Consider the following 72,089-nt stretch of genomic DNA (forward strand, 5'->3'; position numbering starts at 1 on the left):
CAAAGAAGGAGTGGCATAAAACTTTCTGTGGCAGCAGCGGAGAAAGTTGTACATGTAAACAAACTACAATGAGTAATTAGTAGGACAAAATGGTACTTGCCAAATATCAGTGAAGCATGTTTGATATAAACAGTGGGATTTCTAACAATTAGGAAGGTTTGTGTCATGTTTGTTCTCCTACAGAAACCATACTAGAACAAAAAACAAATTTTTTCTTCATCTTTTTCCATTTTCACACATCTCTGAAAGAGGAATGGATTAAGTAAAGAAGTTAAAAATTGTACTGATATGATCCAGTTTAAGAGGTTGTTCAAAATAATAGTGCTTACAGAGTACAAAGAAGAATTATGAGAAATACTTTCAACCTTATTGAAAATAAGATATTCTTCATCTCAGTATGTTAATAATGACTGAATTAATTAATTAATTACATATTACAAAACTGTTGTATACTAATTCATGGATGTTATTTTATTATATAAAAAGGTCAGTAAATGATTCTATATATTTGTAAACGCTTTGAAGTGGGAAAGGGGTAGGATTAAATAAGCTTTGCTTCTTCCTACTCCTTTTCGGGCATGATGTAAAATGAAATGATATGAAATTGTGTGATGTATTATGATGTAAGTGTGTTCATGTTCGAAATAAACTGAAGAGAAGAGGAGGTCCAGGGAGCCACTAGGGCGGCGCTAAAGCGGCTCTAGAGCCGCGGGTTTCTGACCCCCGACATACACTGTAAGAAAAAAAATCTGTAGATTTTGCGGCCCAAAAAATGGCAGAATTTTACCGTAAAATGTACAGTAAAATGGTCAAACTCTATTTTACTGTAAAATTCTGGTGATGGAGCTGCCAGGTTTTGTCGTTTTTTTGCATGAAAAATATGATTGCTGGTTTCACAGTGTATTACTGTAAATGTAAAAATGGTACCACCGGTTTTTTTCTTACAGTAGGATTCTGAAGACTGAGCTGTTTAAAAAAAAAATATATATCGTCATGTTTGCAGTGTACAATTCAATGGATAACTTGCTTTGAAATCATAAGGCTAAGTAGATATTTATGTACCGGTATGTTTTAACCCCAAAGATGTTTCGAATGTATGATAATATAATATCTGTTGCATTATTGGATGGATAAAGTTGAAAAGATATATAACTGCATGTAGTACATGTTTTTTTTCCTGTCAAAATAGAAAAATAAATAAAAATAAAAGTACTTCATTGATGCATATTATTTCCAAGCTTTCACGGTGCCATTCAAAATGATGTGGCGGGCCAGATCTGGCCCCCGGGCCTTGAGTCTGACACGTGTGTCCTAAACTATCTGTTACCTCATAGTAAGTGGCTGATCTAGCCATCAGAATGTTCTTCTTTTTTTAATTTTTTGTGGTTTCTGTTTTGACCGGCGTTGCTAGGAGCCAACTTGTTGAGGTATGGAGTCACAGCTTCATCATGACAGGGATAGAACGTGATCCAATACGTCTACGCCATCAAAGGGTATTCAAAATAGGTTCATGGATGAAAGCCAAGGAGAGACACAGTTCCTATGTTACTTTACAAAGTGCCATTGCCATCTAGTGGCCTGGCATGCATATTCAGAATCAGAATCAGAAATACTTTACTAATCCCTGAGGGGAAATAAAGATCAGACAATCCCTTTCAAGATCAGACAAACATTACAGGGAGACAGAACAGGATCGCTGACGGGTCTGACAACTTCCGAAGCCCCTTACAAACAAGGTGAGAAACAGGTAAACGCTGGGGGGTGAGAAAAAAAAAAAATTCAGTCTAAGCCTGGGCCAAGGGGAAAAAAACACTCATATCCATAGCACACATAAACATGCGTGTAAGAGGGAAACATCAAAGAACACAAAGGACATTAAAGACATTAAAAGAGCAGAGCCACTTCTACACACAGCCACAAAAGTCAAACAACAACCAAAAAATTATAATCACGATTGCAGCATGCATTGACTAGCAACCAAACAAAAACATAATTTCAACACCTACGCACACTGTGGTGGCCTCTGGGGCGTTCCACACCATCGTCTGCTGGGGTGGGGGGAGCATGCCAGAGACAGGAGCAGACCCAACAAAGCAACCAAGGGAGCCGACTCCACCCTCGGCCGCCCACCAACTCTCGGCCAGTGTCCAGTCCGCATGGACGAGCGAGGACGCGTCCAAGGAGACCAAAGCGTCCGATACACGCTCATTGTATTACAGCCAGTTTAGCCACTGAAGATAAGTTAGGAGAAATGTTCACGTTTTTACTCGGTCGTTGACATATAATTGCACTAGTATGTGCATTCATGTCAGTATTGATGTAGTTGTTACCATTAGGAATGAATACAAGTGCAATAGTTGCAGCACAAAAGCAAATATATTGAACCCTCAACCACTATTTGTTTTGAAGAAGTCCCACTCTGCGTCTCTAAGTCCACATTTCAACAGACTGATAAGAATCTCCACGGTCACACAAAGTGTAAACCTGGGAGCGGCATCAGGCACAGTGTTGAATTGCGTCATCACCTGGTCATGTCAGGAACTGAGCTGCTTCTTTGTGTTAAAATGTACATCCTTTGTCATCTCTTATCCCGCTTTAATAAGCAAACATTTAATATGGTATGTTCAGTCAAATTTTTTGCCAAATATTTGTTATTCAGAGCATATGTCGTCATGCTGTACTGTAATAAGTAGATGTTTGTCTGCTGCCATCTTGTGGCCATTTAGTCACACTACAACTCCCAATAGTTTGTAGAGTATGTGTAGCATACGTACTGTATGTGTTATTTACCAGCAAGTACTTGACATATAGTCATCGTGTTGCTTTTTTTTTTTGTTTAACTGTTTAACTATATATACAGTACATGCCAAAAGTTTGGACACACGTTCCCATTCAATGCATTTTCTTTATTTTCATGACTATTTACATTGTAGATTGTCACTGAAGGCATCAAAACTATGAATGAACACAAGTGTACTTAACAAAAAAAGGTGAAATAACTGAAAACATGTTTTGTATTCAAGTTTCTTCAAAATAGCCACCCTTTGCTCTGATTACTTTTTTGCACACTCTTGGCATTCTCTCCATGAGCTTCAAGAGGTAGTCACCTGAAACGGTTTTCACTTCACAGGTGTGCATGAAGCTCATCGAGAGAATGCCAAGAGTGTGCAAAGCAGTAATCAGAGCAAAGGGTGGCTATTTTGAAGAAACTAGAATATAGAACATGTTTTCAGTTATTTCACCTTTTTGTGTCAAGTACACGTGTTCATTCATAGTTTTGATGCCTTCAGTCATGAAAATAAAGAAAACGCATTGAATAAGGTGTCCAAACTTTTGGCCTGTACTGTACTTAAAACTTTTTTGTTGGTTAAATACTGTGTTTTCTGCTGCCCAGATGACACTTGAATGTGAAATTGTGTTGGTTTCCATCCATCCATTTTCTACCGTTTGTCCCTCTCGGGGTTGCGGGGGGTGCTGGAGCCTATCCCAGCTGCGCCTCAAGACAAAATTATTTAAATCCAAAACCTATTTTTAAAAAGCACTTTAGTCGCCCATTAGATGTCACACTCCTCCAAACCACATGATTCCCTTTTTTTAACAGGGGAATATTTTTTTTAAGGGACAAGAGGTAGAAAATTGATGGATGGATGGATACCAACTAGACTGGTCCACAAGTTTTTACAGGGTAACATGTTCACATTGTTCATACTATCGTACATTGATAATATGTGGACAGTGTTTACTGTCCACATATTACGAATTACAACATCATTTATGGCAGGGGTGTCCAAACTAATTTTCATTCAGGGCCACATCGCAGGAATGGCTGCTTTCAGAGGGCCGCTTTTTTTTTTCAAACGTATTAACATTATGCATGCGGGTAATAACCTGTGATTAATCATGATTAATCGAAATGCACATGCATTTCGATTATTAGATTTTCTTTATTTATAACTTGCTTTAAAATCATAAATAAAGATGACAAGCAGATAATTTAGCTATTTGTTTTTATTTCACAAAATAGTTTTACAATGCAGTATATAATAATATAATTGGCATGATCAGATAATATTAAAGTTTAAAATATGCATTTTTTTTCTGTCAAAATTGAAAGAACGAATGCATTTAGTAAAAAATAAAATAAAAATAAAATAAGTATTTTATTGAAACCCATTTTTCCAGGCTTTCGCGGGCCACATAAAATGATTTGGCGGGCCAGAACTGACCCCCGGGCCTTCAGTTTGACACTTGTGATAGTCATAGTGAGCATGTACACTATATTGCCAAAAGTATTTGGTCACTTGCCTTGACTCACATATTAACTTGAAGTGTCATCCCATTCCTAACCCATAGGGTTCAATATGATGCAGGTCCACCTTTTGCAGCTCCTACAGCTTCAACTCTTCTGGAAAGGCTGTCCACAAGGTTGCGGAGTGTGTTTATAGGAATTTTCGACCATTCTTCCAAAAGCGCATTGGTGAGGTCACACACTGATGTTGGTCGAGAAGGCCTGGCTCTCAGTCTCCGTTCTAATTCATCCCAAAGGTGTTCTATCGGGTTCAGGTCAGGACTCTGTGCAGGCCAGTCAAGTTCATCCACACCAGACTCTGTCATCCATGTCTTTATGGACCTTGCTCTGTGCACTGGTGCACAGTCATGTTGGAAGAGGCAGGGGCCCGCTCCAAACTGTTCCCACAAGGTTGGGAGCATGGAATTGTCCAAAATGTTTTGGTATCCTGGAACATTCAAAGTTAATTTCACTAGAACTAAGGGGCCAAGCCCAACTCCTGATAAACAACCCCACATCATAATTCCTCCTCAACAAAATTTCACACTCGGCACAATGCAGTCCGAAATGTACCGTTCTCTTGGCAACCTCCAAACCCAGACTCGTCCATCAGATTGCCAGATGGAAAAGCGTGAATCATCAGTCCAGAGAAGGCGTCTCCACTGCTCTAGAGTCCAGTGTCGACGTGCTTTACACCACTGCATCCCACGCTTTGCATTGGACTTGGTGATGTATGGCTTAGATGCAGGCTTAGATGGAAACCCATTCCATGACACTCTCTGCGTACTGCACGTGGGCTAATTGGAAGGTCACATGAAGTTTGAAGCTCTGTAACAACTGACTGTGCAGAAAGTCTTTGCACTATGCGCTTCAGCATCCGCTGACCCCTCTCTGTCAGTTTACGTGACCTACCACTTCGTGGCTGAGTTGCTGTTGTTCCCAAACTCTTCCATTTTCTTATAATAAAGCCGACAGTTGACTTTGGAATATTTAGGAGCGAGGAAATTTCATGACTGGATTTGTTGCACAGGTGGCATCCTATGACAGTTCCACGCTGCAAATCACTGAGCTCCTGAGAGCAGCCCATTCTTTCACAAATGTTTGTAGAAAGTTTTGTAGAAAATGTTTGTTCTCCATGCCTAAGTGCTTGATTTTATACACCTGTGGCCGGGCCAAGTGATTAGGACACCTGATTCTGATAATTTGGATGGGTGGCCAAATACTTTTGGCAATATATTGTATGTAGACTGCCATTATATTGAAAATAGAGCTTCATAATAGTAAATGAGTAAAATTATTTACTATTCGTTATTGTTAAAAGCAATACAATGCAATCCTTTTATGGTCGAATTTTACCTTGAGTAAACTTTGAATTGTTAAAGTAAATCAATGCATTTATTGCTGAACGATATGCACCTTGTTGTATTTGTTACTGGTTGTCCTATACCTGCATAGTTGAGGTATTTTCAGTTGTGTCACCAATACAGCATCATAGCATGCAGAAAAAAAATATAAGTGTATCTTACTTATTTACATATAATAACTGAATGTATTTCCTTATACCCCACCACCATTAGTATGCGCTACGCACCACGTTAAAACCAGATTCCGATCTAACAAAGGTCTAAACTCATTCTCCTTCTATGCCACATCAATATGGAATGCACTCCCAACAGGTGTAAAAGAAACTGCATCTCTATCCTCCTTCAAAACCGCACTAAAACAACACCTGCAGGCAACTTCAACCCTTGACTAACACCCTCCCCCCACCACATCCCACCTCCCCGGATTGTAAATAACCAAATGTAAATAATCAAATGTAAATAATCAAATGTATATACTTGTTCTTATGCTATCTGAACTCACTATGTTCTCTGCTCGCTGTACATATCCTACCAAGTCAGACCTACACTGTTTCAATGCCCATTTCTCTGATGATGCAATTGTTGATGACTGAAGTGTTGATATCAACCAAACCCTCCTCCATACTTGCCAACCTTGAGCCCTCCGATTTCGGGAGGTGGGGGTGGGGGCGTGGTCGGGGGGGCGTGGTTGGGGCGGGGGCGTGGTTAAGAGGGGAGGAGTATATTTACAGCTAGAATTCACCAAGTCAAGTATTTCATATATATATATATATATATATATATATATATATATATATATATATATATATATATATATATATATAAGAAATACTTGACTTTCAGTGAATTCTAGCTATATATATATATATATATATATATATGTATATATATATATATATGTATATATATATATATATATACATATATATATATTTATTTATTTATTGTATTATGTATATGTATAAATATATACGGTATATATATATATATATATATATATATATATATATATATATATATATATATATATATATATATATATATATATATGTATGTGTGGGAAGAAAAATCACAAAACTACTTCATCTCTACAGGCCTGTTTCATGAGGGGTTCCCTCAATCATCTCCTGATGATTGAGGGAACCCCTCATGAAACAGGCCTGTAGAGATGAAGTAGTCTTGTGATTTTTCTTCCCACACATACATATATTGTGCTCTACTACGGTATCGAGCACTATTTTTTGGATAACCTTATTAAGACATATATATATATATATATATATATATATAGCATGAAGTGCTCTAAAACTTGCTGGTAAACGGCTGCGTTGACCCTGGATCTCAGGAAACAGAGTGGACCAACACCAGCAGATGACATGGCACCCCAAACCATCACTGATGGTGGAAACTTTACACTAGACTTCAGGCAACGTGGATCCTGTGCCTCTCCTGTCTTCCTCCAGACTCTGGGACCTCGATTTCCAAAGGAAATGCAAAATTTGCATGGTTGGGTGATGGTTTGGGGTGCCATGTCATCTGCTGGTGTCGGTCCACTCTGTTTCCTGAGATCCAGGGTCAACGCAGCCGTCTACCAGCAAGTTTTAGAGCACTTCATGCTTCCTGCTGCTGACCTGCTCTATGGAGATGGAGATTTCAAGTTCCAACAGGACTTGGCGCCTGCACACAGTGCAAAATCTACCCGTGCCTGGTTTACGGACCATGGTATTTCTGTTCTAAATTGGCCCGCCAACTACCCTGACCTTAGCCCCATAGAAAATCTGTGGGGTATTGTGAAAAGGAAGATGCAGAATGCCAGACCCAAAAACGCAGAAGAGTTGAAGGCCACTATCAGAGCAACCTGGGCTCTCATAACACCTGAGCAGTGCCAGAAACTCATCGACTCCATGCCACGCCGCATTAACGCAGTAATTGAGGCAAAAGGAGCTCCAACCAAGTATTGAGTATTGTACATGCTCATATTTTTCATTTTCATACTTTTCAGTTGGCCAACATTTCTAAAAATCCCTTTTTTGTATTAGCCTTAAGTAATATTCTAATTTTGTGACACACGGAATTTTGGATTTTCATTTGTTGCCACTTCAAATCATCAAAATTAAATGAAATAAACATTTGAATGCATCAGTCTGTGTGCAATGAATAAATATAATGTACAAGTTACACCTTTTGAATGCAATTACTGAAATAAATCAAGTTTTTCAAAATATTCTAATTTACTGGCTTTTACCTGTATATATAAATAAGAGAAATACTTGAATTTCAGTGTTCATTTATTTACACACATACACACACACAACACTCATCTACTCATTGTTGAGTTAAGGGTTGAATTGTCCATCCTTGTTCTATTCTCTGTCACTATTTTTCTAACCATGCTGAACACCCTCTCTGATGATGCATTCTGCTTCGTCTCCTTGTTCTGTGCACAGTTGTGCACTGCACTCTCTAAAAGCCCTAGATGTTATTGTCACATATGCATGCACAGTAGATGGCACAGTGTATTGTCCTGTTTAAGAGTGTCACAACATTGCTGTTTACGGCAGACAAACTGCTTTACGGTAGACGAAATCGTGACTGCTGTTGTTGTGTGTTGTTGCCGCGCTGGGAGGACGTTAATGAAACTGCCTAACAATAAACCCACATAAGAAACCAAGAACTCGCCCTCCATCATTCTACAGTTATAACGTGATTGGGCAGGCACGATGTTTATATTGTGGGAAAGCGGACGTGAAAACAGGCTGTCGACACGTCACTCAGGTCCGCATGGAGCTGGAGGGGGCGTGGCCTCCAGCTCCGCCTGAATTTCGGGACATTTTCGGGAGAAAATTTGTCCCGGGAGGTTTTCGGGAGAGGCGCTGAATTCGGGAGGGTTGGCAAGTATGCCCTCCTCATCCCACCCCCCGGATTGTAAATAATGTAAATAATTCAATGTATATACTCTGATGATTAACTTGTGTGATGACTGTATTATGCTGATGGTATATATTTGTACCATGAATTGATTTACGTGGAGCCCGACTTAAACAAGTTGAAAAACTTATTCGGGTGTTACCATTTAGTGGTCAATTGTACGGAATATGTACTGAACTGTGCAATCTACTAATACAAGTTGCAATTAGGGATGTCCGATAATGGCTTTTTGCCGATATCCGATATTCCGATATTGTCCAACTCTTTAATTACCGATACCGATATCAACCGATACTGATATCAACCGATATATACAGTCGTGGAATTAACACATTATTATGCCTAATTTGGACAACCAGGTATGGTGAAGATAAGGTACTTTTTTTTTTTAATTAATAAAATAAAATACGATGAATAAATTAAAAACATTTTCTTGAATAAAAAACAAAGTAAAACAATATAAAAACAGTTACATAGAAACTAGTAATTAATGAAAATGAGTAAAATTAACTGTTAAAGGTTAGTACTATTAGTGGACCAGCAGCACGCACAATCATGTGTGCTTACGGACTGTATCCCTTGCAGACTGTATTGATATATATTGATATATAATGTAGAAACCAGAATATTAATAACAGAAAGAAACAACCCTTTTGTGTGAATGAGTGTAAATGGGGGAGGGAGATTTTTTGGGTTGGTGCACTAATTGTAAGTGTATCTTTTGTTTTTTCTGTTGATTTAAAAAAATGTATTAAAAAAAATGATACCGATAATAATAAAAACCGATACCGATAATTTTCGCTATTACATTTTAACGCATTTATCGGGCCGATATTATCGGACATCTCGAGTTGCAATCAATCAATCAATTGTCCTATACCTGCATAGTTGAGGTATTTTCAGCTGTGTCACCAATACAGCATCATAGCATACAGAAAAAATAATATAAAAGTGTATATTTTTGTATTATTTAAATACAATAATTGAATGTATTTCCTTATCCCCCATTAGTATGCGCTACGCACCAACACAACATTGGCAGCGCTGCACTGCGTGGCAGAGGCGGGCCCTTTGCCACTTTCTGCCTCGTGATTGGCTCAGCCCGCTCCCGCTCAGCCAATCACATCGCCGCTGTGGCTCTGCCTGCCGCATCACAACCATGGCGGAACACGGAGCAAGAATTTCACCTATGTGACGATGACAGCGTCGTAAAGCGGCCACTACCCGGGGATGAACAAACCGGGTTAGATAGGACATGTCGCCCGGTGACGAGTGGCGACCTTAAGGCTTAACTTTAAAGCCGCCTTCGAGTTACTTTGCTTCTTTTATTACGACCCGGTTTCCTTTCAGGAAGCTCATCCGCGTTGGGCCACATTCAGCTTCAAGTGCTCGCCCGGATGCTTTAAGTTGGACTTTTCTTTTTTTATATACAACACCAGGATAAGCACTTTTTTTTTGCATCATGATGGAACTTTTTGACAATCTCGCTCACGGACTGGCGAACTTGTCCATGTTTCCCTACTTTGACATGGCGCATTACATCGTGTCCATCATGGCTCTGAGGGAGCAGCCAGGTAAGCTCAGGTGTGCAAACACAGCCTCAAGCCTTCCAAAACAACCGTTAAATTGTCAATAGCGTCACCGTTTGGTATTTGGCAGCCTCAAACGAGTTATTTAAATGCTAACATCAAAGCGAAAGTCTGATTTTTCCTCAGAAAGCCTCTCAGTATTTATGAGGACAATCATTACACTAACAGCTGGTTACAGGTGTGCATGTTACAAGTATATATATATATATATACATATATATACATACACTCATGCATATAAACACGTTTCATCAAACACATATTAACGTTGTTGCCCTAGGGCAGGGGTGTCCAAACTTTTTTCCACTGAGGGCCGCACACGGTAAAATTAAAGCATGCGGGGGCCATTTTGATATTTTTCATTTTCAAACTATAACAAAATATATTAATTTTTTTAGAGATGTCCGATAATATCGGGCGATAAATGCTTTAACATGTGATATCGGAAATTATCGGTATCGGTTTCAAAAAGTAAAATGTATGACTTTTTAAAACGCAGCTGTGTACACGGACGTAGGGAGAAGTACAGAGCGCCAATAAACCTTAAAGGCACTGCCTTTGCGAGCCGGCCCAGTCACATAATATCTACGGCTTTTCACACACACACAAGTAAATGCAAATCATACTTGGTCAACAGCCATACAGGTCACACTGAGGGTGGCCGTATAAACAACTTTAACACTGTTACAAATATGCGCCACACTGTGAACCCACACCAAACAATAATGAAAAACGCATTTCGGGAGAACATCCCGTAAGACAACATAAACGGTGGCATGGCGTAGTGGGTAGAGCAACCGTGCCAGAAACCTGAGGGTTGCAGGTTCGCTCCCCGCTTCTTACCATCCAAAAATTGCTGCCGTTGTGTTCTTGGGCGGGACACTTCACCCTTTGCCTCCGGTGCCACTCACACCGGTGAATTGGTCGGAGGGGCATTTCCAGAATGTGTGGCGGGCCGGTAAACAATTAGCTGCGGGCCGCTAATGGCCCCCAAGGGGAAACTGGGCAACACACGGCACACTGACAAAGCTTAACCTATTGTTATTATAACAATCTACAAGGTTAATACAGTTTGCTTTTCTTTCTTCCCCTCCATTTATCTGCTTTCTTTTGTATTTCAAGTTATCATTACATAGGGACAAGCGGTAGAAAATGGATGGATGGATATGTATTGTTGCATTTGAACAATTGTATTGTTGATAATAGAGGTAATTATTGTTAATACTCATTATTAATAGTGCTATTTCTATTGGTATTTGTATTGCTCCATTTGTAGTGTAATAATGTTCATTTTCATTTCTGTATTGTTATTTATTTCACTAACTGCTTCTTTGCTATCACTTATACCATCATATTTGTACATATCCTATTTTCTGATGTTGTTCTATTAGATTAGACTAGTTTATTTTAAAGGGAACAATGTAATTTCATAAAACACATGACTACACATGGTTAAAAAGCCAGAATTATCCAGAAGGCTAGTTTTCATCTGTAGTCCCCTGGCCATGATGTAAAAAAAACAGTAAAGTTACAATTTAAAAGAAAAAAAAGCACACAATACATATACAATATGATAAAACATAAAATACAACATCACAACATAACATTTATCTTAGCATCAAAACAGGCTCATATTTTAGTGCTTGCAGCTGTAGGCATTGATAAGCCACATTTAACATTTTTTTTGTGAAGGCCTTGTAAGTTGTGTCCTTACTGAATGTGTTCCTGCACAGAGGAATTACAGACATGAAATCAGGAAGTTAGATCATTTTGTTTTTTTTCCAGTGAATGGGCTAACCTAGCGTGATGTTGCTGTTAAAATGTCACTAATGTTAACAATTCTTAGAGCCCTGTCACAGATAGGCGTAAACCAGGGGTGTCAAACTCATTTTAGATCAGGGGCCACATGGAGAAAAAATCTACTCCCAAGTGGGCCGGACTGGAAAAATCACGGCACGGTAACTTAAAAATAAAGACAACTTCAGATTGTTTTCTTTGTTTAAAAATAGACAAAGGACATTCTGAAAATGTACAAATCATAATGTTGTTGGGATTTTTTTTTACACTTACATGTGGCGGTTACCTTTATTTGTCGTTATTTATACTTTCTGAATAAATTATGTGATAATGTTCATCAGTCAACTCATTGGTGTTAATTTTCAATCTATCAAGATACAAAAATATCAGAATCAAATTACAGGATGTTATTTATGTAGTTTGCTCATTTCCCTCAACTGGTGCATTAACATCATGTGGTTTATTTATTTATTTATTTTTTACATATGTAGCATAATCTACAAGGATACAAATAATTGCTATTGGGACAACTAGTGGACACATTTAGAACAGTAGTTTTTTTCATTCAAAAATTTCGGCTCATTTTTGGCAAACTAATCCCGCGGGACGGATACAACCTGTTCGCGGGCCTGATCCGGCCCACGGGCCGTGCGTTCGACACCTCTGGTGTAAACAAACACAGCTCTTTAGCATTAAAGCTAAAGACACCAAACCGTGTGTTCCCACAATGTCTCACTAACAGCGCTTTTAAACTAACTGTGAATTCCAGCGGCAAGGATAGATTTTGGACAAGACACTATTGCGGGACCTCTGAGACGTAGTTGTATTGATATTTTTTCAATTAGTCGACCAGTCAAACGATTTTGGCTTACGATCTGCTGTACACGTCTGTGTTTTAAGCCAAGTCCGCGACTTGATTTAAATTTATTTTTAAAACCTTATCATAGTAAATAATAGAAAATAAAAAAACAAAAGAAGCATAAACGTTTTAGAAACAATGGTTTTACTTTCAATCAATCAATCAAACTTTATTTATAAAGCGCTTTCCATACATAAAATAAATGCAACGCAAAGTGCTTTGCAAAGTTAAAAACAATACCCTGGTTAACCATATCCCCCATTATCAATTTTGTACGCACGGACGCAGATACCAAACACAAACACACACACAACATGCACACATTGCAACTATATGGACAAATGATTGCATGGCTGAGTACAGAGGAGCCATGTGAGTAAACACTATCACAGGAGCCATCTGCACCAGGAGGTCATCAGACCATGGCCACCAGGACGCTGACACAAAAGCGCCCCCACAAGTACGGCCGATAAACCCGAGGCGGATGGCTCATCTGAGGAACGTTGGAAAATAAAAATAATAAAACTTGTAAAATAGTAAGAACCATGAGTAGAGATAAAGAATACAATACAAGTAAGACATATGAAGTTTAATAAAAAAAATAAATAAAAAAAAGTTAAAAATAAGGTTATAATTATATAACCAGAGGGAAAACAGACTTAAAGTGCAAGATGTCCTGTAAACATGATATTCAGTGCAAAATGTGTTTTTATCCAGTACTGTTAGGGTTATATTTAGCTGCAATTACTTACCTACAGAAGTAAAAGTGCTATCATTGACATTAATGGCTGTTGTGTGAATTTGAATGGTATTATTTTCCTGTTTCGTCATGTTTAATTTCAATATTTTAATTTCAAATACTTTCATATGTCATATAGCCCAATAGAGAAACTTAAGGACGCAAAAGTCTTCAAGGAGTTTGTTTACTTTTTTGCTAATATTATAGGTAGTCAATGGAGACTTTTGTGTCCCCATTACACAACACTGCTATAAAGTTTATAATCTGACTGAGCAAAAACTAAAACAATGCTTCAAAATAAGTTTTGTACTGATCTTATGTATATTTAGGCCCGGTCTTTACCCCAGAAGCTCAGCCCTTTAACATTTACGGTGCAAAAAGTGTAAAATGTCATATCATTGTTAATATTATAATTGCGGTATTGTTGAATGTGCTCCATTTTTTTTAAATTACAAAAATAAATATCTGTAGGCACACACATTTACTTGGCAGAAGAAACATTAAATATTATTCTGGTTTTATAAAAGCCCTATTGTTTTTATTCGAGTGTTTGAGTATGTTTATCTTCCATTTGAATTTGTAAACGTTTTAGAGTGTTTTTTTATTCTTTAAATACAAATTGGCTGTTGACTTTACTTCACTTCCAGTTCATGTGATGTCACGCTGGTTCACTTCCCGTCGAAGACACCTTCGTCTATGTACACTCGACAATGTCGCGTATAGATCGATCACTTTGGGCTAAGACTGTACAACCTTCAAGTTCAATGTAAACATCTTAATTGTTCAGACAGCAATGTGTTTATACAAGTTTAGATTGTGGTATGATGTCGGGCTATGCAATATATATATATATATATATATATATATATATATATATATATATATACACACACACACACCGTATTTTTCGGAGTATAAGTTGCTCCGGAGTATAAGTCGCACCGGCCGAAAATGCATAATAAAGAAGGAAAAAAAAACATATATAAGTCGCACTGGAGTATAAGTCGCATTTTTTGGGGAAATTTATTTGATAAAACCCAACACCAAGAATAGACATTTGAAAGGCAATTTAAAATAAATAAAGAATAGTGAACAACAGGCTGAATAAGTGTACGTTATATGACGCATAAATAACCAACTGAGAACGTGCTTGGTATGTTAACGTAACATATTATGGTAAGAGTCATTCAAATAACTATAACATATAGAACATGCTATACGTTTACCAAACAATATGTCACTCCTAATCGCTAAATCCCATGAAATCTTATTCGTCTAGTCTCTAACGTGAATGAGCTAAATAATATTATTTGATATTTTCCGGTAATGTGTTTATAATTTCACACATAAGTCGCTCCTGAGTATAAGTCGCACCCCCGGCCAAACTATGAAAAAAACTGCGACTTATAGTCCGAAAAATACGGTATATATATATATATATATATATATATATATATATATATCAAGTTTGGTTACTGTTTTGCTGTTGATTCTCTGCATGGAGTGAAAAGATCCCTAATTTACTGTGTGGTTGATAACTCATGTATTGCAAACTTTTCAAAATAAGAAAACTGACAATATATCAAACAAACATTCAAAAGTAAAAAACGAAACAAAAACATGCCATGTTTGCTATTTTAATTTAGAATTGAAGTGAAGATTTGAGTTAAAAATATTAATCCTAACATATTTTATACACTTTTAAACCTCTGAGGACTTGTATGTCCTTTAGTTACTGTAGCTATTAAATTAAGTACTCCCCAAAGGGTTAAAGAAGATTTTGGGAGAATTTGACAACCTTGCATAACATAGATAAACAGAAGAAAAAGTCAGCAAAGTTGCACTTAAACAATGAAATGATAGCACACTTTAATGCTGTGGAGTGTGTGTTGGAGGTGGCACAGGACCTTTAACGTGCCCTTTAAGTATCAGAAAAAAGTGTGTCAAACCTAGTGACGTCGTACCACCACGATAACGATGCCATGAACAGGTGGACTTTAAAGACACACACACACACACATACATTGTGGTCCCCTGCTAATGGTAGTCTATTTTGGAACTTGCCTCACAAAGCATTTGAGCGCCTGTAACCTTCTCACCCTTTGTTCTTTGACACCCAACCACTATGCAGGGCAATATGTGCAATGTGTGTTGACAAAGCAAAGAGAAACATTTGCTCACTGCTTCGAGAGAATCAATTTGCATTACTCAACGTGTAATAAAACTTAGCATAAAGTCAACATTCAAGACCGTCTTCTGGCGGCGTTTTTGCCCCCCAAAAGGAAAGGAATGCTTCCTGTGTTGCTTCCTCCCTCGCTGACAGTCAAAATCCTGAGCTGCTCACAACAAAACTCAAATTGAGTATAACAAAATGCTCATTTTATGAATGAAACTAAGCTAAAACATTAGCAGGAAATGACTCGGCTCACTAAAGAAAGAGCAGTTCAAAGTCACCAAGACAGAAATGACCAGAGATAAGCCTTCATGCAGTGCAGTAAATGTTGTCGATTTGGGACAGAAGGGAGGGGTAAAAAGTTGTGATGTTGAGATATCAGCAGTTCATGAGAGACAGGAATGCGGTTATGTGACATAGAGTACATAGTTTTTTTGTGTGACATGTCGATTTAGGACAGAAGGGAGGGGTAAAAAGTTGTGATGTTGAGATATCCGCAATTCATGAGAGACATGAATGTGTTAATGTGACTGACATAAGCTGTGTCCCAATCAGTGTTGGGACTACTGTAACGCCGTTAGTTTCGGCGGTAACTAGTAATCTAACGCGTTATTTTTTATATTCAGTAACTCAGTTACCGTTACTACATGATGCGTTACTGCGTTATTTGACGTTATTTTTCATGTAGTATCGGCTAGAAACAGAAGATCTGAGTGTGTTTTATTGGAGCGCTGCGGTGGAAAAGAAAAGGCGTGCTTTGTGTGGGTGGGGGCGGGGGGGACTCCCATACCGCAGTTGAGGAGCGCAGGGGAGACGTTCCTCCAGTGCCTATGTACGTCTTCGGGGCTAACAACCTTCACTTTACCCGGCAGTGGGTCTTTACAGCTGAGGGTGAATGACGAGACCGGCGGTTTGTTGCAACTTTGTGACTTTATTGGACGCAGCCATCCACCAAGCTAGAGCACCTGCACGCACTCACTGTCGCCGCTCGCTCACCTCTCTCGCCCACTCACTCACTGACGTCACTCACCTCACATGCTGTCATATCTTAAAGGGCCACACACACGCACACATACGCTACTCTCATAACAACTAACAAGACATCATGGCGAAGCCAGAAGTCGAGTTTTTTAACATGGAGACATTCTCAATACTTTTCTTTTGTCGAGCACAAAGAAAATAACATTTTAGTTAAATGTAAGTTGTGTCTTGGATCAAAGATCCTATCTACTTAAAGTTAAAGTTAAAGTGCCATTATGTTGCAGCTATTTAAAATAGTTTTGTCAATTTGTTCTGGCCTGAAATAAATTGGCCCTTTGAAACATATCTTTGTCTTTGTGTGTTGTATGTAGACCACGTTGCTTTCTGAGTTCAGTGATGCAAATGCATATCAAGTTGATCAACACATTGTATTATTCTCCAGTGCAATAACAGTACTGAAATGAAGGCTAAAAGGGCATTAATGGGAGCCTTAAAAAAAAGGGGGGGAAAAAGAAGTAACTAAATAGTTACTTTTCACAGTAACACATTACTTTTTGGTGTAAGTAAATGAGTTAGTAACTGAGTTACTTTTGAAATAAAGTAACTAGTAACTGTAACTAGTTACTGGTTTTCAGTAACTAACCCAACACCGTCTGCATCCTTCGAAGGGCGAATTTGAAGGCTGCTTATGTCACAACACTGCGCGAAGGCTGTCCCAATTCATTGAAATTCGAAGGCTCCTCCAAATGCAGCCGACGAATGCGCCCTCCTTTTCCCTGTATTCGGAGGATGCACCGCGACTATCCTCCGTGGCCTCCCATATCCCAAGATGCTTTGCGCGCCTTTGTTCAACCCGGATCTTTGGGCGGCAGGAGTCATGACTGTCCCATTTAACAACGGGTGACGCATTCTTCGGAGTTGCCTCCGAAGGTGCAGCATTCTGAGGCTGCGTAGGCCGGGTCCTCCGAAGGATGCAGACCCTGAATTGGGACACAGCTCCAGAGTACATAGTTTTTTTGGGTGCATGTCATTGTGTGACATCGCGATACAGTACTTCTGCAATGTCGTTATCAAAACTGACTACCTCATTCACATCCTTGTTAAAGGTTAAGTTATTACAGTACATTGTTCAAATTTGCTGAACTTACGTCTGCACTTCAGTTATAGTCCTCTTCATAGGTGCAAAAATATGTTGATGAGGGTTCATTGCTTTACCGTATTTTGTTATGCGGCTGACGAGAGATGCAGGTTTTGATTATGTCAGTAATCGAGTAATCTATCGGTTTGTTTGTTGAATTAGTTGAGTATTCGGATAAAGCACACTTTATTGCCTCGAAGCGTATTTTAGAAAAAGTCGTTTTTCTGCTTGCCATAACTATCATTCTTGTTCATCATCAACAACGAAATTGGACTTTTAACATGTGTGCAATATTTACTGCGACCCTCATGTGCGCTCAAATGTGCGGAATCTGTGTCAGCGTATTTTAAGTTCCGGGCACTCCACGCAGTCCGGATTTGATACATTTGTATTACGGTAGTTACACGTATTAAATAATAAATCAAAGCTTTTTCCCTCATCAAATTAATCGACTAATCCTTGCTGCCCTCCATCTGGCTTAACACTTTTGAGATGCTAATGACGGTAGTTTTATGGTAGAGCGGCCTTGCCAGCAAATTGAGGGTTCCTGGTTTGATCCCCAGCTTCTGCCATCCTAGTGATGTCCGTTGTCTTTGAGCAAGACACTTCACCCTTGCTCCTGATGGGTCGTGGTTAGAGTTTTGCATGGCAGTTCCCGCCATCAGTGTGTGAATGTGTGTGTGAATGTGGAAATAGTGTCGAAGTGCTTTGAGTACCATATTTTCTGGACCATAGGGCGCACCGCATTATAAGGCACACTGCCAATGAGCGGGTTTAGTCAGGTTTATTTTCATACAAAAGGCGTATTAAAGGGGTCATATTATTATTTTTTTTTCTAAATGGAAAACACTTCCTTGTGGTCTACATAACATGTAATGGTGGTTCTTTGGTCAAAATGTTGCATAACTTGTTTTATAGATAATCTTCAAACCGCTTTCTGACAGTCGCCTCAGGATGCGTGTTTTATGGGCGGTTTTATTTACATGGCTCACCTTCGGTAGCGTCTTTTCTCCGTCATCTTTGTTGTAGCGGTGTAGCGTGCAATTACGGGAGTTGATGAAGTGTCAAAAGATGGAGTTGACTATTTTAATGACATTCAGACTTTACTTAAATCAACGACGGAGCAGAATCTCCTCATCCGTGGCTCACTAGTGCAATGGTGTCCAGTGAAAAAACGTCCGACCGTAACTCTCTAATAACTAAAGTTCCTTGGGTGAATAATGAAAACTCACTACACCGGTATGTTTTAGTGCTTTCATGGCGAGTTTACTGACAGATATAAGTAAGTACTTTACACTATGTTATATTAGAAATGGCAACAGCGCAGGATTAATGTCCCATAACAAGAAGATAGAGAAAAAGAAGAAGCTTATCGACTACGGCGTCGCCACAGACTACAAAGTCGGATGTGCGCAAATTTTCAGGACTTATGCAGATCCGAAATACACATCAACAGGTACCAGACGGTAAGAAAAGTTGCTTTTGCATAATATTGTGAAACAAAACGTCCGATAATATGTCTTACCTTATACACACACTATAATAATACTCGTATGTTGAAGCACAGTACAATCCATCAAGCAGTGCGGCTTCATAGCAGCTTACCAAAGTCGTACTAAAACATTTTGATTGATTTTTGAGCGCCGTGTGTAATGTTCTATATTTTCAATGGAACATATACAATTTTGGTGTTGTCTACTTGAGTCATATTGCAGTCTACACTCATCTCTTATGTGTGACTGCCATCTACCGGTCAACACTTATCATTTCACCATGTACCAAATAAAATAGCTTCGAGGTCAGTAACCACAACCAGAATTATTCCGTATATTAGGCGCACCGGGTTATAGGACGCATTGTCAAGTTTTGAGAAAATTAAAGGATTTTAAGTCCGCCTTATAGTCCAAAAAATACGGTACCTTGAAGGTAGAAAAGGGCTAAACAAGTATAACTCATTTACCATTTAATTAAGAAAACCAAATCTTGAAATGGCACAATATCATCTGAAATGTGGTGAAGATTCATCAATACATTGTAATCACGGATAGAAATGTTTTTTTTTTTTGTTAGATTTTAATTACCTTGGTAAGCAGAGAGGATCTAGCAAAGTATCGTTACTCAGAATTCCCTTTAAAAAAAAAAAAAAAAAGAGTTGTGATCAATTTAAGTCGTTTAGGTAACAAAAGTCAAAGTTTACCACCAGCTTTCAAAGAGTCTTTAATCTTTTGTTAATCCTCAGATTAACCTGAGGTCTAACCGAGGGGACCAGCCACGTGGATCAGGGTTCAGTGAGCTAACATAAGTTCAGTTTGTTAGCAAGTCTTTACCATCTTAAATCGTTAGAGGACGTAACATAAAAGGTAGCAGTATCGCAACAGTCTTCCATTTGGACTTCAAAGAAATGCTGCTAATCAAGTTTCGCTCAGAAGACGTCGTTACACTTTTAGTTACATAATGTATTACATAATGTACTTAAACGTTTGGTCTACAAATTACAACCAGTGCACACTAGTCGACTAATAGAATGCAAATTTGACACAAGATATTATCTTTAAGTTTAGATTGTAATCAATAGTTAACACAAATAAAAGGCTTAGCTTGTGTTATATATATATATATATACAATTGTACTGGCAGTTAGGATTGTTGTTTCACTTTTAGTTATTGTCACAAGTGAAAGCGCTTACTGCACTCACCTGTTTTTCCAGTAATTTGTTTACTTGCGTTACGCAACATATGACTAATTCTGCCCCGTATATATCCACGCCCAAAAAGAAAATGTGCTTTTGCTGCGTTAGAGAAATCGTGGAAGTTAAAGCGTAAGAGGTCCGACTTTGACACGTTGAAAGTGAGAGTAAACAAAAAAACCATGGCTGACCACCTTAGTTCTGCCTTATTGACAAAATGTTTAAGGGTGTAGGTTTATACATGACAACCAACAGGTCGTATGTATAAACAAAAACTAGTTGCATGGCATGAATATTGCAGCATTTGTATTAATTTGAAAGCATTATTGTGATTTTTTATTTTTTTTAACCTATTTTTAGGATGTTGCTATTAGTTCAAACATACTTTTCAGGCTAATAATGCTAGCATTCAACTAATAAACAAATAATAGTGGTACCGTTGCTGCAAATGAATGCTTAAAAAAACTGCTGTCGCCAACTAGTGGCCAGCATGCATACTACAGTGTTTTTACTCGTTTTGACAGCATTTCGCTACGAAAACATTTTTAGGATGTTACTATAGTGTAAACATATTCTTCAGGCTAATGATGCTAGCATTAAGCTAAACAAAAGTAATAATAGTGTTACCATTACTGTTGGTGTGCATGAATGCTCAAGAAAATGTTGTCGCCAACTAGTGCCCTGGCATGCATACTGCAGTGGGGTTTTTTTGCTGCAAAAAAGAAAGAAAAAATGACACATTTTTAGGATGTTTATTTTGTAAACATACTGTTCAGACTCAGCTGAAAAACGAATAATGGTGTTACTGTTACTCTTGGTGCACATGAATGCTAAAAAACGTAAACAGGAAAATACTGGAGCCTATCCCAGCTGCACTCAGGCAGAAGGTAGAGTCCACCTAGGGCCGACAGAGATAGACAAACAAGCGTCCACACTCTTGTAGACCAAAAATCAGTACATATATCTGAGTTATTGTGCAGAAAAATGGGGAAAGAACTACACAAGTATACATCACTCACTAATTGTGTTACAAAAGAGGTCAGTTTGAATAACACACAATGTCGGGATATATAAAAAACATACAAACCATTTATATGTTAAATACAAAATGTTGAAATTCAGTGTTAAGAGACTGTTCAAACTGTTTACAAAGTACAAGGAATAAGAGTTATGAATTGATTGAAAATAGGATATTATTCAGCTCATTAAGTGAATCATAACTGACTAAACTATTGTATTTAGAATTAATTGATGTAGAATGTGTTACAAATTGAAAAAAAGAAGTGAACATATGTGTTAGTAATGAATATGATGTGGAAAGCGGTGGGATTGAATAAGCTTTGCTTCTTCCTACATCTGTTCAAACATGCTGTAAAGAGAAATGAATATATGTAAAATATGTGATGTATCATATTGAAACTGTTTACACGTTCGAAATAAACTTCAACCAACCAACCAATATAAAATACATTTTATAGAGATCAATTAATCAATCAAATTGTATTTATATAGCACTTTTCATGCACAGGCAAGTGGCAAACAAAGTGCTGTACAAAACAAAACTAAGCAAACAAAAAACTATAATAGAAGAAGAGAAAAAACATACATACACGCATTCTCTCTCTCACACAAGCACACGCACACACACACACACACACACACACACACACACACACACACACACACACACACACACACACACACAGCACTATTGATATTAACAAAGCAAAAACAAAACATGGCATGGTACTGAGGATTTGAGGAAAAATGCCACTTTTGAAAAATAACAAAAATTAATACAATTTAGAAAATATATATTTGATATAAAACATATGTAAAAATCAAAATATAAATACTATAAATATTCCATTAATAAGTTAATAAAACATAACATTGAGAAAATAATAGAATTAATGATGATTAGGATAAAAACAACACAATAAAATAATAAAAACAGATGATTAGTGAAAAGCCTGATTAAAAAGGTGTGTCTTTAGCCCTTTTTAAAAAAAAATATTTCAACGCTCACTGCAGACCTCTGAGGCGCTCTGGCAAGCTGTTTCACAGGTGGGTGCCATAGTGACTAAATGCCGCCTCACCGTGGGTCTTTGTTCTGGTATTTGGTCAAGCTAGGTAGCATATATATAATAATTTTCAAGGCCATTAAGACATTTAAAAAAAAAAAATCAAACTTTAAAATCGACCCTGAAGCGGACGGGGAGCCAATGCAGCGACTTTAAAACTGGTGTAATGTGCTCCCGCCCTCTGGTCCTCGTCAGCACGTGTGCAGCTGAGTTTTGTAATAATTGACTTCTGATATTCTTTTTGGGAAGGCCAGAGAGCAGGGCATTACAATAGTCTAAACGACAGGAAATAAAAGCATGAATTAGAACCTCCGTGTTGGCCTAAGAGAGAAACGAGCGGACCCTAGTAATGTTCTTAGATGATAAAAACCTATTTGCGTAATAATTTAAATGTATGTGATAAAAGTCAGCTCAGAGTCAAAAATCACGGCCAGATTTTTTTATAGACTGTTGGTTTAAAATCTTGTAATTTTGGTAAAAGTTTCTCCCTCTGGTCTTCAGGGCCTATAACTAAAACCTCTGTTTTGTCCTGGTTGAGCTGTAGGAACTCCATGACTTGATGTCTATAATGCAGTTAAAAAGGGTTTCTATTGGTCCTGTGTCATCAGGAGACACGGCGATGTACAACTATGTAGCATCAGCGTAACTGTGGAAACTGATGCCGTGTTTCCTAATGACATCCCCAAGAGGCAGCATATAAAGATTGAAAAGAATGGGACCTAAAATTGAGCTTTGAGGAACCCCACATCTTATGTCAGGCCTGGGCAATTATTTTGACCCGGGGGGCCAAATTTAGAGAAAAAAAAAGTGTCTGGGGGCCGGTATATCTATTTTTAGGAACACTAATACAAAACCTCACAATAATGTCTGATTGAATGCTAAAATTGTTATGACAGACCCCCTTAAAAAACGGAATGCAATTTTACATTGGAAAATAAAGAATGTGGGATTTACAATATTAACTACGAACGATAAAACACAGAATATTGACAAGATATGAACGTCACACCCCCACTTGATCGACATATTTTACAATCAAGCGAAACGCAACAAAAATACAACAAACACAGTGAAATATGAACGTGAAGGGTAAAGAGAAAACACCTACAATCTGATATAATATCACTTTTCTTGCTGAACTTTGTTGTAAAAATCTCCTTCCGTGTCTGTCCCTGACACCCGCATTTCAGCCTGGCTGCTCTGGAAACGCTCCCCACCCACACTACTTGGTGCCTCGTCTGAGTTGCTGTGACTTAGATTACCATAGTAACTAATATATAAAGCAAAAGCGCAGATTCCAACCATTGAAATACTTGGTATAGTTCAAGACTTACGGTCATTTGAAAACATCACTGCACATCATAATGGCAGCTACCATTTCAATCTTGAAGATCTAAAAAAATTATTTGGGAATGTCCGGCGGGCCAGATTGACAAGCTTAACGGGCCGCATGTGGCCCCCAGGCCTTTATTTGCCTAGGTCTGTCTTATGTCATGGGTTCCTGAGGAACATGCATCCATCCTTACATAAAAACATCTGTCTGTGAGGTAGGAGTGGAACCAGTAAAAACAGTACCAGAGAGGCCCACCAGGTGTTTAAGTTTATTAAATCAAATGTGATGGTCTACTGTGTCAAAAGCAGCGCTCAGATCCAGCAGAACGAGCACTGTTAGCTTTTTATTATCTAAATTCCACCTGATGTCATTTAAGATATTTAAAAGTACTGTTTCTGTATTGTGGTTCATCCTAAAACCAGACTGATGTATTCTAAAATGTTATTTATATTTAAAAAGTAATTGACTTGGTTAAAAAAACTTTTTTTTCTAAAATTGTACTTAAAAACTAAGTTGGATACAGGTTGGTAAAAAACGTTTGGATCCAAACTGCTGTTCTTCAGAAGGGGCCTCACCACCGCCGCTTTAAAATCGTCAGGGAAGACCCCGGTCTGAAGAGAGCAGTTCATAATCGTTAAAAGCTGTCCCTCAAAGAATCCATAAATGAGTACCCTGAAGGTAGAAAAGCACTATACAAGTACAACCCATTTACCATTTAAAAAGTGATTTCATACATGCCAACCAACAGGTGCCGCAAAAATACTTTGCCCTAAGCCAGTCAGAGATTTTCTTCCCGTCACTTACACACCTGGCGACGCAGAGTGGCTGGAAGAAAGTTGGGGAATTTAGCAAACAGGAGTCATGATGCTACTTTGAAGATAAAGGTGATCAATGAAGAAGCAAAGTCATCAAACTGTCCCAAAATTAAAAAAATATGATATCGCTTTTTTTAAATTGCAATATAGCAGTTGTTATTTTATTGATATTGAACACATAGTTTTAGTTTAATAGTTAGCTCGTCGTTATCTTTGCCGAGTCAGACTTTTAAAGAGCTGGATGCTGTCCCTAATTAAGTGTCCATAGACTACAGTGCCTGTAGTCATAAGATCACATGTTGTGCAGCGTTTCAAGGGTTTTGCAGTGAAAAGGGGCCACCAGTGTTCTTTGTAAACTGCACAAACAAGAGGCGACTGTTCGCAATCAAACCTGCACTTTGACCCGAAAACCACTCATCCAAACCTTGTGCCGACCCGCTTCAGTCAAATTGAATATTAATACAAGAAACTTTTGACTTCATCTTTCAGGGGCTCTTGAGGTGTCCCGGCTTAGCCCGCTAGCCTGCTGGTTCAGCTCCATGCTGTGCTGCTTTGGCGGCGCCGTGCTGTCCGGGATTATGCTGGCAGAACCGCCCGTAGCGCCCCTATCCAACGGCACCAGGGTCATGCTGGCTTCACTCATGTGGTAATGAGGGGGGAGAGTCAGTTAGAGCCCTGAGCACAAGTGGAAGTGTTGTTAAAGTGCATTCAAAATGGCCTAATTGCCTGTGAAGTAAACATGAAATGTGTCACAACAGTGGGATCTAGTTTTTTTAAAGTTTGTCTCCCTCTGCTGGTGGCACATGACATTGCGCCCACAATAATTCTTATTCAACAGACACATATCAAAGCTTATATTGACATAATATATTACTGTAATATCCAAAATCTTCTATTTATAGAATCATATTTTATGAATAAATGTCTACTATTTGAAAAATGTATTTGGAAAAATAAAATTTTTGATTTAAATGTTTTACATTTTTGAGTATAGTAATTTTTAAAATGTATTATCTTATTAATTAATTCATTTATCTTTAGATCATTAAAATTACATACATTGCATTACATACATTGTTGACACTTGTTTGTATATTACATTTGTCTGGATGTATTTTTTTAATTTTACAAATGTAAAATTGATTCATAATAATTGTATTTTTTACCATTTTTTTTATATCTCTGTTGCCTAGTCCTTGCACTGTCATTGTTGCACTAAAAATGCAAAGTATAAGAAACAATAATTTTGGTTCTGCACTAATAAATAAATGCATTACTGCTCAGTAGGAATTATTAATTACAAATTAAATATTTTCAGTTCATCTTCTAAATACACTTTTCAACATTATGAGAGCCCTATCGGCATGAAACAACGCAATGTATTCACCATTATACTCTTTTAATCCATTGCAGTAATGCTGCCTGAGGCTGAGCTAATCAGTGGCCATGATTCTGAATAGCGCAATCTGATTGGTTTTTTTCTCCTCTTGTGGCCAATACAACTGTAGTTTTAATATTTTATATTATTTAGCCAGTTTTATGCTTGAAAAAGCTTAGTTTAGGACCAACATTTTAGAACATGCTTTAAAAAAAAAAATAAAAAAAAAAAAAAAAAAAATATATATATATATATATATATATATATATATATATACAAAACACATATGTGACTGTATTTAACCTATAGAAAATGACATTCAACCTTCAATTATGATTGAGTTGAACGTGCAATGCTGCCTTCTGCTGGTTAAAAAAAGTATTTCATCAATGATTGTAGACTTTCTTTGTGGTGGCCTCACAGGTACTTGGTGTTCTACTGCCCCTCGGACCTGGTGTACAACTCTGCGGCCCTGCTGCCTCTCCGCTTGGTGCTGTCGGGAATGAAGGAAGTGACGCGCACGTGGAAAGTCCTGGGGGGCGTCACTCTGGCCCAAAGCAAGTACAAGGATGGCCTGCTGGTCATGATCGCCATCGGGTGGGCCAGAGGTTAGTGGGGCCTTCTGACTAATTCAAACTGTAGATCATCCCTAATTTAACGAGTAAACAATATGCATTATGAGAGATATAATACTACATCTGACTGTGTGTCCACTAGGAGCTGGAGGCGGGCTTATCAGTAACTTTGAGCAGCTCGTTCGAGGAGTGTGGAAACCTGAAACCAATGAGCTTCTCAGAATGTCCTAGTGAGTCTAAGTAGTTGTTTGGAATTTCACTTTTGTATCACTTTACCACCTTATGAACTATACTGTGTTTGTAGGGGTGGATATTACGCTACATTGCCTGATCGACTTATAATATTAATGATTTTGTTGTTGTTTTTGTTTAATTCATACTTTTAAAAACATACTATTAACATTAGAGTTATTTGAAAAAATATAAATTACGTTTAATGGAATACTACAGTAGAATCTCTTGGAATGTTCTAAACCCCTTTTTCCACGGCAGCGTAATAGCTCCTCATAACATTGATTTTCCTCATTTGTGATTTTTAGTTTTGTTTTCTTTGTCGCTTCAGGTATTATAGTCGTATATGTAAAATAAACATACAGTAAACAGTAAAAAAAAAGTACAATTATAAAAATATAATTATCTGCTTAAAAATTTTTTTTGATCTGAAAACATGTATACAAAAAGCACACAAATACACAATACAAATATTTAAAATGTGAAAACATTAAAAAAATCTAATATTGTAATGAGTCGGAATGTAAAAATAACATTCTTACAAAATTCATACCAAAAGCACACACATATACAATACAAACAAAACAGTGTAGCATTTTTTTCCCCAAAATTTCTAATAGTAATGAGTTAAAATGTCAGTATAACAATTAAAAATGGATACAAAAAGTTCATGAAATAAACACTACAAATATATAAAACATTAAATTATATACATATTTTTTTTATCCAGCAATAAGTCACAACGTAAAAATAACAATATATTGTAAAAAATGTAATTATACTAAAAGCACATTAATATACAATACATACAGTATATAAATACATTAATAAAACATGAAAATATTTCTAAACTAATTTCTAATGTAGTGATGAGTCAAAAGCAAAAAAATAACACAATGTTTTACATGAATCGTGTATGTATATATATATATATATATATATATATATGTGTGCAGAGGTGGGTAGTAACGCGCTACATTTACTCCGTTACATCTACTTGAGTAACTTTTGGGATAACTTGTACTTCTAAGAGTAGTTTTAATGCAACATACTTTTACTTTTACTTGAGTATATTTATAGAGAAGAAACGCTACTTTTACTCCGCTACTTTTATCTACATTCAGCTGGCTACTCGCTACTAATTTTTATCGATCTGTTAATGCACGCTTTGTTTGTTTTGGTCTGTCAGACAGACCTTCATAGTGCCTGCGTTTCAACAAATACAGTCACTGGTGACGTTCACTCCGTTCCACCAATCAGATGCAGTCACTGGTGACGTTGGACCAATCAAACAGAGCCAGGGGTCACATGACCTGACTTAAACAAGTTGAAAAACTTATTGGGGTGTTACCATTTAGTGGTCAATTGTACGGAATATGTACTGTACTGTGCAATCTACTAATACAAGTTCCAATCAATCAATCAAAAGTGTGAAGGAAAAAAGACCATTTTTTATTTCAACCGTACAACCCGTCAAAAGCCTAAAGACTGACTGCACAGTTCCTGTCTTCACAATAAAAGTGCCGCCCCATCGCGCCTGCGCTTTCAAAATAAGAGTCTCCGAAAGCCTGCGCAAACAAGCTAGCAAGCTACGGAGTTTGCCGCCAATGTATTTCTTGTAAAGTGTATAAAAACGAATATGGAAGCTGGACATATAAATAAATGATAAATAAGATGCCAAAAATGATAAATAAGATGCCAAAAACCAACCACTTTCATGTGGTATTAGACAGAAAGGAGGAACTTTTTTTCTCCTCCATTTGAAAACGTGGCCGTTTGTCATCACTACTGTCTGATTCCAATCAATGCAAGTCATCAGAATCAGGTAATACACCAACTTATATTCTTGTCTTCATGAAAGAAAGGAATCTATATGTGTTAAACATGCATGTATATTCATTAAAACACTATTAACATGTAAACAAAAACGGCAAAAAAAATAAATATAAATTATATACTGTATATATCAATGTATGTGTATGTATATATATATATATATATATATATATATATATATATATATATATATATATATATATATATATATATATATATATATATATATATATATGATATGTGTGTGTATGTTACTCATCAGTTACTCAGTACTTGAGTAGTTTTTTTACAACATACTTTTTACTTTTACTCAAGTAAATATTTGGGTGACTACTCCTTACTTTTACTTGAGTAATAAATCTCTAAAGTAACAGTACTCTTACTTGAGTACAATTTCTGGCTACTCTACCCACCTCTGTGTGTGTGTGTATATATGTGTATGTGTATATATGTACATACATACATACATACATACATATATATTTATATATATATGTGTATGTGTATATATGTACATATATATATATATATATATATATATATATATATATATATATATATATATATATATATATATATATATATATATATATATATATATATATATATATATGTGTATATATATATATATATATATATATATATGTGTATATATTTTAATTTAGTGATGAATTATGTGAAAATAATCTGGAAAAATACGAACAAAAAGCTCACACGTATACAATAAAGATATATAAAACATGAAAACATATTTCTAAAGATATTTTGATATAATGATGAAACATCTCTTAAAAAACAAAAGGAATATAAAAAAACAAACAAATAAAACATGAAAAGTTTTTTATTATAGTATAGTGATGAGTCCATCCATCCATCCATTTTATACTGCTTGTCCCTCTCCGCGTCGCGGGAGGTGCTGGAGCCTATACTAGCTGCATTTGGGCGGAAGGCGGGTTACACTTTGGACAACATATAGTGAAAATAATATGAAAAATGTTGACAAAAAGCACATACATACAGTACAAATAAATATTACCACCAATAAATACAAATATATAAAAAATCCAATAGTGATGAGTCAAAATGTGAAAATAACTAACTTAAAAAAATTATACAAAACAAATATGAAACAGGTACAAATGAAAAGGAAGAAAGCTTTCTAATGAGTTATCTATGACATTGAAATAGTCTTTAAAATGTCCATTGAGGTTCTTAAGGGTTCATTAGTGATCAATCTGCTTGTTTATATTTATTTGCTAATAATCCATTAGTCGTGACTATCTTGAATAATTTACATCAAGTGTGGCGATTGTCATTTCTTGGTTGTTATTATTTGTTATTATTTAGTATTGTGTGCGTGCGTGTGCGTGTGTGTGTGCGTGTGTGTGTGTGTGTGTGTGTGTGTGTAGCCCCACCAAGGTGACCCTGGTCGGAGCGGTGCTGTTTGCCCTGCAGCAGAGTCACTACCTGCCGCTGCACACACACCACCTGATGCTCATCTACTCCACCTACACTGTCGCCAACAAGGTCTGTTTGTGTCACTCAATATTACACGAGAGGGACAAAAGTATTGGGACGCTCTCTGGGCCAGGTCATCAGAGGCGACGAAAGGAAGCGTCTTCCGAATGACCTTTTTTTATCTTCCCGCTTAAAGTTCTGGGCGTCATTAGCTGCCGTTGTTAGCGCGGTGTTACCCTCAGGGAGGCGGCTCTTGCATCATTTTCCTCCTCTTGCATCATCCTCTCCTTCTCTGAGAAACTTGCCTGCGCCGCCGACACATCCAGCGCGCCGTCTTTCAACTCCGATCCGTCAAAATTACCAGCGAGCCGTTTCGTCAGATGGAGGAGTTGTCTCAGAACTGATGTTTGTCCATAACGATGCACATCTCACTACTATTACTTTCATCATCATATACACTACAGTATGTATTCATACTTTCATATGTACTTGGATATCCGCCACATGGGATTATGTCAATTTAGATAACACCGAGTAAAACTTTTGAGCCGAAAACATGTTTTACACAGCAGCTTTTTTTAAAAAACCTAACACTAGCAGCCTAAAAACATCTCAATTGTCTCAAAATTAAAAGAAAACAATATTGCTACAGCTAATAATAACGAAAAATACTACTGAATACGAATGATAGTGTTCCAGCTACTGTTGGTGCGCATAAATGCTGTAATAAAAAACTGGCACGCATATCACATTGTTTTTCTTGTTTTAGCAGCATTTCGCCACAAAAAAAGAAAATATGACACGTTTAGAATGTTGTTGTTATGTAAACATACTACTCAAGGTATTAATGCTAGCATTAGGCTAAAAAGTGAATACTAGTGTTAGTGTTGGTGCACATGAATGTTGTAAAGAAAACTGCTATCGCCAACAAGTGGCCTGGCATGCATACTACATTGTTTTTCTTGTTTTGATGCAACAAAAAAGAAAATGTGACACATGTTCAGAATGTTGTTCATAAGTACCGTATTTTTCGGAGTATAAGTCGCACCTGCCGAAAATGCATAATAAAGAAGGAAAAAAACATATATAAGTCGCACTTGAGCCCAGCCAAACTATGAAAAAAACTGTGACTTATATTCCGAAAAATACGGTAAACAGAGTAGGGTTGTACGGTATACCGGTATTAGTATAGTACCGCTATACTAATGAATCATATTCGGTACTATACCGCCTCTAAAAAGTACCGGTCAACCTAACCCCCGCCCCCACCCGTCGTCGTCACGTCTTGACATTGCTGGTTTACAAGCAGACAAGCATGTTCGGCAGCGCAAAATCACAGAGTACCTACAAGCAGACAAGGTATGTAGACAGAAAAGGGAGAACGGACGCATTTTGGCCCAAAAACTGTTCGATAAAGGTGAAGCTATAACACTGAAACGCCCTCAGGAAGAGGTGTTTTAAGACATTGCTTGCTAGCTCGTGGCTGAAGTCCATCTGCAGTCGGCAGTGTTTTAGCTACTTCTAAATCACTAATACTCGCCTCCATGGCGACAAATAAAGTACGTTTCTAACAAGTATCATCCCTGCAGGACGAGGAATAGCTAAACATGCTTCACTACACACCGTAGCTCACATGTGTCAAAATGTAAACAAACGTCATTGGTGGATCTACACCTAACATCCACTGTAATGATACCAAGTACAGTAGCGTTTCTAGTCAATGCTACTATGATTACGTCCATATTTTTTAGCATCACAAAATCTTCTTTGTTTTTTTTAAATTTATATTATGTTTATAAACTCAGGAAATATGTCCCTGGACACATGAGGACTTTGAATATGACCAATGTATGATCCTGTAAGTACTTGGTATCGGATTGATACCTAAATTTGTGGTATCATCCAAAACTAATGTAAAGTATCAAACAACATAAGAATATGTGATTATTACATTTTAACAGAAGTGTAGATAGAACATGTTAAAAGAGAAAGTAAGCAGATATTAACAGTAAATGAACAAGTAGATTAATAATTCATTTTCTACCACTCGTCCTTAATAATGTTGACAAAATAATAGAATGGAAAATGACACAATATGTTACTGCATGGGCAGCACGGTGGAAGAGGGGTTAGTGCATCTGCCTCACAATACGAAGGTCCTGAGTAGTCTTGGGTTCAATCCCGGGCTCGGGATCTTTCTGTGTGGAGTTTGCATGTCCTCCCCGTGACTGCGTGGGTTCCCTCCGGGTACTCCGGCTTCCTCCCACCTCCAAAGACATGCACCTGGGGATAGGTTGATTGGCAACACTAAATTGGCCCTAGTGTGTGGATGTGAGTGTGAATGTTGTCTGTCTATCTGTGTTGGCCCTGTGATGAGGTGGCGACTTGTCCAGGGTGTACCCCGCCTTCCGCCCGATTGTAGCTGAGATAGGCTCCAGCGCCCCCCGCGACCCCAAAGGGAATAAGCGGTAGAAAATGGATGGATGGATGGATGTTACTGCTTACGTCAGCAGACTAAATTAGGAGCCTTTGTTTGCTTACTTACTAATAAAAGACAAGTTGTCTTGTATGTTCACTATTTTATTTAAAGACAAACTTGCAATAAGAAACATATGTTTAATGTACCGTAAGAATTTTTTGTTCATATAAAGCCGATAATGCCAAAATGGTCCCCTTTATTTAGAAGAGTATCGAAAGTACCAAAAAGTATCGAAATACATTTTGGTACCGGTATCGGGACAACACTAAAACAAACTAAGGTAATAATGGTAGCAGTAGGCTAAAAAGTGAATAATAGTATTACCGTTAGTGTTGTACATGAATGTTGTAAGAAAATAAACTGCTATCGCCAGCTAGTGGCCTGGCATGCATATTACAGCGTTTTTTCTTTTTTGACAGCATTTCGCTACGAAAAAAATAAAATACGACAAAAAGTATTGTGCGCTCACTAGTGGCATGGCTTGCATATTACTTTGTTGTTTTGACAGTATTGTCATCCTAAACATTTCAGGAATGGGCAGGAGGTTGTTAATGTGTAAACATACTCTACAGCAGGGCTCGGGAACCTTTTTGACTGAGAGAGCCATGAAAGCCAAATATTTTAAAATGTATTTCCGTGAGAGCCATATAATATTTTTTTTAACACTGAATACAACTACATGCGTGCATTTTTAGGTACTGTAAGACCATTATTTTTAGAGTATTATAAGTATCTTATTATTTTTGATAACACTGTTATTTTGAAGCTAACCAATTATAAATTAAAGACTTCTTATCATTAATGCGACTTCTTGAAAAGGTGCGATAGAAAACGGACGGATGGATTAAAATGCATGAGAATGTTTTATATTTTGAACGTTATTTTTAACACTGTGATTACCAGCGGAATTATTTTACTTATCGTGTTAAGCAATGTCAGCTAAGATTTATCTGAGAGCCAGATGCATTCATCAAAAGATCCACATGTGGCTCGAGAGTCATAGGTTCCCTAACCCTGCTCTACAGGATTATTTGTTCCAAAAATAATATCGTAAAAATGTTGGAAATTTGATGGCTATTTCAACTAAAATGTTAACAGGTGGGTTTAATTGTTGAAATTAAAGCTCTAATTAAAAATAATTTATAAACAAAATAACTGGTAGTTAGTTGTTTCCATTGATACAAAGAAACTTGCAAAATTGATAATCAAAAAGGGAATTTGACCTAAATTTGTGACAATTTAAGAGTGATGACTTAAATTGGCATCTAAAGATAAATTCTACAAATATTTGTGAGTTTTTTTTGTCTCTTGTAACATTTCTTTGAGTTCTGAATGCTACCACAGTGATGGAGAAGATTTTTTTAAAATGTGACGTCGGCCATAGAATTGAAAAAGAAATCTACACATGATGACAAAGAGTTACATGCATTTTGGACCTGGCTGCTCAGCACAATATGGAAAAGTCAACGATGATAAGCTAAAGTGCTAACTTATTTTTACACTTATAAACCAAGCAAATGAAAAGTCCTTCTTTCTGTTCTGACATTTTGAAGTCTTGTTTATTATCTTCCAGGCGAGGATGATGCTGACCGGCTCTTCGACATCGCCGTTCGCCCCCGTCGAATCGGTGCTCTTCAAGACGCTTTTTACCGGCTTCTCCCCGTACGCCGCCCTCACGCGGCGAGGTCCGGAACACGTCGACTAGTAACGGCGCCGGAAGCTCGCTCAGCAAAGAGTCCTGCAAGAGCAGGTTGTTTAAAACCAAAGACAAATTGCAGGTAGGCGAGAGCTGCAAGAAGAGCGATTGTGTCATGGAAACTTCTTTTTCCCATCATTGAGTTTTCAGCATAAAAGTTGTTGAAAGTGAATTTCACAGTAAGATGCCAATCAAGCCTGCACTGTAATTTGGGGCTCATTCTTAAGCTACTGTGATGTTATGATATCAGGTCTAAAAATCAACATGTGTCTTATTTTGAAATATAAATATATTTATAGTCCAAAATGATCTCTTGGGAACAATGCTGATTTATGAATGTTTTTTTAATGCAAATACTCTGTGAAAATAATATTTGTCCTCCTCTGCAAAGGCGAGGACGGTTTTAAATTATTGGACATAAAGTAATGTTTTGATGTTATTGTATTTATATAAAGATAATTGCACTTTCAGTAACGGTGAAAAGCTTTCAAAATGTGTTTGCTTGATGAATGCCTTGAATAATAAGTGAAGCATGAAATTAGATTGTGGGCTGTCAATATTCCTGCGTTGAAACCACACTTCAATGTAAAAACAGGATTCTTTGTTTCTTTGGCTTTATTCATGCTACATGTTCTTGCATCAGGTTCTGCTTATGACAATAAAAAAAAAAAGACTTGACAATCATTATCTTTGGAAAGGCCACGTGTCTGAATCTCATAGGGTCTTTTTTTCACTTTTTTTGTTACGTAATGTCCTGTGTGTTTCAGCTTAAGCTGAAATAGGAGTCTTAGGTAGTCGAAACACGTCATGTCAGGTAAAAATTCCATGTAATACAGTGTTTAACCTTTTTTAAGCCAAGGCACATTTTTTTTCATTGGAAAAATCCCGAGGCACACCACTAGCAGAAAACATAAAAAAAAATGAAACTCAGCAGCCGATATTGACAGTAAAAAGTCGTTCTCGCAATTGTTGGATATAAATTGAAACCATAACCAAGCATGCATCACTATAGCTCTTGTCTCAAAGTAGGTGTACTGTCACGACTTGTCTGTCACATCACGCCATGACTTATTTTGAGTTTGTTTGTGTTTTCTTGTGTGTAGTGTTTCCTATTTTGTTGTTGATTGTCATGCATACTTGCCATCCCTCACGGATTTTCCGGGAGACTCCCGAAATTCAGCGCCTCTCCCGAAAACCTCCCGGGACAAATTTTCTCCCGGAAATCTCCCGATTTTCAGGCGGAGCTGGAGGCCACGCCCCCTCCAGCTCCATGCGGACCTGAGTGAGGACAGCCTTTTTTCCACGTCCGCTTTCCCACGATATAAACAGCGTGCCTGCCCAATCACGTTATTCCATACGAGGCATCCGGCATACCGCCGATGAGCATGGTGCAGATGGAGAAGATCTTCTCGGCGTCCGTGTTGGCGCACACGTTGCCAAAGCCGACGCTGGTCAGGCTGCTGAGGGTGAAGTAGAGGGCGGCGATGTACGAGCTGCGCACTGATGGGCCGCCGACCGTGTTGTCTCCAGGTGTTTGCCCAGCTCATGGAGCCATCCTTGAGGAAGAGACGGGAGGACAACAGGGTGACAAGAACTAAATCATCCAGACTAGAGATACATTGTATTATGTTTATCTTACCTAAAAATAAATATATTTATTAATAAAAATAAAAAAAAACTAAATACATTTTTACTATATTTTGCTAAAAACATCTAAATTAATTGTATTTTTATTTGTATTTTTTCTGACTCCTTATTACATCCAGCCATAGAATTATACATTAAAAGAAACATATTTGAAATAATTAATTTTAAATGATCATAATAATTCATTTAAAATGACCATATTTAATTATTAAAATAATTGCTTGTTTATCAACAACTTTAGCATTTTATTCATTACATTTTGAAGCTCTCAGAAGCCAAGTTATGTTATATTCCTTAATATTTATTTATACAAGTTTGAAGTATCAATTATCGAAACAGTTTTGTTTGCATATTTTCAGGATGTAGATATATATATGTATATATATATATATATGTATATATGAAATACTTGACTTGGTGAATTATAGCTGTAAATATACTCCTCCTCTCTTAACCACGCCCCACGTCCCCGCCCCCAACCACCCCACCTCCCGAAATTGGAGGTCTCAAGGTTGGCAAGTATGTTGTCATGTCATGTACGGATGTACTTTATAGACGCCGTCTGCTGTATGTCGTCCAGCATTCTTTTTTTGTTTACTTTGCAGCCAATTCAGTTTTAGTTTTGTTCTGCATAGCCATCCCTAAGCTTCAATGCTTTTTCTTAGCGGCACTCGCCTTTTGTTTATTTTTGGTTTAAGCATTAGATACCTTTTTACCTGCACGCTGCCTCCCGCTGTCGTCTGCATATATAGATCACGACAAACCATGTTCCCGACATCCACAAAGCAATTAGCTACCCGCTGCCACCTACTGATATGGAAGAGTATTACACGGTTACTCTGCCGAGCTCTAGACAGCACAGACTCTCAACAACGGCACTTTATTTGCGGATTATAATTACTGGTTTGCAAAAAATATTTTTAACCCAATTAGGTGAAATGACATCTCCCACGGCACACCAGACAATATCTCACAGTACACTAGTGGGCCACGGCACAGTGGTTGAATAACACTTGATATACCGAAAATATTGTCTATTGTCTGATTAGATGGAAAATTGAAAAGTATTAATTTTATAATTTATACCTTATAAATAATCAAATTGATTTATAAAGCATAAAGAAAGTGTCTTGTTTGATTGTAGTTTAGAACAGTGGTCCCCAACCACCGGGCTGCACAAGAAATTTAAAAAAAAATATTTTTTTAATTTTTATTAAATCAACATAAAAAACACAAGATACACTTACAATTAGTGCACCAACCCAAAAAACCTCCCTCCCCCTCATTCACACTCATTCGCACAAAAGGGTTGTTTCTTTCTGTTATTAATATTTCTGGTTCCTACATTATATATCAATATAGATCAATACAGTCTGCAGGGATACAGTCCGTAAGCACACATGATTGTATTTTTTTATGACAAAAAAAAAAATACCATACCCCCCGTGGGACAAATTTTCAAGCGTTGACCGGTCCGCAGTTACAAAAAGGTTGGGGACCACTGGTTTAGACCACTGGTTTAGAATGTGCACAATGGACATACCGCTGGTGGAAGGAGTTCATACACACGTGTGACCTCCACCCTTTGAGGCTGAAACATTGCATCAGAGTAACATCAGCAGCACCTGATAGGAAAAAAAAAAAAGCTCCCTGCTTGTGAATACAAATGAGGACGAGAAGAAAACTAATGTCTGACTGATAACACGAATACTAGTATGTGTTGGCGGCACTTTCCAGATCCTAATGAGGTCCAGCTGTGTTTGACCCTGAACACAATTACTTCACCTTCATGTTCAGACATGTTTAGCACGACCTGTTTCCTCGGCTTCATTTAAAGAAAAGAGCAATTGTGTTACTAGCATCAATAGTTCAACTTTTTTTTTTTTTGCACATTAAATTTTCCATCTTTTGCTATGTTTTCTATTTAGTAATTGTGCTTATAGAATGTACCAAATAGCCCCTGGACACCCCTCCTGTAAAAACAATAACCTACTCTTTAAATCAGGGATCGGCAACCCAAAACGTTGAAAGAGCCATATTGAACCAAAAATACAAAAATAAATCTGTCTGGAGCCGCACAAAATTAAAAGCCTTATATAAGTGTTATAATGAAGGCAACACATGACGTAAGTGTCTATATTAGCCTACTATCAAAATGACTGTCGCAGGCTGACACAAATCTTCGTTAACAGAAATGTTGAAATGTAATATTTATTCTACACATTTTTACAACATTGGAAAACATTAGTAAAACAGCCCTCTTAGAGGGTGAGATAAGTCCTGGAAATTACTGGCTTAGAATGGCCAAAGGTATTTATATGTGTGTCCAAGAAAACGGCAGGCTGCCTTCTTCTAATGGATTCATTACAATCTTTGCAAGCTGGGTTACATTTGCTGTGGTCTGGAACAGCATGGTAGCGTTTGCTGTGGTCTGGAACAACATGGCACACAAACAACTATGCGAAATGCAGCCAATATTACATACAGATAATGGGTCATGAGACATGAAAATATAAATTAAATACACAGAGGACATCAGTAAAGGAAATTAAATAAGCTCAAATATACCTACAAACGAGGCATAATGATGCAATATGTACATACATCAACAAAGCTTACCTTTGTGCATTCACGCACAGCATAAAAATTTTGGTGGACAAAATGAGACAAAGGAGTGGTATAAAATCGTGGTCCCCAACCTTTTTGTAACTGCGGACCGGTCAACGCTTGAAAATTTGTCTGGGGGGGGGGGGGTTTGTCATATAAAAATACAATCATGTGTGCTTACGGACTGTATCCCTGCAGTCTGTATTGATATATATTGATATATAATGTAGGAACCAGAAATATTAACAGAAAGAGACAACCCTTTTGTGCGAATGAGTGGGGGAGGGAGGTTTTTTTGGGTTGGTGCACTAATTGTAAGTATATCTTGTGGTTTTTATGTTATTTTAATACATTTTTTAAATTTTTTTATTAATTCTTGTGCGGCCGGGTACCAATCGATCCACGGACCGGTACCGGGCCGCTGCCCGGTGGTTGGGGACCACTGCTATAAAACACGCCTTTGTGTGGCAGCATCAAAGAAAGTCGTACTTGTAAACAAACTACGGTGAGTTCAAGGACCGCCAAATTAGTAGGACAAAACGGCGCTCGCCAAATACTCTCTCATCAGTGAAGCTTGTTTGACATAAACAGTGGGATTACTAACAATTAGGAAGGTTTTGTGTCATGTTTGTTCTCCTAAAGAAACCATATTTAAAAAAAAGAAATATAGGCTAGGGCGGCGCTAAAGAGCCGCATGCGGGTTGCAACTTGCTGACCCCCGCTTTAAATAACGTTACATTATTGCTCAGGCACTACCCCCAAATTATATAACTTAGCACCCCGAAAAATACAATTGTATTTTTAAACAGTACTTTACATATGTATGTATTGCAGTACACTATAGTATACTCTTTAGTCTTATCATATTTATTATAAACTGCATCTAATGCATTTAGCATAACACGTGATAACCGACTGATTTTTTAAATTTTGTTTTATTTTTTTTATTGAACCACAAACACACAACAGTTTACTCAACTGTCAAGGCACTTCCAACAAGGAAATAAAATAAAAGCAAATACAGATATATAATTATAAAATAATAATAGTAATTAAAAAATAACTGACAACAAGACACAACTGATGAAGCTTGACTAGTCGCGCATCCTGATGACGTCACTCAAATAACTCCGCTCCGTCGAAGTTCGATTGGAAGATGGCGCCATTCCAACATCACTCCCCAGGTAACACCTAACGTTAGCGTAACGTTACTGTATGGTTCTCGTTTGGTTATGCAAGATGAGAACATTCTAAGAACATTCTCAGAACATATCAAAACCTATCTGACACACAAAATATTTGCCTGCAATGGAAACAGCGACCGTTAGGCTTTTCGAAATGTTTTTTTTCGCAAATTTACTTTATATACATTATGTAGTAACGTTTCCCTAACGTTCCGCGAACGTGTTGTGTTTTTCGAACAATCTGACGTCAGCTGAGCTGAGTCAAGGCTGCACGCATGCGCGTAGAAGCTTCCGTGAGACAAAGACGAAGCTCGACAACGCTGCAAATTCCAGAATCCCGATAATCAGGCAATACGGTGCGCCATCCATTGATCACATGTAAGTAGATAGTAGTGATGGGTTGATGAGGCGTCATGAAGCGTTTCAACACATTGCAAAACTGTATTGATACTGTGTCGATACTGTGTCACTAAATACTGACATCTGCTGGACATTAAAAATCCCTACAGGCAACCTATAGACCGACTCAACTGACACTGATTTTATGACCTAGTACAGTGGTTCTCAAATGGGGATACGCGTACCCCTGGGGGTACTTGAAGGTATGCCAAGGGGTACGTGAGATTTTTTAAAAATATTCTAAAAATAGCAACAATTCAAAAATCATTTATAAATATATTTATTGAATAATACTTCAACAAAATATGAATGTAAGTTCATAAACTCAGTGAAGCACAAGCTCAGGTTTGTCACTAAAATGTCTGTCAAAAAGAACTGTGAAAAGAAATGCAACAATGCAATATTCAGTGTTGACAGCTGGATTTTTTGTGGACATGTTCCATAAATATTGATGTTAAAGATTTTTTTTTTTGTGAAGAAATGTTTAGAATTAAGTTCATGAATCCAGATGGAGCTCTAATACAATCCCCAAAGAGGGCACTTTAAGTTGATGATTACTTCTATGTGTAGAAATCTTTATTTATAATTGAATCACTTGTTTATTTTTCAACAAGTTTTTAGTTATTTTTATATCTTTTTTTCCAAATAGTTCAAGAAAGACCACTACAAATGAGCAATATTTTGCACTGTTATACAATTATACAATTTAATAAATCAGAAACTGATGACATAGTGCTGTATTTTACTTCTTTATCTTTTTTTTTTTTCAACCAAAAATGCTTTGCTCTGATTAGGGGGTACTTGAATTTAAAAAAAATTCACAGGGGGTACATTGCTGAAAAAAGGTTGAGAACCATTGACCTAGTATATACAATAATATAAACCAAGTCATTGTATTTCATTTAGGATTATTTCATAACTTCATTTATTTTATATATATATATATATATATATATTTATTTTATTTATTTTTTGTCTTTTTTAGATACAGTCAATAAATAATGTGAACATGTATCATAACATGGAAATCTAAGAGAACGTGTTGTGAATGAGGATGCTTGTGGACCTGGAATTTTTTTATTTTTTTTTTACACATTTTTATTTTTTTTAAAAAACATTTTTTCCAACGTATTCAATTTTAGACGCTTTCTCTTCTTAGTTATTATTTCTCCGGCTGTAGAAAAGACCCTTTCACAGGGCACAGAGGAGGCGTCAGTGCGACACAGTTCGCGTATCGGTCACGTGACCAAAACAGCTCATGATCGGTCACGTGACCTTCTAAAAGCGGTACGCGCACCGACACAGGGTTTCGCTCTATGAGCTCGACGCATGCGCCGATGCATCGGTGTTGCCAGACCCATCACTAGTAGATAGAAAGAGTGAAATATGAAGCACGTTTTTGTGTAACAATTTCTACCCTACATGATTAATTTCAGACCATTTTACGGTTTTAGCGTTGTGTCAAATGCGCGCTATGCTGAACTGCCGGCACCATATAAACTAGCATGCATTTCTCGTGCATATTGGCTGTTATATAGTTTCCAAATACCAACGAATGACTTCTGAAGAAGGGTGGATCTATCTGTAGCCTAGTTAAACAATAATTTGCCCCGTCAGTGTCATATTTTGAGGTCCATATGGCACGAATGTTGCCTGAATGTTCTGTTAAACATTATCACAATTTCAGAAGGGTTAAAACCATTAAAAATCAGTTCCCAGTGGCTTATTTTATTTTTCGAAGTTTTTTTCAAAATGTTACCCATTACGCAATATCCCTAAAAAAATGTTATATACACCCGTCCATTTTCCTGTGACGTCACAATACAAACAAACATGGCGGATAGAACAGCAAGATATAGCGACATTAGCTCGGATTCAGACTCGGATTTCAGGGCCTTACGCGATTCAACAGATTACGCATGTATTGAAACTGATGGTTGTAGTGTGGAGGCAGGTAGCGAAAACGAAATTGAAGAAGAAACTGAAGCTATTGAGCATTGCCAACCTTGAGACCTCTGATTTCGGGAGGTGGGGGGTGGTTAAGAGGGGAGGAGTATATTGACAGCTAGAATTCACCAAGTCAAGTATTTCATACATATTATATATATATATATATATATATATATATATATATATATATATATATATATATATATATCTACATCCTGAAAATATGCAAACAAAACTGTGTTTAGATAATTGACACTTCAAACTTGCATAAATAAATATTAAGGAATAGAACATAACTTGGCTTCTGAGAGTTTCAAAATGTAATGAATAAAATGCTAAAGTTGTTGATAAACAAGCTATTATTTTAATAATTAAATATGGTCATTTTAAATGAATTATTATGATAATTTAAAATCAATTATTTCAAATATGTTTATTTTAATGTATAATTCTATGGCTGGATGTAATAAGGAGTCACAAAAAAATACAAATAAAAATACAATTAATTTTGATGTTTTTAGCAAAATATAGTAAAAATGTGGGCGATAATAGGGCAACCCATTTTACTTGTTGTTTTATTTGTATTTTCAACATTAATGCTGCCACAACGATGACTCTTGCTGATTTACTGCCTTCGGTAATGGCACCATTCCCAAATTATGTCGGCTCTATTGATAACCTCACTAACAACTTTGACAATGCCCTGCGCAAAACCATTGATAGTATAGCACCACTAAAACAAAAAAGGGCCCCTAAAAGGCGCACCCCATGGTTTACAGAGGAAACCAGAGCTCATAAATTATCATGTAGAAAGTTGGAACGCAAATGGCGCGCGACCAAGCTTGAGGTTTTCCATCAAGCATGGAGTGATAGTTTAATATCGTATAAACGCATGCTTACCTTAGCTAAAGCTAAATATTACTCAAATCTCATCCGCCTCAACAAAAACGACCCTAAATTTTTGTTTAGTACAGTAGCATCGCTAACCCAACAAGGGACTCCTCCCAATAGCTCCACCCACTCGGCAGATGACTTTATGAATTTCTTTAATAAGAAAATTGAACTCATTAGAAAGGAGATTAAAGACAACGCATCCCAGCTACAACTGGGTTCTATGAACACAGATACAACTGTATCTACGACAGATACTGCAATACAAAATAGTCTCTCTCTTTTTGATGAAATAACATTACAGGAACTATTACAGCGTGTAAGTGGGATAAAACAAACAACATGTTTACTTGACCCACTTCCTGGGAAACTTATCAAGGAGCTTTTTGTATTATTAGGTCCATCAGTGCTAAATATTATAAACTTATCACTTTCCTCTGGCACTGTTCCCCTAGCATTCAAGAAAGCGGTTATTCATCCTCTGCTCAAAAGACCTAACCTTGATCCTGACCTCATGGTAAACTACCGACCGGTGTCCCACCTTCCCTTTATTTCGAAAATCCTCGAAAAAATTGTCGCACAGCAGCTAAATGAACACTTAGTGTCTAACAATCTCTGTGAACCTTTTCAATCCGGTTTCAGGGCAAATCACTCTACGGAGACAGCCCTCGCAAAAATGACTAATGATCTACTGCTAACGATGGATTCTGATGCGTCATCTATGTTGCTGCTTCTTGATCTTAGCGCTGCTTTCGATATCGTCGATCATAATATTTTATTAGAGCGTATCAAAACACGTATTGGTATGTCAGACTTAGCTTTGTCGTGGTTTAACTCTTATCTTACTGACAGGATGCAATGCGTCTCCCATAATAATGTGACCTCGGATTATGTTAAGGTAACGTGCGGAGTCCCTCAGGGTTCGGTTCTTGGCCCTGCACTCTTTAGTATTTACATGCTGCCGCTAGGCGACATCATACGCAAATACGGTGTTAGCTTTCATTGTTATGCTGATGACACCCAACTCTACATGCCCCTAAAGCTGACCAACACGCCAGATTGTAGTCAGCTGGAGGCGTGTCTTAATGAAATTAAACAATGGATGTCCGCTAACTTCTTGCAACTCAACGCCAAGAAAACGGAAATGCTGATTATCGGTCCTGCTAAACACCGACATTTATTTAATAATACCACCTTAACATTTGACAACCAAACAATTACACAAGGCGAATCAGTAAAGAATCTGGGTATTATCTTCGACCCAACTCTCTCGTTTGAATCACACATTAAGAGTGTTACTAAAACGGCCTTCTTTCATCTCCGTAATATCGCTAAAATTCGTTCTATTTTATCCACTAGCGACGCTGAGATCATTATTCATGCGTTCGTTACGTCTCGTCTCGACTACTGTAACGTATTATTTTCGGGTCTCCCTATGTCTAGCATTAAAAAATTACAGTTGGTACAAAATGCGGCTGCTAGACTTTTGACAAGAACAAGAAAGTTTGATCATATTACGCCTATACTGGCTCACCTGCACTGGCTTCCTGTGCACTTAAGATGTGACTTTAAGGTTTTACTTCTTACGTATAAAATACTACACGGTCTAGCTCCGTCCTATCTTGTCGATTGCATTGTACCATATGTCCCGGCAAGAAATCTGCGTTCAAAGAACTCCGGCTTATTAGTGATTCCCAGAGCCCAAAAAAAGTCTGCGGGCTATAGAGCGTTTTCTATTCGGGCTCCAGTACTATGGAATGCCCTCCCGGTAACAATTAGAGATGCTACCTCAGTAGAAGCATTTAAGTCCCATCTTAAAACACATTTGTATACTCTAGCCTTTAAATAGCCCCCCTGTTAGACCAGTTGATCTGCCGTTTCTTTTCTTTTCTCCTCTGCTCCCCTTTTCCTTGAGGGGGGGGGGGGGGCACAGGTCCGGTGGCCATGGATGAAGTGCTGGCTGTCCAGAGTCGGGACCCGGGGTGGACCGCTCGCCTGTGCATCGGCTGGGAACATCTCTGCGCTGCTGACCCGTCTCCGCTCGGGATGGTGTCCTGCTGGCCCCACTATGGACTGGACTCTTACTATTATGTTGGATCCACTATGGACTGGACTCTCACAATATTATGTCAGACCCACTCGACATCCATTGCTTTCGGTCTCCCCTAGAGGGGGGGGGGTTACCCACATATGCGGTCCTCTCCAAGGTTTCTCATAGTCATTCACATCGACGTCCCACTGGGGTGAGTTTTTCCTTGCCCGTATGTGGGCTTTGTACCGAGGATGTCGTTGTGGCTTGTGCAGCCCTTTGAGACACTTGTGATTTAGGGCTATATAAATAAAGATTGATTGATTGATTATAGAATAAACAACACAATGAAGAAGTTTCAACAGAAGGCTTATAAGCGTAGATGGGCTGCCACAACTAGGCATTTGAAGAAGCAATGCCGACAGTCAACTTTAGAATTAGAGAGTGATGATAGCGAGCAAGAGAATGACACGACAATCTTTACAACTCCAGAAACAGTGACAACCCTTCAGTACATGGATGCTGCGGAGACTGCTTCCTGCAATGCCGCGGGTGCTGACAATGCCACCTACAGTGGCCCTGATAGTGATGAGCCTGATGAAAATGATGCTGATTGGAGGCTAATCGACCATCATGTCACCTTGTCATCTGATTCAGAAAATGAGAGTGATAGTGACTGCTTTGAAGATATTTTGAGGTCTGGATTATTTTATCTTCAGAATAGCTTCTGCTATTGGCCAAAGCCAAATCCTACCCACTCCAGAATCCGGAGAGCTGAGATTCCTGACAAAGAAGTCTGGGATAGGCTGCCAATTCGGGTTTTCAGGAAAACATTGACTGGTAAGGGAATATTGTCAAAGTCATATCATGTATATCTTAAACAACATAATTCATCTTGAGTCATCAGCATACTTTGAAATTTTGCAGAAGACTTTGACAAGGCCCTTCAATATGAAAAACAAGCTGAAATGTTTTCGAGCCCAGAGAAAGAAGAAATGTCAACCAAATGGAGCCACATCACCCCTGAACGTTATAGAAACGACGAGGAAGATGTGTTTGATGCTGACGGTTAGTCACTTTTCAAAGACTGTTTACTTACAATACTCAAACACTACTTAGTGGTGCATAAATGTTATTGTCTACGTTGGTTTAGGCGAAGAGGAAATTCGGCCAAAAAAGAAGTGCAGAAAAGAGAAATTACAGATCCTCATCCAGGCACCCCCACTGCCAGTGCTCCCACCATTGAACTTTCCAAACTCCAGCAAGTACCAGACCACTTCAGCCAGTACCAGCCAATACTACACCACTCCAAGGCATCCAGGCCGACCTCACAGCCCAGCGAGAAGCAGCACTTACAGGCTCAGTCCAGACAGGAATCATGCATCCAGCTCAAGCCAGTACCAAACCACTCCAGCCAGTACGAGTCAGTACCAGACCACTCCAAGAAGCAGCAGGAATGCCCTTGAAAGTGAACGTTAGTTGGCTATTTAACTGTTGATAGGTGGTGTTAAACAGGCTGTTACAACGGGCAGTAATACGAATGACCTCTTTGACTTTTGTTGTCTTTGCAGTTTTCCAGTTAAACATGAAAGTTAAAAAAAATAGTTGAGAACCAGGGAGAAATTATGCGCATGCTGAGAGGGCTGGCAGCACAGTCTGTGGGGCCAGAAGCTGTGGATGTTCAAGATCTCATTGAGAAGCCTTTTGAGACTCTTGAGCAGCTTAAGACCTTCTGTGAACAGCTCGACACTGATCTTCTGCTCAGAAAGCAGCTGGTAATTAGTTTTAATCCCCCACTGCAAAATTATCTTGCTCGGTTATCAAAAAACATGTTCTAATCAAGTACAATATTGTTGTTTATTTATTTGTATAGGTGAAAGCTCTTACTGCTCTTGGTGGGCAGAATTTGGCAGACACGGTGAGGACAATGCTGAGGAAAATTGCCACAAACAAAGTCCTGGAGCAGCTTGGTCTCCGTGGAAAGACAGGCAAAGTGGCGTTTGAGGACTTGCCCTTTTACAGAATAATAATAAGTAAGTGTTAATAATAGGTTTGCATCTTTGAACATGTTGCATGTATGCTCACAAGGTCGATCTAGCTGTTATTATTACGGTATTTATTCTAAAGGGAATTCTAAATTGTGCTGGTGATTCCAGAGGCATGCAGGGGTGTTTACAAACAGACGACCACAGCTGAAGTAGATTGTGAGCTTGGAGAGGTCCTGAAACTGGCCACTTTTCGAAAGGGAGGTTCAAAGTTTGAGGTACGGAGAATTATGATAAGATATCCCAATTTTGAATTCCATTTTATTGAAGTTCCACTGCATGTCTTTTGAATTTGCAATTATAACTACTTGCAGGAGAAGAGGAGGAATTAAGAGGAAGTGACGGCGAAGAAGGGCAAAGGGAAGTGTAAAAAGGAAATGGACAGTGAGATGAGTGACCAGGTAAATGATAAAGTAATTATGCCAATGTTTTATTTCAATTCATAAAGATCCCAGTTCTGTGTTGAATTTGCAATTATAAACACTTGCAGGAAGCGACGGCGAAGAAGGGCAAAGGGAAGTGTACAAAGAAAAGGGACAGTGAGATGAGTGACCAGGTAAATGATAAAGTAATTATGCCAATGTTTTAATTCAATTCATAAAGATCCCAGTTCTGTGTTGAATTTGCAATTATAAATACTTGCAGGAAGTGAAGAAGAAGAAAACAGGGAAAGGGAAAAGAACCAAGCAAACGCTAGTGAGACCAGTGAGCATTGAGCAGGTAAACAAGGAGTAAATTATGCCATGTTTTAATTGAGTTCAATTCATCTACATTCCAGTGCTGTCTTTGTTGTATTTGTGAATATCTATAATTATTTACTTCCAGGAAGAGAACCAACAAGAAGGGGCAGAAGTACACTGACGCGCACGACCAAGACCACAGCATTCCATTTCTATTCCATCCATCCATCCATCTTCTTCCGCTTATCCGAGGTCGGGTCGCGGGGGCAGCAGCCTAAGCAGGGAAGTCCAGACTTCCCTCTCCCCAGCCACTTCGTCCAGCTCTTCCTGTGGGACCCCGAGGCGTTCCCAGGCCAGCCAGGAGACATAGTCTTCCCAACGTGTCCTGGGTCTTCCCCGCGGCCTCCTACCGGTCGGACGTGCCCTAAACACCTCCCTAGGGAGGCGTTCGGGTGGCATCCTGACCAGATGCCCGAACCACCTCATCTGGCTCCTCTCGATGTGGAGGAGCAGCGGCTTTACTTTGAGCTCCTCCCGGATGGCAGAACTTCCATTTCTATTGTATTGTAATTATCACTAACAAAGAATTATTGTTTAATGTTCTGTTTTGAGTGTCAGTCCTGACAATATAGCACAAAAACAGACGTAAATACCACTGCATTCCATTTCTATTGTATTATAATTATCACTAATAAAGAATTATTGTTGAATTTTCTGTTTGAGTGTTATAGTCCTGACAATATAGCACAAAAACAGACGTAAATACCACAGCATTCCATTTCTATTGTATTATTATTATCACTAATAAAGAATTATTGTTGAATTTTCTGTTTGAGTGTTAGTCCTGACAATATAGCACAAAAACAGACGAAAATAGCATGTTCCTAAACAGTTCCCTAAACGTTCTTGCCAAACGTTCATGGCTAAGGTTCTGCTAACCAAGCAAGAACTCCACAACCTCACGTTCTTTGAACGTTACAAACTAACGTTCCCATAACAATGCCACTACGTTCTCCTAACGTTCACATATATCCTCGCTCGAGAGAAACAGGAAGTTGTAAGTCACAATTTTTTTTTTAAACCTTTATAAATTTCAACATTTACAAACAATTGAAAATAATAATCAAAGTATTGATTGAAACTTTTATTAGTAGATTGCACAGTTCAGTACATATTCCGTACAATTGACCACTAAGTGGTAACACCCGAATAAGTTTTCCAACTTGTTTAAGTCGGTGTCCACGTAAGTAAGTACAAAAACAGTACAAAACAGCGCCAGGGTGTTGTAAATTCAAAGTAACTAAAATAGAATGCAAATTATATATATTTATAATAAAGTGCAAAGCCATAGGCTCACTCAATCTCAGTAAATAACTTAAATTTGGAACACAGCATCATCGTTTTCACAGCTTTTTGGTTGTTAGAGGTAGAGCATACTTGCCAACCCTCCCGAATTTTCCGGGAGACTCACGAAATTCAGCGCCTCCCCCGAAAACCTCCCGGGACAAATATTCTCCCGAAAATCTCCCGATTTCTAGCCGGAGCTGGAGGCCACGCCCCCTCCAGCTCTATGCGGACCTGAGTGAGGACAGCCTTTTTTTTTAATGACGGGAGGACAACAGGGTGATAAGAACTAAATCATCCAGACTAGAGATAGATTGTATTATTATGTTTATCTTACCTAAAAATAAATATATTTATTAATTAAAATAAAAAAAAAATTAAATACATTTTTACTATATTTTGCTAAAAACATAAAAATTAATTGTATTTTTATTTGTATTTTTTCTGACTCCTTATTACATCCAGCCATAGAATTATACATTAAAATAAACATATCGGAAATAATTAATTTTAAATTATCATAATAATTCATTTAAAATGACCATATTTAATTATTAAAATAATTGCTGGTTTATCAACAACTTTAGCATTTTATTCATTACATTTTGAAGCTCTCAGAAGCCAAGTTATGTTATATTCCTTAATATTTATTTATGCAAGTTTGAAGTATCAATTATCTAAACACAGTTTTGTTTGCATATTTTCAGGATGTAGATATATATATATATATATGACCTGGTGAATTCTAGCTGTCAATATACTCCTCCCCTCTTAACCACGCCCCCGTCCCACCCCCAACCACGCCCCCCACTCCCCCACCTCCCGAAATCGGAGGTCTCAAGGTTAGCAAGTATGAGGTAGAGAGTGTTTTAATGTAGAGTTCTAAATCTTTTTTTTTTAAAGGCACAAAAAACAGGTCGGGTATTGAGAAACTTACATTTATGAATATAAAACTTAGTCAATAGTATAATGAGGTTGCAAAGGTAAAATTCCTTTTCCAATTTTTTTTCATACAGTGTAAATCCAAATAGCACCTCTTTAAAACAAAGCACAAATTTGTCATGAATATTGTCCAGGATGAAGCGACAGATGCCCTGCCATAGTGATGGAGTGCTTTCACAAGTCCAAAACAATCTCTGGATGCATGTGACATAAGGTGCAGGTAACATCAATGTCCTTCTTGTGTCTAACCATCAGTCTTTACAGGGTAATAACCATGAATGATTTTAAAAGATATCTCTTTGACTTTGTTGGTAAGTAAATACCTGTTAGGAAGGGACCACGTTTTGACCCGGCAGATGTCATTCACAACATTATTCCAGATCGCAATTACATAGGATGCAGACAATAGAGATGCGCGGTTTGCGGACACAACCGCGGAGTCCGCGGATTATCCGCGGGTCGGGCGGTTGAAATAAAAAAAAAATTAGATTTTATCCGCGGGTCGCGATTAGATTTTGAATAGATTCAGGCGGGTGGCAGTTAAACCAATTCGGAAATATATATACATAGTTAAATGTTGTTACCCACATACGAAAAACGAGCAGGCACAACAGAAGAAGAAAAAAAAAAAGATGGCAACGCCGGCAGCAAACGTGGTACGCGACAAACTAAAAAAGGGAATACTAAAGACCAGGGAAAAAAAAGGCCAGAAAAGTTCAGCGTGGACTCGTTTTTATGAGGTTGTAAATCAGGATGATAGTAATGCTGGCTACGTGATTTGCAAGAGCTGCGACGCTGTTTATGTCTACGACAGTCAGAAAACCGGGACATCTAACATGGTGCATCACATTTGTGCAAAACCCCGAATCTCCACAAACACCCTGAGCATGAGCAGTTTCGTCCGCCGTGATCCCAGAAGAGTGCCACAGGATGTTAAAACAAGGCTTACAGATGCATGTGTGAACGCAGCTGCCTGCAGCAGTTTGAGTGGCGTGAGCGCGCTTGGAGGTGCGCTCAGCGCGGCTCCCAGATGATTGCGCACTGGTGTGCGTCTGGGCCGAGACAGCGTGGCACGCATTGAATGTCTCTGCTGCATTGGATCAGTCTCCTTTCTTTAACAGGCAAAAGCTTTATAACCTCACTAATGCCTTGCATCGTCTATATTAGATATATAACAACGGGTGGGTGCGGGCGGGTGCGGTTTTGATAAAATGTTAGTTCGGGTGGATGGCGGATGGTTGACGACTTTTGTGATGCGGTTGCGGATGAAATAATTGCCTATCCGCGCATCTCTAGCAGACACACAATCATTTTGGAATAAGCTGCAGATTTTCCTGTTATTTTTCTGATCAAAGCAAAGTTTCCCCACAGGAGTGTCAAGTGGATCATTCACAATTTTTACAGCAGAAAGAGGAGACGAGTAAGCCCTGTACAACATAACAACACCCGTTGGAATGGCATCAAACAATGGCAAATAGTTTGGGAGTCACAGGGACCTTAAAATGGTTGAGAAATTCTTGGTAATGAAAAAGTTGACCTTCCTTATTGAAAAGCAGACTCACTAAAATAATATCATTCTTGAACCAATTGTTGAGGAAAAGAGATTTCCTTTTGTACCATGTGTCTTTATTGTTCCTAATGAAATATTTCGTAGGTGAGAAATTGTGCTTGTATATAAGAGACCATGCCAGAAGGGCTTGTTTGTGGAAGTTTGAAAGAGCAACGGGAATCCTATCAATGTTGTAGTTACACAACAGCAACAATTTTAGGCTTCTAAGGTTAGAAAATACATGATGAGAAATGAGGTTCAAAATTGAGGTAAGGTCTTTCAAATAGTGTCTTATCCAATTAATCTTGAAGGTGTTGTTTAGTGTCGTGAAATCCAGAAAGTTTAGACCACCCTGATTGTAATTGTTCATTATAACAGATTTCTTAATATAATGAATTTTGTTTTTCCAAATAAAGTATTTTGTCAATAGTTTTACATATTTTTTGGTTAACAACTAAAGAAATAGCCACATACGTAAGCCTGGAGATACCTTCTGCTTTGGAAAGCAAGGTTCTGCCTTTTAATGATAAATCTCTCTGTAGCCATTGGTTAAATATTTTCTTAGTTTTTTCTACAATTGGATTAAAGTTCAAGACCGATCTAGAACTCTGATTTTTAGTGATAAGTATTCCTAGCTAATTAATACTATCCTTAACTGGAATTTGACATATAGACATCATTTCACATCTCTTCACAGCCATGAGTTCACACTTATTCACAATCAGACGGAGGCCAGAAGCCAAAGAGAAAACATGAATCACATCCAAGGCAAGAGGAATTTGAGAAGAGTCCTTCAAAAAGAGTGTTGTATTGTAAGTCACTATTTTGTGGCAAAGTGTATGTTTGTGTGACGTCACTGAAAGCTGTGTTGGGCTTACCATATAAAATATAGACATGGCTGAAGTATTATATTCTTATGAAGTTTATTTTTGGCCTTGTCTAAAAAAAATTAAAAAATAGCAGTGTTGTTCCTCTTCAAGATGTACTAGTCATGTGTAGTGTTGTCCCGATACCAATATTTTAGTACCGGTACCAAAATGTATTTCGATACTTTTCGGTACTTTTCTAAATAATGGGGGGCAACATAAAAATGGCACTATTGGCTTTATTTTAACAAAAAAAACTTATGGTACATTAAACATATGTTTATTATTGCAATCGAAGAACAATTTAGTCCTTAAATGAAATAGTGAACATACTAGACAACTTGTCTTTTAGTAGTAAGTAAGCAAACAAAGGCGCATAATTTCTCTGCTGACGTATGCAGTAACATATTGTGTCATTTATCATTCTATTTTGTCAAAATTATGAGCGACAAGTGGTAGAAAATGAACTATTAATCTACTTGTTCATTTACTGTTAATATCTGCTTACTTTCTCTTTTAACATGTTCTATCTACACCATACTTGCCAACACTCCCGGATTTTCCGGGAGACTCCCGAAATTCAGCGCCTATCCCGAAAACCTCCCGGGACAAATTTTCTCCCGAAAATCTCCCGAAATTCAGGACCTGAGTCCGCTTTCCCACAATATAAACAACGTGCCTGCCCAACCATTCTAACTGTAGAGTGAGCGAGGGCGAGTTCTTGGTTTCTTATGTGGGTGTATTGTTAGGCAGTTTCATTAACGTCCTCCCAGCGCGGCAACAACACACAACAGCAGTCACGTTTTCGTCTACCGTAAAGCAGTTCGTCTGCCGTAAACATCAATGTTGTGACACTCTTAAACAGGACAATACTGCCATCTAGTGCATTTGATGAAAGCACTTTTGTGCGTGCCACACAGCAATGCATCATCAGAGAGGGTGTTCAGCATGGTTAGAAAAATAGTGACAGAGAATAGAACAAGGATGGACAATTCAACCCTTAACTCAACAATGAGTAGATGAGTGTTATGTGTGTGTATATGCGTAAATAAATGAACACTGAAATTCAAGTATTTCTTATATATATATATATATATATATATATATATATATATATATATATATATATATATATATATATATATATATATATATATATATATATATATATATCTAGAATTCACTGAAAGTCAAGTATTTCTTATATATATATATATATATATATATATATATATATATATGAAATACTTGACTTGGTGAATGTCATGTCTGTGTGATCATGTTTTGTTTTAGTAATGTTCGGTTTAAATTTTGGACTTTTTGTGCACTTTTGTTTTGTTTTGTCACCATAGCAACCATTAGTTTCACCTGTCACGTCACGCACCTGTTCCACGTTTGGACTCATTGTGCACTCTTGTCACCATAGCAACCATTAGTTTTCACCTGTCACGTCACGCACCTGTTTCACGTTTTGAGTCACGCACCTGCTTTCACTAATCATGTCCATAGTATTTAAGTTCATTCATTTTCTGTTGTTCGTTCCGACGACATCACCACATTTATGCTCCTGCACACTCTCCACACCCTGATGACCCTTGCTACTCTTTTTTTCATGCCGGTTCCATGCCAAGTAAGTTTTTGTTTGTTAAGCCACAGTTAGTGTTTTGTTTAATTGTTCATAGTTTCTGCCAATGTGCAAGTTTTGTGTTTAAAGTCTAGTTTTATTCTCCGCCACTGTGCGCGCCTTTTGTTTATTCCTTTTTTGATAGTTTAAAATAAATCATGTACCCACCTTCAAGCCTTGACCAGTCCAGTTCATTTGCACCACGGGAGAACAAACCAAGCCATAGTCCAAGTCTTGACAGATGTCGTCAGCAAAAAAGTTTTCCCGCAGATGACATCACGCCGCCGCCTTGTCATGACGTCACCCCACCCACCATCAGAGACCAATTTTTTTTTTTTTATTCTGTTAACTTTGTCTATCAGCCACCACCAAAAGACTTTTTTGCCAGAATCAGACACTTTCAGAACATTTTTTCACAGACCCGCTCACTGGGACAGTCCTTGCCCCCCAAGACTCAAGCCCCGCCCCCGTCACAAAATGTTTCTTTTTTTCCGCCCACACAACACCAGGTGGGGGAAAAAGAAATATTTTTTGGACAATTTAGTGGGGAGGATTCTGCCCCCCTCCTGACCTCCCTCCACCCACCCCTAAAAACGGTTCCAGACCGCGGGGAGCGCGTCTGGTATCCGCTCCTTGAGGGGGGGGCTAGGGCTGGGAACTGTACAGGTGGGGTGACTCAGCTTCGCCATGCCAAGCCGCAACCCCCAGCTAGACCACCTCCACCTGCACCAGTAGCTCCACGACGCCAAGCTCCGGTACCAGCTCCACGACGCCAAGCTCCGGTACCAGCTCCACGACGCCAAGCTCCGGTACCAGCTCCACGACGCCAAGCTCCGGTACCAGCTCAACAAGTCCAAGACCAAGACCCTCCACGCCAAGCCCAAGACCAAGACCCTCCACGCCAAGACCCTCCACGACGCCAAGTGCCGCCAGTCGCAGCTCCACGACGCCAAGTGCCGCCAGTCGCAGCTCCACGACGCCAAGTGCCGCCAGTCGCAGCTCCACGACGCCAAGTGCCGCCAGTCGCAGCTCCACGACGCCAAGTGCCGCCAGTCGCAGCTCCACGACGCCAAGTGCCGCCAGTCGCAGCTTCACGACGCCAAGTGCCGCCAGTCGCAGCTTCACGACGCCAAGACCCGCCATGCCAAGACCAAGACCAAGACCCGCCATGCCAAGACCAAGACCAAGACCCGCCATGCCAAGACCAAGACCAAGACCCGCCATGCCAAGACCTAGACCAAGACCCGCCATGCCAAGACCAAGACCCGCCATGCCAAGACCTAGACCAAGACCCGCCATGCCAAGACCAAGACCCGCCATGCCAAGACCTAGACCAAGACCAAGACCCGCCATGCCAAGACCAAGACCCGCCATGCCAAGACCAAGACCCGCCATGCCAAGACCAAGACCTGCCATGCCAAGACCAAGACCTGCCATGCCAAGACCAAGACCCACGCCAAGACCAAGACCTATACCAAGACCCACGCCGAGCTTCGCCGCTTGACGCGCCACGCCGAGCTTCGCCGCCTGACTCACCACGCCAAGCCACGCCTGCCACGATGACGACGCGCCTGCCTCCTCGTCGGCCACGGATATGGCCGCTACCTGGTCGCCCGCCACGCCAAGTGCGCCCACCTCCCAGTCGGCCACGAATGTGGCCATTCCCTGGGCGCCCGCCTCGCCTGCTGCAGCGGCGTTCCACTCGCCGCCGCCACCTAACTCTGCCCCGCTGGATACGGGGACACGTGGCCTGGCGACCCACCGCCATGTCCCCCTCCCGCCCTCCCATGACTCTTGTTGATATTGTTTTTGGACATCTGGGATCTGTCCGTAAGGGGGGGATTCTGTCATGTCTGTGTGATCATGTTTTGTTTTAGTAATGTTCGGTTTAAATTTTGGACTTTTTGTGCACTTTTGTTTTGTTTTGTCACCATAGCAACCATTAGTTTCACCTGTCACGTCACGCACCTGTTCCACGTTTGGACTCATTGTGCACTCTTGTCACCATAGCAACCATTAGTTTTCACCTGTCACGTCACGCACCTGTTTCACGTTTTGAGTCACGCACCTGCTTTCACTAATCATGTCCATAGTATTTAAGTTCATTCATTTTCTGTTGTTCGTTCTGACGACATCACCACATTTATGCTCCTGCACACTCTCCACACCCTGATGACCCTTGCTACTCTTTTTTTTCATGCCGGTTCCATGCCAAGTAAGTTTTTGTTTGTTAAGCCACAGTTAGTGTTTTGTTTAATTGTTCATAGTTTCTGCCAATGTGCAAGTTTTGTGTTTAAAGTCTAGTTTTATTCTCCGCCACTGTGCGCGCCTTTTGTTTATTCCTTTTTTGGATAGTTTAAAATAAATCATGTACCCACCTTCAAGCCTTGACCAGTCCAGTTCATTTGCACCACGGGAGAACAAACCAAGCCATAGTCCAAGTCTTGACAGTGAATTCTAGCTGTAAATATACTCCTCCCCTCTTAACCACGCCCCCGCCCCCAATCCCACACCCACCCCCCACCTCCCGAAATCGGAGGTCTCAAGGTTGGCAAGTATGATCTACACTTCTGTTAAAATTTAATAATCACTTATTCTTCTGTTGTTTGGATACTTTACATTAGTTTTGGATGATACCACAAATGTAGGTATCAATCCGATACCAAGTAGTTACAGGATCATACATTGGTCATATTCAAAGTCCTCATGTGTCCAGGGACATATTTCCTGAGTTTATAAACATAATATGAATTTTTAAAAAGGAAAAAAGATTTTGTGACGATAAAAAATATTGATGTAATCATAGTAGTATCGACTAGATACGCTATTGTACTTGGTATCATTACAGTGGATGTCAGGTGGAGATCCACCCATGGCATTTGTTTACATTCAGGGTGCTAGCTTGCTGTTAGCGGTTAGCTATCATATCCTTAAGGTATCGATTTGTGATTTCCAAAAGCGCCTGTACATGTACAAGAAGGAGAAACACGGGCATGTCTGCATGATCCACCTCCATCTTTGTTATGTCCGCGCCTGTGTGGGGCGCGGACTTTCTGGTGTCACTTCCTGTGTGGGGCGTGGTCCTTCTGGCGTCACTTCCTCTCCAAACTCAATGAGTCCATACAAAGCTAAGTGCCGGAGATTCAAGAAATACACGGCTGACTTACCCGTGTAAAAATTTGTCCGAGGAGAGGGACCTTAAACGCTGGTTTAGTGTGGCTGAAACGGGGCTTAGGCTAAATAATTATTCGTTTAACTGGTTAAACGACTTAGTGTAGTCATGGCCTGAGAGAGAAAGGGACAGACTCTGGCTATGTTCTTAAGATGATAAAAATCTACTTTTGTAATATTTTTAATATGTGGCATGAACGTCAGCTGGGAGTCTCGGATTCAGGGACCAGAGTTTCTGACAAAGAACCATACAGAACGGCCTGTGTGTCACCTGACATGAAAGAATTGCAGACGCATGCTGCAGAAGTCAAAGCCTTGTAAATGTAAACACGGCAGACGTGCAAGAGAACCTGATAAACGAGCGTATGATGTCATTATTCAAACTGCCGCAGTGTGAAAAAGGCAGTGTCATGGGTGTTGAAGACTTGAAAAGACCGCTTCAGAAGTTGAGCGCACAACGCAAGAAAAGAGAGTCCAAGTGTTGAGAAGAAAACTGATGAAGTTTCAAGAAAGATGAAAAAAATCAGATTAACCATCATAAGATCCTCTCTCACGATTGAAGATGATGCGAGACAGTGAAACTTTGTCGAAGCTTCAGTGGGGAGCTGACATGTCTGCAAAAAGGTGTCAAGATTAAGAGGAGCAGTCATCTCGGGACGCTTGATCCTGTTTTACAGAATTAAATTTGGAGAGTTGGAGGAAGAACGAATCAGTCTTCACTGCCAGCAGACATTAAACATCTTATGATCCTTCCAGAAGATCACCATATTTCGACTTCGATCCTCACACAACTTCTTGAAGAAACTGGACATAGTGGAAGAAACTTAAACATTGTCGAAGCTGAGAGAAAATATCTGTATTCCACAAGCAGACTCGGCAGTGAGAAAAGTTCAGATTTATGTGTTACATATTGAATTGAACATTTTGCTAGTGTTAAGTTTAAAGGCCTACTGAAATGCGATTTTCTTATTTAAACGGGGATAGCAGGTCCATTCTATGTGTCATACTTGATCATTTCGCGATATTGCCATATTTTTGCTGAAAGGATTTAGTAGAGAACATCGACGATAAAGTTCGCAACTTTTGGTCGCTGATAAAAAAGCCTTGCCTGTACCGGAAGTAGCAGACGATATGCGCGTGACGTCACAGGTTGTGGAGTTCCTCACATCCGCACATTGTTTACAATCATGGCCACCAGCAGCGAGAGCGATTCGGACCGAGAAAGCGACGATTTTCCCATTAATTTGAGCGAGGATGAAAGATTTGTGGATGAGGAAAGTGAGAGTGAAGGACTAGAGGGCAGTGGGAGCGATTCAGATAGGGAAGATGCTGTGAGAGGCGGGTGGGACCTGATATTCAGCTGGGAATGACTAAAACAGTAAATAAACAAAAGACATATATATACTCTATTAGCCACAACACAACCAGGCTTATATTTAATATGCCACAAATTAATCCCGCATAACAAACACTTCCCCCCTCCCGTCCATATAACCCGCCAATACAACTCAAACACCTGCACAACACACTCAATCCCACAGCCCAAAGTACCGTTCACCTCCCCAAAGTTCATACAGCACATATATTTCCCCAAAGTTCCCAAAGTTACGTATGTGACATGCACATAGCGGCACGCACGTACGGGCAAGCGATCAAATGTTTGGAAGTCGCAGCTGCATGCGTACTCACGGTACCACGTCTGCGTATCCAACTCAAAGTCCTCCTGGTAGGAGTCTCTGTTGTCCCAGTTCTCCACAGGCCAATGGTAAAGCTTGACTGTCATCTTTTGGGAATGTAAACAATGAAACACCGGCTGTGTTGTCCGGCACAACAGTCAGGGGGTGCATTCTATGGCGAGGGTGCGTTATCCGGCGCAACACCTGCCGCAATACACCGCTTCCCAACTACAGCTTTCTTCTTTGCTGTCTCTATTGTTCATTGAACAAATTGCAAAAGATTCACCAACACAGATGTCCAGAATACTGTGGAATTTTGCGATGAAAACAGACGACTTAATAGCTGGCCACCATGCTGTCCCAAAATGTCCTCTACAATCCATGACGTCACGCGCAGGCGTCATCATACCGAGACGTTTTCAGCAGGATATTTCACGCAAAATTTAAAATTGCACGTTAGTAAGCTAACCCGGCCGTATTGGCATGTGTTGCAATGTTAAGATTTCATCATTGATATCTAAACTATCAGACTGCGTGGTCGGTAGTAGTGGGTTTCAGTAGGCCTTTAATACACATGTAAGTAGGGCTGGGCGATATGGCCTTTTATTAATATCTCGATATTTTTAGGGCATGTCACGATACACGATATATATCTCGATATTTTGCCTTAGCCTTGAATGAACACTTGATGCATATAATCACAGCAGTATGATGATTCTATGTGTCTACATTAAAACATTCTTGTTCATACTGCATTAATATATTCTCATTTTAAACTTTCATGCAGAGAGGGGAATCACAACTAAGTCCATTTACCAAAACTGTATTTATTAAACAGTTATTAAGCAGTGGCACAAACATTCATGTCATTTCCAAAACAGAAAGTGCAAGATTGTCAGATACATTTTAAAACAAGCTATAAGTGCACTTTTGTGCATGATGTCACTAAGATGACATCAAAACAACACTAAATTAAAGTGCCCTTTTTGTACAGAACGCCACTACAATAGTTTAAAACAAATAAAGTGCACTTTTGCGCATGATGTCCCACAAGATATTTCAATTAGTGTCAAATAAAAATGAGCTGCATAATAGGAAATCAAATAGTGTATGTCCTTCGCTATGTGGTAGGTTCCTGTGGACGTTATCTCCTTCTGTTGTTGACTATTTGTTTCATACGGTGTTGATGTGGAAATAGGCGCTTCTGCATTTTGTTGGTGTGGCACCGAACGGAGATGTTGACATGCGGAGTTTCAAGCACTCTTCATTCTCTCCTGGGTGACTTTTCAAATGATGCTACATTAGCAGTGGTGCTACTTTTTGTAGCAACGTTTTTGCCGCATAATTGTTCAACATATTCCCGCTTGAAGCCAAACCACCGCCAGACGATGGACTCCGTGCTGTTTTTCTTGGGAATTAATTCTTCCTCCATTTGTTAACAGATTCGCACCTTCTTTCTCTCGTAATACCACTCGCACCGCACGTTAGCAACACAGCTAACGCTACCATGTCGCTACCAGTCTGCTCCGCGGGAGCGTGTGACATTGCACATGTATGTAAGAAAGTGCGCTTGTTTTACGTCTCTGTGAGAAGGAGAGACAAGAAAGAGTGGGAAACGCATGCAGTGTAATGCCCGCAGCTAAAAGCAACTGCGTGAGAACGTATACTCGAATATCACGATATAGTCATTTTCTATATCGCACAGAGACAAACCCGCGATATATCGAGTATATCGATATATCGCCCAGCCCTACATGTAAGTCATAAATTATACTGAAGTGAAATGTCGGGGGGGGTCGCTGGAGCCTATCTCAGCTGCATTCAGGCGGTAGGCGGGGTACACCCTGGACAAGTCGCCACCTCATCACAGGGTCAACACAGATAGACAGACAACATTCACACTCACATTCACACACTAGGGCCAATTTAGTGTTGCCAATCAACCTATCCCCAGGTGCATGTTTTTGGGGGTGGGAGGAAGCCGGAGTGCATCCGGCAGTGGAGGATCCTCCATGGGGTCTTGGGGCACTAGGAGGTTAACCCCTTTACGACTGTTACCCCAGGTGGCCCTTGACAAAGGCCTAGTACCTGACTGCCCCCTAGCCAGGGATACGGTGAAGACCTCAACGGCGGAGCAGGCGGAAGACGGTAGATTTAAGAACTACCACAACGGCTGCGATGGCGGAAGAAGGCCGCAGCAGAAAAGGGTCCCCAGTCGTCTTGGACTCCATGCCACTGGACCTTGACTCGATTCTGTCAAGGATCGTGTGGTGACTGTCTGTGCACCAGTCTCCCCACGTTAAACAAAGTCATGCACAGGCATCCTCCATAAAGGGATACACCCCTACCAGGAGGATCGTCATACTCGTTCGAGTGACCGCCGATGATGACCCGTAGGGAACCCACGCAGTCACGGGGAGAACATGCAAACTCCACACAGATAGATCCCGAGCGCAAGATCGAATCCCGGACCTTCGTATTGTGAGGCAGATGCACTAACCCCTCTACCACCGTGCTGCGCATTGTCATTGAATCAGTCAATTCAAATGAATCATCCAAGTCTGTTTTGTTTTCTTTTGAGTCCCTTGATTGGAGTTAATGAATGAATCTTCTGTGTTTCTACTGAGTCTGTTAACTCGAGTCAGTGAATCATTTGTAATATGAGTCAAATGAGTCATTAGAGTGTTCTGAGTCTTTAAACTTGAGTCAATGTCTCAATTCAAATCAGAGCAGTCTGTTGTGTTTCTATGAGTCAATAAGTGCCAACCACAGCAAGACTCTCATGATTCGGGTTGACGGACACCTAGGACTTCGTGATTCCTGATTTGGTTCATCAAAGAATCGATCACCTGTATTACAGACTAGCAAATGAACACGCCTGCGATTTTGTGAGGTTGCAGGTTAAAAACATGGAGAATGCATGTGTGATGCAGGACAGGAACTGACCACTTGGTGGCATCAGGAGTCATCAACAACTGTGTTGACTCCTCCTTGATGCTTGGGAAGTGACAGGCTGGCCAGCAGCTGCAGGGAAGGAGGGATGGGGACAGGCTGAAGACCCTTTGTAGAGCCAAAGCATGTGTGTGTGTGTGTGTGTGTGGTTTGTGTAGTCTTGACAGCAATTGTATAAACCCCTTGTGAGGACATTGTGGGATAAATAAACGTCTATCATATCTTATTATAATTATTACCAGCAAACAACTGCTTTTTTTTTAACTTGCCTATACTCACTAAGATGTCTGCATGCAACCTAGAGGAACAACAAAGGAGTCCATCTTTAAAAGATACAAAGAGCTGTGATGTACACCAGCAAGGCGCTTTGTTGTCCAACATAACCTGCTCACATGTTCACGATTCATCATAATATGATAATAATAATGAAAAACAATACAATTAAATAACAGCATGTTTTGATTGATTTATCCTCCTGAGATCTACAAAAAATTTAACATTTATTGACCATTTTTCATGGTCAATAAATGCGTTTATTTTTAATGCAATTTGCTTTGCAGGATCAACAGTCAAAAATACAAAAGTACAAGTAAATAAATCAAAATACATTCTTTAATATGTTTATTTTAGTCTTTTTATTCCTCTTTTTCATCATGGTCGGAATCTACTGTTACACAATATATTGTTTTCTACCCCTAATAGAAATAGAAATACAGTCATCACATATTTTATTTATTTTTGGTGTAGATGAACTAAAAACATATCAATACTACAGCAGTATTGACCAATAGATGACACCAAACCAATCAGAGCGTGGTATTCCGTATCCTGGCCACTGATTGGCTCGGCCTCAGTCTACATTACTATATTGCTTGGATTTAAAAAACCCAAAACCAGTCAAGTTGGCACGTTGTGTAAATCATAAATAAAAACAGAATACAATGATTTACAAATCATTTTCAACCTATATTCTATTGAATAGATCGCAAAGACAAGATACTTAACCTTCGAACTGGAAAACTTTATTTTTTGCAAATATTACCTCATTTGGAATTTGATGCCTGCAACATATTTCAAACAAGCTGGCGCAAGTGGCAAAAAAGACTGAAAAATTGTATTTACACTCCGCAAAGTATGTGAAAATACCATCTAAACATCACAAATTTCCACAAATTCAGTCGGCCATTTTGAATATTCCGTTCCGAATATCTTTGGCAATTTCCGTAGATTCTATGTCACTGTCATGATCTGTCACAGCAGATCATGTCTTTTTATGGTGTGTTATTTATGTGGCCAGTGCTCCTAAGCCTTCCTTAGTTACGTTTTCCTGTTGATAGGAGCATTGAGCGTTTAAAGTTAAGTTAAAGTCCCAATGATTGTCACACACACACTAGGTGTGGTGAAATTTGTCCTCTGCATTTGACCCATCCCCTTGATCACCCCCTGGGAGGTGAGGGGAGCAGTGGGCAGCAGCCGTGCTGCGCCCAGGAATCATTTTTGGTGATTTAACCCCCAATTCCAACCGTTGATGATGAGTGCCAAGCAGGGAGGTAATGGGTCCCATTTTTATAGTCTTTGGTATGACTCGGCCGGGGTTTGAACTCACAACCTACCGATCTCAGGGCGGACACACCTGGTTCCGTTTCATGATTAGTGGTTGCATCTGCTACCGCCCTAATGATGTCTCTTTTTAAGCCCATGGCACGGTTGCATTGATCGTTTTACGAAAAGTTACGCTCATGGTGCCGTATGCTAAGCTTGACTTAAGCTTTGTGTGCTTCCAGTGGCATTTGTGTATTTTGCCTTGCCTGGGATTAAAAGACTCCTCTTACCTACAAAGCTGTTTTCCTGTCTATTCTTCTGCATCTTGGGGGAAAAAATCCTTGCTACGGCATGACCCGAATGCAACAGAATGAAGCCACTGAAAGAAGTGTTCCTTGCGGACTCGGACAATAGAAGGGTGCTCATGGAGATGAGAATAGACACAACATCAACCGTGGTGTTTGGAGTTTGAGAATGAAGAGGAGACAGAGGTGGATCTCTCTACGGAGGCGATGGAAGCGTAGAGTTGGTTGATGGCGAAGGTAACGGAGGCGGAAAGTCGCTACCTGTAACGATCTGTCCTCTCCATTCCAGACAAATGTGGGTTTGATTAACTCCCACCTTTCATCTGTTTATGCGGCTTGGGATATCAACCAGCACAGCTAAGACTCTTGTACGTGGCAGCACGATGACGTCACGGCCTCCCCCGCCAGTCCTAAGTGAAGCAAAGCCACCACCATCATCGACTCCAGTGGGTCCAACACCACTATCTTCGTCTCTAGTGGTTCCAACGCCACCTTCTTCATCTCCAGCGGGTCACTACGCCACAATCCTCGTCTCCTGTGGGTCGGACACCACCATCCTAGTCTCCAGTTGGTCTAACGCCACCATCCTTGTCTCCAGTGGGTCCGACGTCACCATCCTCGTCTTCTGCCTCTCCAGCGCCTCCGAAGACGCCTCCAGCTCAGCCTCCAGCTCAGCCTCCAGCTCAGCCTCCACCGACTCCACAGGCACCGCCGCCTCCAGTGGATCTTTCGACAACGCCACCAGCCCATCAGCTTGCTTCTGCTCGACCGCCAACCCAGCAGCCTGCTCGCCTGCCATGGAAACATCCGTCAGGTGCTCGCGGTCTGCCTCCCCATCGGCCACAAATGATGCCAGTCCATGGACGCTCTATGCACCGTCAGCAGCCATTACCAGGACTTGGGTGTGGACCACAATTGCTGCTGAGGAAGTATCTCGCCCACGTCAACCACGTCTGCCACGTATGCGGCCGATTCATGGACGCTCTCTGCGCCATCAGCAGCGACACCCAGGGCTTGGACGTAAATCTCTTTGGCTGCTTAGGTTCTGGTGCTACTCACGTCCACCCTCTCGTCGGCCAAAGATGTGGCCAGTGCGTGGACGCCCGCCTCGCCAGCTGCAGTGGTGTTTGACTGGCTGCCGCCATCCGACTCATCCCCAATGGCTTTGGGGATACTTGATCTAGCAACCCGCCCGCATTGGCTGGCTCCCTCCACACTCCCAAAACTTTAGATTTTTTTTTGTTGTTGTTATTTTCGGGACGTCTGGAATCCATCCCTTGGGGGAGGGGTACTGTCATGATCTGTCACAACAGATCATCACTGTTTATGGTTTGTTATTTATGTTGCCAGTGCTCCTAAGCCTCCCTTAGTTACGTTTTCCTGTTACTAAGAGCATTGAGCAATCACACTTGGTCCCGTTTTATGATTAGTGGTTCTACCAGCTACCGCCCTAATTATGTCTCGGCGTGACCCGAACGCAACAGTCACTGTAGTATCGCTTCTGCCCTCTGACCATATTATCAGATCAGTCATACTGGAAATACACAAAAATTGAAAAGACGTGCTGACGTCCTTTTTTTATGCATTTGAAATCGTAAATAAACAGCTAACAATTGAGTCAACAGATTGAGGGTCCTCTATTGCGCCCATTATACCCTCTAAAAACATCCAGAAAACTCCAACAATACTCCATTTAATGGTCGTGACCTAAAAATGAACCAAATATGATTCATACCGGTATTGTAAGCGTTTATGTGTCTGAGTTCATATGTAATAGTTAGTTTGTTAAATGGATATGCAGTCACGGGTGGCAGTTGTTGACCAGGTGCTATATCGTCGCAGTTTTAGTTTGTTTATATGGACACGTCCTCGCAAGACGCAAAGATGAATCATGAAATGCAACCTTACCAGAGCAAAAACAATGTATTATTTATCCAGAAGACACTTGATACTAATTTCCTTGACCCAGCCACACACAAAGAGGTTGTAGACCTCCGTGCTTTTTCAAGTTTTCATCTGTTTTGTCGTGTAGAACCAAGTCTGGAGCATCAGATAGTTTGACATGTCTGGAAACTCCACTGACAGATAATCCTTGATGTCACTCGACAAATCTTTTTTGTGGAAATTAATTTACCCTGGTCAGGTCAAAAAAAGCATTGCTGCATCTCAGGAGGATACTGTTAGCACACCATGCATTATACAGTATTTATAGTAGTTGAAACTTTGCATGCAGTACTGTAAGTGTGCTACTTTTTGTCTTGTGTCCAACAATTTAAGCACTTTTAACCATCAAAGTGTGTTAATCCAGAATTTTGTCAAATGAGGGTGATGCAATTGATCTCATTATTTCTTTACACCGGATGAAAGTAAAAAGGGGGTTGGATGGTGTTGATTAGGACCACACAGGAGAAAACTGTGGAAGTCAGAAACAGGCTAAGATGGAGGAAGGAGTGGGAAAAAAAACATGACGGTCACAAGGGAGTCACATCAGAAGAACAACATTTTTGCTCTGGCTGAGACACAGTTCTGTCTTTGCACCCAGAAAGCACGGCCGCTATCATGCAAGATTCTATAAACTGCTATACAATCCGTACGCAGACTACTGTAAAATATATCCATTTCCACAGTATTGTCTCATGAAAAGGAATATTTTAATTAAAATGCTTATTTTTCTCCTCCTGAGAACCAGCGTCCTCTGCAGTGGACGCTTGTTTTTGGTTTCCTTGTTTTCTCAGTGAGAAAATGTCAAATGTGTTATGCAAAACACAAATGTCCACTGCAGAGGACACTGGTCCTCAGAAGAATATTGCTATTCCATCTGTGCATGCTAAAATAGAAACAAATTGGAAGCTTATTGTTTGCAAGACTTTTGTATATTTTGGTCTGATACTGTAAAGAAAAAAACAGTACATTGTAAACAACATTGCTTGCTATTATTTTCCTGAAAAATGGTGGCTCTGTTATTTGACCTTGCATGTCGAGTTGACTTGAAATTTCTCACACAGTTAAGAGACCTTTACAAAATATTCACTGTAACTTTAGGGTGTTAAGTGATAATGATTTATGTATGGACCTTTAGGGGACCGTACTGTGTAAAAATGGACTTAGCAGCTAATTTCATAGGATAATGCGAGTTTGTTTTCCAAACAATTTCAAGCACAACCCATAGGGGTCACCACAAACATGGTTTAAAGTTTACTGTACACACACCTCAACTTGTAGGGCAGGGCTATTCAACAACATAATGTAAAGGGCCGCAGTTTCAAGAGCCCAAGGGCTCGAAATGTGGATGTTTCGTCAGAAAGTGAGACTGCGTTTACTTAATTGTAAAGTAAACACATCGGCTTTCACATTGCACTGTCAATAATGTCATTATTCTGCCCTCGCTAAGCCTTTCCAGCGTGTGCAGCTAGTTAACCGTATGAAAAAAAAGAAGCTCAAGTTTTTGTTGAGGATTGATGTTCCTTTTTTTGAACTATTTTCCTTCCTTAGTTTTATTTCTTTACACTTATTCCTTCATTTAGATTTGTAAGACTGAAAATATGAACATAAAATAAACATAACAAAAGTATAACATCAATTGTGTATGTTACAGAAACAAAATCGAAGGTTTACTGTTAATATATTCACACAATAAACAGCACATTGAAATTACACAACATTCACACACCAAACATTGTATGTGACTTATCACTATTAGCGTTGTCGCCCTCTACTGGTCAAATTTAGCACTACATGTATTTAACGAGGCTTGATTGTTACTCTCAGACAAAAAAACCCAATACGACCACGACTACAAAAGACATCACGAAGTCCGCAATTTCAACACAAAACAAACTAGATATCTTTATGCACAAATTATATCTACCGGTACTTACAATTGTTTGACCAAGTTTGGTGATGAAGCTTAAATTCTGGGATTCCTACCATTGTTGCTGCTTGTCTGGATCAATATGTCCGTCGCTTAAAAGGTCCGCCAGAAAACAATGACTTGAGCACTTGCTCGGGGTAGAACATTCATACATTGTTGTCCAGTCGTTGTCAAAAGTCTGATTTTTGTAATTTATTTAGATGTTTTTCCAGGGTTGAATGAGTAGTCTTCTACTCACCCCACTGCTGCTTCACTATGCCTCGCTGTTGCCTCCTACGGGGGTGACGGGAGTAGTGCATAGATGATCAACCCTAGTTCTAATGGTTTCATCACGCCTATTCTGCGGACCAAATAGAAAAACTTTGGCAGGCTGGATGTGGCCCACGGGCCACCAGTTGATTTAACCTGTTGTAGGTGTTGGAACCTTATGTTACAAACACAACAATTTTTGATAGAGGCGTGTCGTAACAAATTCATGACTCTCATACTCCAGAGCGATATTTTCTGCATAAGCTCGGAACACATCAGGCGTGTTTCGGGTAATCATCCAATATCACTTAATCGGTCTAAAAGCTATCATTTATTTTCTATAAATTAGGGATGTACGATCTGAGTTTTGTCCTCAAACCCGACGGACTGAAAATGTTTTATTGCAAGTAACTAAAGTAAACACAATAACACATATTTACAAAGCTTATTAAATGAAAAAAATATTAGTATTGTTTTGCAACAGATGATGTATTGAATGTTACATACCATTTTTTAAGTGTGTAGTTCACAAGAACTAAACAAAAACAAAAAACACTATTCACTCTCATTTAAATTATATAGCCATCTAGAGACTTACTCCCTGAGTTTGTAAACAATAACACAATTACCAAAAAATATTTTGAAGTAATAAGAACAAGATTAAGAAAGATATTAATCATGAACAATTCCCCTTGTTTGAACAATTTCCCTTGTGGATCAATAAATATTGTCTAAGTCTAAGTCTTATCCAATCACTTCAGTATTGTTTATTTACACACTGACACTTTACTAAGTATCGATAGTATCGTCATTTGGATGGATCACCTCTACAATGACGTTTTAGCAATTAGCTTTTTGTGTTGTCCTGCTTGGTGTGTGTGTCTAGCATGATTAGCCAAATACCAGCCAAATACCAGCCAATGGACCAGAACACTGCACGATTCATATACGCTGACGACCTCTGTGTAACATCTTAAGAGAGTACGTTTGAAGCGGTAGAAGCAAACCTCACCTCAGCTCTAGATGAGCTACTCCTCTACTACGAGCAAAACCATCTACACGCAAACCCTGCGAAGACCCAAGTCTGCTCGTTCCATCTCAGGAACCGGGATGCGAACCGACCTCTAAACATCAAATGGTCTGGAACACCACTTGAGAATTGTACCAACCCTGTCTACCTTGGCGTAACCCTGGACCGCACCCTCTCCTTCAAAGAACACATCAAAAACACCAAACTGAAAGTCAGCTCCCGAAACAACATCTTACAGAAACTGACAAATTCCAAATGGGGAGCCACAGCACACACACTAAGATGTACTGCTTTGGCCCTGTGCTATTCCTCGGCGGAGTATGCATGTCCTGTCTGGGAGAGATCAACCCATGCCAAGAAACTCGACCCAGCACTGAACAACACCTGCCGCTTGATCATTGGTTGCTTGAAGCCGACCAACCTGAACAACCTACATCTCCTCGCTGGTATCGCCCCTGCAGACGTGAGACGGGAAGTTGCCAGCTGATTAGAGTTCACAAAAGCTACCAGTGATGAACGCCACCTCCTCTATGGACGTGAACCCTCAGCCCAACGTCTGAAGTCAAGGAGAAGCTTCCTCAGCAATGTCCAGCCCTTAACAACATCTCGGGAAGAAACCAGACTCCAGCTATAGACACAAAAATTAGAGAAAGACCCCCCTCCTATTGACATGGGAATCCCCCCTTTTGAAGACCTGCCCCCCGGGTCAGAAACATCATGGGTCCAGTGGAAGACACTAAACCGCATGAGAACAGGAATAGGGCGATCAAAAGCTGCTATGGCCAGATGGGGCTACAAAACCGGCCCAACCACCTGCGAATGCGGAGAAGAGGACCACACGATGCAAACTGTCATATAACCACATGCTTCAAAGACACGAAAAGAAGAAGAAGAAGCCAAATACTTTTTCTCTAGTCCTCCAGTGACTAGAAACTTAGTTTATTTTCTGCTCATGGTGGTGAGGATTAGTATCTTTGAGGCTGTTTCGCACTGTGGATAGACGACGTGTCTTAAATTTGAGCCGCTGATCCTCCTGGAATTTATGCAACTCCTGCAAGGAATATGGAAATGTGATTGTGTCTCCCTGAGCATGAATCACCCTTTTGAAGGAACTGTTCATGTGAGTACAATCTTTAGCTATGCAAACTCTGGGAAACATCTGCAGTAGATCAATTAAAAAAGGCAAATATTGCCCCTCGATCCAATCCCATGATCGATATCAGGACATGCTACAAATGTATCTTGTTCATCTCTTTACAATACAACAGAAGGTAAAAAACAAACATATGTATCTACCTGTTGCTATGCATACAACCTTTTCATTGTTGGTAAACGTTGGGAAACACCGTGTAGGTTCTTGAACCATCAGAATGAACTGTGTTTCCCCTGAGAATGAGCGTCCACCGCATTGGACGTTTGTGTTTTGCATAACAGGACTATTCTTTTGTGAAATTTGTGATGACCAACGTCCACTGCAGTGGACACTTGTTCTCAGAAGGATAATGACAGCCAGAGGTTTGGTACACGGTGTGCTTCTTGCTGTCACTCCCCCCTCCTCCTCCTCCTTTTTTTCCCCTCCATTCTTCACCGGGAGGCAGATGGTGTTTTTCCTCCTTCTTCTTCTCTTTTTCACAAAGGACCTACTAGCTATTCTGAGCCAAGAAAGGGTCTGCATGGGCCAACTGTGACCTTGTATGCAGTGTCATAATGTCACTATGACTACAGCCGGTTCCACAAAATTGCACCGCTGGATTAGTCTTGTCAGGAGGAAGATACTTTCATTTCTTATCAATCGGCTGTATTGTCTTCTAATAATCTGCAGAATCTTCTACCTTCATTCCCTCTTCTGTGTGTCCCTTAGAGGGGGGGTCCTGGTTCCCCGCATCCTTGTCACCTCTCCAGCCCCTCCTGTATGCAAAGCAGGTGTCAGCTAGGACAAGGAGGCAGCGACTTCCTCACAAAGGAGGCGACAGGGTCTTGGGGGGGGGGGGGGGGGGGGGCAGTGGCGATAACGCACACACTCCCAACACGTGCAGTCAGGGGTATGGTGGCAAGGGAAGAAGGAGGGTGGGAGTGCTGGAGCTGTCTGTCATTAGTATTCCAGCAGGAGGCTTCTGGCCCGGCCAGACATCTGAGCGGAGCAGCCGCGGCAGATAAAGAAGAAGCCATTAATCCACGGAAGATTACCAGCAGTGATACTCTATCCCGCCGTAATACAACGATGCAACCACACTCGTTCCATTTACAGCATCACCTTGTGGATGCATGGAAAGATGGCAGCACACATACTGTATACAAACACACACACCATGCAGAAGCGTTCCTCTCTGGCTCTGCAGGACTGAGGGGCCTCTTTGCGTGCGGCTCGTAGATGAATTCATGTCACAGATGGCTTCAGATATCTGGGTTGGTCCGAGGAACAGCTGTGTCCTTCTCCTTCCTGCGACCACGTCTATTCGAATGCCCCAAAGCCCCCATCGTGGTGCAGGGAAGGAAACTGGTGGGCTCGTGATACAGTAGTCCACGTTTGAAGACACAATGACACAAAGACGAGAGAAACAATGGCACTGCAGAAGCGTGAGATTAGATCACTGTTTGATAAAAGACCAGTCGTGGTGGGATTTTTATTTTTTATTTATCCTTTATTTAACCAGGTAAAATCCCATTGAGATCAAAGATCTCTTTTCTAAGGGAGACCTAGCCAAGAGGGCAGCAGCAAGGTTACATTAAAAACAGTAAACAACACATAAAACATCAAATTTACAACATTAAAACTTGCTCACACAACACATGTGCATACAGACAAGGTAGACTGCAATCCTTTCACAGAAGCTTTAAACTCATTTAATGTAACAAGGGTTTGAAGTTGAAGATTCGATTGTAGGTTATTCTAAGCCTTCGGTGCTGAAAACCTAAATGCTTTCTTGCCCAGTTCAGTTCTTACTTTGGGGACGACAAATTGCAGAACATTCATTGAACGAAGATCGTGACTTCCTAGTTTCTTTGTTAAAAGACAAGATAGATAAGATGGAGTGATACCCAGTATGGTTTTGTAGATGAAAACATACCAATGATTGAGGCGTCGAGCACCAAGAAGGTAACTGGTAG

The 72,089-nt window shown here is 39.6% G+C and overlaps 2 protein-coding genes across 5 annotated transcripts; both read left to right on the forward strand.

Annotated features, from left to right (window-relative positions):
- Positions 1 to 9,714: 9,714 nt before the first annotated feature.
- Positions 9,715 to 34,510, forward strand: tmem38b (transmembrane protein 38B). Of its 2 annotated transcripts, none has more exons than XM_061926912.2 (6): positions 9,715 to 10,164; positions 25,265 to 25,421; positions 26,577 to 26,761; positions 26,871 to 26,958; positions 30,205 to 30,322; positions 34,306 to 34,510. In XM_061926912.2, exons 2-6 carry the CDS (start codon positions 25,315 to 25,317, stop codon positions 34,435 to 34,437), a joined length of 630 nt encoding a protein of 209 aa, XP_061782896.1. In that variant the 5' UTR covers positions 9,715 to 10,164; positions 25,265 to 25,314; the 3' UTR covers positions 34,438 to 34,510. The 2 variants fall into 2 exon arrangements, with proteins under 2 accessions (XP_061782896.1, XP_061782895.1); XM_061926911.2 differs by having other exon boundaries at positions 9,715 to 10,154.
- Positions 34,511 to 45,061: 10,551 nt separating this feature from the next.
- On the forward strand, positions 45,062 to 48,332 carry LOC133574853 (uncharacterized). Of its 3 annotated transcripts, XM_061927158.2 has the most exons (10): positions 45,062 to 45,975; positions 46,063 to 46,203; positions 46,289 to 46,609; positions 46,707 to 46,910; positions 47,009 to 47,168; positions 47,292 to 47,398; positions 47,495 to 47,581; positions 47,671 to 47,736; positions 47,826 to 47,900; positions 48,006 to 48,332. In XM_061927158.2, the coding sequence occupies exons 1-4, from the start codon at positions 45,483 to 45,485 to the stop codon at positions 46,742 to 46,744; spliced, it is 993 nt and encodes a 330-aa protein (XP_061783142.1). In that variant the 5' UTR covers positions 45,062 to 45,482; the 3' UTR covers positions 46,745 to 46,910; positions 47,009 to 47,168; positions 47,292 to 47,398; positions 47,495 to 47,581; positions 47,671 to 47,736; positions 47,826 to 47,900; positions 48,006 to 48,332. The 3 variants fall into 3 exon arrangements, with proteins under 3 accessions (XP_061783142.1, XP_061783144.1, XP_061783143.1); XM_061927160.2 differs by lacking the exon at positions 47,671 to 47,736; XM_061927159.2 differs by lacking the exon at positions 48,006 to 48,332 and having other exon boundaries at positions 47,826 to 47,916.
- The last annotated feature ends 23,757 nt before the right edge of the window (positions 48,333 to 72,089 follow it).

This window comes from Nerophis lumbriciformis, linkage group LG32 (genome assembly GCF_033978685.3).
Source record: "Nerophis lumbriciformis linkage group LG32, RoL_Nlum_v2.1, whole genome shotgun sequence".
Classification (NCBI taxonomy): domain Eukaryota; kingdom Metazoa; phylum Chordata; class Actinopteri; order Syngnathiformes; family Syngnathidae; genus Nerophis; species Nerophis lumbriciformis.

Coding starts and splice junctions, on each gene's coding strand:
- tmem38b (XM_061926911.2), top strand. CDS start 10,043: ATGATGGAACTTTTTGACAATCTCGCTCACGGACTGGCGAACTTGTCC. Junction 10,155..25,264: donor GGCTCTGAGGGAGCAGCCAG/GTAAGCTCAGGT, acceptor TTCATCTTTCAG/GGGCTCTTGAGGTGTCCCGG. Junction 26,959..30,204: donor GAGCTTCTCAGAATGTCCTA/GTGAGTCTAAGT, acceptor GTGTGTGTGTAG/CCCCACCAAGGTGACCCTGG.
- LOC133574853 (XM_061927158.2), top strand. CDS start 45,483: ATGAAGAAGTTTCAACAGAAGGCTTATAAGCGTAGATGGGCTGCCACA. Junction 46,204..46,288: donor AGATGTGTTTGATGCTGACG/GTTAGTCACTTT, acceptor ACGTTGGTTTAG/GCGAAGAGGAAATTCGGCCA. Junction 46,610..46,706: donor GAATGCCCTTGAAAGTGAAC/GTTAGTTGGCTA, acceptor TTGTCTTTGCAG/TTTTCCAGTTAAACATGAAA.